This window comes from Choloepus didactylus, chromosome 21, assembly GCF_015220235.1.
Source record: "Choloepus didactylus isolate mChoDid1 chromosome 21, mChoDid1.pri, whole genome shotgun sequence".
Lineage (NCBI taxonomy): Eukaryota > Metazoa > Chordata > Mammalia > Pilosa > Megalonychidae > Choloepus > Choloepus didactylus.
The window spans coordinates 47,320,479-47,381,426 of NC_051327.1; the positions used below are offsets into that span (position 1 = coordinate 47,320,479).

Here is a 60,948-nt window from a genome sequence, read left to right on the forward strand (position 1 = left end):
GAAGGATTCATTTATTTAACAAGCAAGTGTCGGGTGTCTACTATGTGTCAGGTACTGTTCTGGGTTATTAGGATTCATCAGCTAACAGAGATTCCTGTCCTCAAGAAGCTTACATTCCAGTGAGGGAGCAGTCAATCAACAGTAGACCTAATAAATAACAAATTATACAATATGGAAGAAGGTGATGGACACCACAGAGAAATAGAAAGCAAAGTAAGGGATCAGGAGTGCCAATGGGGTCTGTCTTATTAATGCACTATGATGTCTTCAAGATTCATTCATGTAGTGGCATGTATCAGAATTTCATTCCTTTTTTTCTAAATTGCTAATGTGACTTTTTAAAAAACTTTTATTAGAGAAGTTGTAGGCTTACAGAAAAACCATGCAGAAAAAAGAGTTCCTATTTAAACCACCCCATACATACAGTTTTCGCTATTATTAACATTTTGCATTAGTGTGATATCTTTGTTACAATTGATGAAAGAATATTATTATAATTGTACTGTTAACCATAGTCCATAGTTTATGTTAGAGTTCGCTGTTTGCATTGTACAGGCCTATAGGGATTTTTAAAAATTTTTATTCTGGGAACATATATATAACTTAAAATGTCCCTTTAACCACATTCAAATATATAATTCTGTGGTGTTAATTACATTCACTATTTTGTGCTACCATCACCATCATCCATTATCAAAATTTTCCATCACCCCAAATAGAAACTCTGTACCAATTACGCATTAACTCCTCATTCCCTACCCCACTCCAGCTGTATTCTGGTTTCTAACTCAATGAATTTGCTTATTCTAATTATTTTATATCAGTGAGATCATAAAGTATTTGTCCTTTTGTGTCTGGCTTATTTTACTCAACATGATGTCTTCAAGTTTCATCTATGTTATCAAATGTATCAGCACTTCATTCCTTTATATGGCTGAATAATATTCCATTGTATATATACCACAGTTTGTTTATTCATTCTTCTGTTGATGGACATGTAGGTTGCTTCCATCTTTTGGCAATTTTGAATATTGCTGTATGGTCATTGGTGCGCAAATATCTATTTGTATCTCTGTTTTCTATTCTTTTGAGTATATAACTAAAGTGGGATTGCAGGTCATATGGTAATTCTATACTCAACTTTCTAAGGAACTGCTGAGGAACTGTTCTTTGTCAGTCCTCTCTGGATCTTTGCCCTGCTGTTTCTCCTACCTGTAATCCTCATCCCTTAGACCTTCACACAGCAAACTCATTCACACCTTTAGGAATCAGCTCAAATGTCACCCCCACAAACAAGTTTTCCCTGTCCTCCCTCTATAAAATGGCCTGTTACTCCCCACGTCTTGATATTTATTTCCTTCATATTTACGTCATATCAGCTAGCTTGCTTATTTATTTGTTTACTTGTTAATTGCCTTTCTTCCACACTACAGTGGAAGCTTTAGGAGAGCTGGACCATTAGTTGTCTTGCTCCCCACTACAATGCCAACATCCAGGCACATAGCAGTTGCTCTATGAATATTTGCTGAATGAATTCGGGTGGGAAAAGGATAGAAGCATGGTTGAGGGAGCACTGAGGAGATGAGCGGGTGCCCGGAGCAAGGTGAAGGGATTGACCTTGATGTGTCTTCGTCTGTGAACAGAGGCGAGGAGGAAATTTTGGGTGGGTGAACAGGTAAGTGGGTATGTGGGATGTGGGGTGGGGGTGAGGATGTCATGGATTATGGCCTCTTTTCTGGGCAAGGTCATATTCTGACAGTTCAGGTGGAAGTTGAAGAGATTGGGTAAGGGATTTGAGGAGAGTGGGAGAGGTTTAGAATATCTGCTAAAGGGAATGGAAGAAGGAACTTACCAACATTTTGAGCCTACCATGTGCCAGGCAGTGTGTCGGGTGCTGAGGTTACAGAGATCAGAAGGATGCAATGCAATTTTTGCTTTTCAGGAACTCAGAATTCAAAAGAAATGGATTCTCTATAAGAGAGTTAAAATGCAAGATGCTGAGTACTGTAATAGATGCACTGTTGCAGAAGTATGACAGGAGAAGGCTCCATCCAAGAGTAGGGGACAGAAATGCAGAGCTGGGACCTTTGAGATTGGTCTTGAAGAAAGAGTTAGAGCATACAAGGCAAAAGAAAGGAAGTAGAAACAGTGCAGGTCACAAATATAGAGGTGTGGAATTGCTAAAATTGAATATGTTTATGTGTCCAGAATGAAAAATGAAGATGATACTGGACAGGAGCACTGATTCCAGGTTGTGAAGTATCTTACATGTATCAGGAGTTGGAAATTTCTCCTGGGAGTCAGCAGAGGTCTTTAGGCAGAGAAGCAGAATCTTGAGACTGCTATTTTAAGAAGCAATCTTAGTAGAACTCAGATGGTATTTTAGTTTCCCAGGCTGCTTAAAGCAAATACCATGAAATGGTTCAACTTGAACAATGGGAATTTATTAGCTTACAGTTTTGACACTGAGAAATGTCCAAATCAAGGCATCATCAAAGTGATACTTTCTTCCCAAAGACCAGCTGCTGGTGATCCTTTGCTCCTCTGTCACATGGCAAGGCACATGGTGGCATCTGCTGATCTCTCCCTTCTCTTCCAGGTTTCATTGATTTCAACTTCTTGCTTCCCTGACTTTCTTTCTCTTTTTCTGTATTCATTCCATTTTTAAAGGACTCCAGTAATAGGATTAAGACCCATCCTATATGAGTGGTTCACATCTTAGATGAAGTAGCCTCATCAAAAGGTCCTACTTACAGTGGCTTTACATCCACAGGAATTGCTTTGATTTAAGAACATGTTTTTCCAGGGTATATACACCTTCAAACTACCACAGATGGATTGAAGGGAGGAGAAACTGGAGACAGGGTGACGGGTTAGGAGACAGCTGCAGTAGCCCTGATGAGCTATAATGAGAGCCTGACGTTGGCAGTGGCAGTAGGAACAGAGGGGAGGGGATGGATTCCAGAGACATTTTTGATGATGGATGGAATGTGTGGGGTAGAGGGAGAGAGTGGAGTCAAGGATGGCTCAGAGGTTTCTTGCTTGGTTGATTGGGTAGACGGTAATAGTGTCACCTGAGATAGAGATACAGGAAGAGGAACTGATGTTAAAGAAAAGTAATGAGCTCAATTTTGAACATACCAAGTGAGGTACCTGTAGGACAGCAAGTGAAGAGAAGGTCATATGAGTTCTTGGGGCCAGAGATCTTCCTGTGATGCTCACCATTGGGTTCCCAGTGCTTGGAACAGTGCATGGCATGTAGGAGGCACTCAACAAATATTTGTGAATTGAATAAAGCTTTTCAGTAGACATTTGAGACTATGGACCTTAAACATGACTTCAGTGTATGGCCTAGGATAGGGATTTTTGAGTCTCCGTGTATAGATGGTAATTGATGCCCATGATGAAAAAGAAATTGTTTTCAAATTACATTAGTAATAATAAATTTCTTTTTAGAATAGCACAAAATTACTACAGCCACCTGCTTCCTTAAAGTTAACCACTGACCCTGTATGTCCTTCTAGACCTCTTACTACACACACACATACATACACAGTGAGGGAGAAGGAGAGACAGAGATTTGTGTGTTTTGTACATAAATAAATCATAAATATGGATTGCTTTGCAGATTGCTCTTTTTTCCACTTAATATTCTTGGAGATCTTTCCATGTTAGTAAAGATTTATATATAGCTCCTAATATATTCAAGATATTATCCTGGACACAATGTACTATAGAAGTTAAAAGCACCGACTCTAGATTTAGGCTGCCTCAGTTTAAATCCTTGCTCCCCCACTTATTAGATGTATGACTTTGCAAATTACTCTCAATTTCCTTGTCTATAAAGTGGGGTGGGGATAACAGCATGTTTCTCTTGGAGTTATTCCAGATTTAAATGAGATAATCCCTATAAAGCCCTGAGACTATGTGTGGTACATGGTAAGCTTTCATTAAAAGTTAACCCTTCGTATAGAACAGCTTCAAAGTACCACACTATCTTAGGGTAGTTTTTCTTTCTTGGTTATAGTTATATCAGATACTCTCAGTTTATTGAATAAGTTATTCAGCCTGATGCTGTCAGCATTTACTTGTCTGTATTTTTAAGGACTACACAAGTTTTCAATGGGTGATTACAGAGAATCATATAAAGTGAGACTAAATAAAACAGAGAAATCAAATAGAATTTTCCATTTTAATAACACCCTAGTCTACTTAGGCTGTGTGGTGGTTTGAAGTTGTATGTACCCCAGAAAAACATGTTCTTGAATTTGATCCATTCCTGTGGGTGTGAGCACATTGTGGGTGGGACCTTTTGTTGCGGTTACTTCAGTTAAGTGTGGCCCACCTCAATCAAGATAGTGTTAATTCTATTACTGGAGTCCCTTATAAGTGGAGTGAAATTCAGAGGTACAGAGAGACAAAAAGCCATAGGAAGCAAGAAACTGGACATCATGGAACCTGGAAGACAAGGAAGAGATCAGGAGGCATTGCCATGTGCTTTGCCATGTGATAGTGGAGCCAAAGATTACCAGCAGCCAGCACCAGAATGCCAGAGTCTTGGAAGAGAAAGCATCGCCTTGATGATACCTTGATTTGGACTTTTTTTAGCCTCAAAACTGTAAGCTAATAAATTCCCATTGGCTAAACCTGACCCATTTCATGGTATGTGCTCAAGCAGCCAAGAAAACTAAAACAGGCTGTAATGCCAAACAAAGCACTAACGCAACTTGTAAAATCAGAAGAGCTCTATATACGCTTCTTAATAAAATAGTACTTAGCATGCTCAGTAAAAAAAAAAAAGTTATATCCTTTGGTGATAGAATTAGAACAGTGGTTGCCTTGGGAGGTGGGGAGGCAGGGTCTGACTGGAAAGAAATGTGGGGAAAGTTACTGGAGTGAAGAGGACATTTCAAATCTTGATTGGGATGTTATTTAAATGGGTATTACATTTGTAAAAACTCATGACATTTTACACTTAAGATATGTACATTTCACTCTATGTATATTTTACTTAGGTACAAAGCAAACATTATTAGCTACTATTAACCCCTTGACTGTTAATATGTCTTGCAGTTATTTTCTCCCCCTTTACATTTTTAATGCATTTTATTGTAAAATTTAACATATATACAGAATAGTGATAAGTTTCAAAGTATTATTTAACAAGTAGTTAGCAAATTTCAAAGAATGTTATGGGTTACAGTTCCACAATTTCAGTTATTTCCTTGTTGTGATATATAACATATACAGAAAGGTAATAGCTTTCAAAGTGTGATTTAATAAATAGTTATATAGGTAATTTCAGAGAATGTTATGGGCTATAGTTCCACAGTTTCAGTTATTTCCTTATTGTGAAATAATAGAAATAACAGAAAGGTGATAACTTTCAAAGTACAATTTAACGAGTAGCTGTAGAAGAAATTTCAAAGAATGTTATGGGTTTCAGTTCCACCATTTCAGTTATTTCCTTCTAGCTATTCTAACATACATATATCTATCTATCTATATATATAGATATATATATACAAAGATTCAGTATTTGTAATCCTTTGTTAAATCCCATCTTGTCTGTTGCTACCCCTTCCTCTCATTTAACCACTTTCCTGATCTTCAGGGGGGTCTAGGAAGTGACCACCTTAACTTGTTCATATTAAAAAGGGGTGTCAACATTATGGGGTAAGGGGCTGCATCTGGCTGATGTTCTTAAGGAGGCTGTTGTCTCTGGGTTTTAGGACTTGTCTGGCATAGAAACACTCTGGTGGATTTAAGTTTCTGAAAAATAAACTTAATGAGTGAAACTATTATAGAGTCTCAGGTAGGTTAGGTTAGGGCTTGGCATACCGTGGCCATTTGGGATGTCTAGCTGAGCTTGCATAAGAGTAACTTCCGGGACAGCCTCTCCACTCTATTTGAAATCTCTTAGCCACTGTAATCTTATTTTGTTACCTTTCTTTTCCCCCTTTTGGTCAAGAAGGCATTTTCAATCCCTCAATGCCAGGGCCAAGCTTATTCCTGGGAGTCATGTCCCACATCACCAGGGAGATTCATTCCCCTGGGAGTCATGTCCCACATAGTGGTGGTGGTGGTGGTGGTGGTGGTTAATGAATTTATTTGCCGAGTTGGGCTTAGAGAGAGAAAGGCCACATCTGAGCAACAAAAGAGGTTCTCTGGAGGTACTTCTTAGGCATAATTATAGGAAGGCTTAGCCTCCCTTTTACAGCCATAAGTTTCACAAGAGCAAGGCTCAAGATTGAGTGCTTGACTTATTAAGCAGGAGGGTTCCTAATTTCACATAGCATATATTCTGTCCAAGGTAAACGATCAGTATCTCACATTATCTTCACTTAGTTGTACAATCATCATCACTCTCAATTTTAAACAATTATCGTAACACAAAACATCCCAAAGCTCTTATCAGCCCCTAATTATTCATCCCTAGTATTAGTGTGGTACTGGTAAGGTATTCCTATTAAATCTAGTCTATGATATGTAATGGGTAGTTTTTCCATATATCACTCTGTTGTTAACTCTTTGTACCAGTGTCATACTTTAGAAATGTATCATGCAAACTCATTTATATTTGTAGTGCTAATTTGTGGGTTACATGACTTTAAACAACCACTTACCATCATGTTCACCTTCAATGAAGCACTGATACTTATAATCCCATTACATTTGTAGGGGGTCTTCTATCATACCGAAGTTTTAAATTTTAAATAGTTAAATATTTCAATCTTTTCATTTAGGGCTTCCATGTTTCTTCTTGCTTCAGAAAGCATCTCCTATTTCAGGGTTATAAACATACTCTCCTATTTTTTTCAATATATTTAAAAAATCCTGTAGGGGTGTGTGTGTGTGTGTGTGTGTGTGTGTGTGTGTGTGTGTGTCCGTCTGTCTGTCTGTCTGTCTGTCTGTATTATATGTAGCTGTTCACTGGCAGGAGGCCATGGGCAAATTTCTTAACATTGCTAAGCCTTGGTTTTCTCATCTGTAAAAGGGAATAATACCTACTTCGTTTCGTTATTGACATGATCTACCAAGATAATATTTAAAAGCCACTAAATCCATGACCCATTTAGAAGATATTCAGTAGAGGGTAACTGTTGTTGCTATCTATTATGTTACTTGTAGCTATTATAGTACTTGACACTTTGTGTCATATTTTTTATTATAGTAAAATACACATAACATGAAACTTGCCATGTTTCATACAGAAATGTACAATTCAATGACATTACTACACTTACAATGCTGTGAAACCATCACCACTATCTAGTTCCATAACGTTTTTGTCAAAAGAAAACCCTGTGCTCATTACATGGTCACTCCCCATTCCTCCCTCCCCCCAGTCCCTGGCAACCACTAATCTGTTTTCTGTATCAATGAATTTACCTATTCTGGATATTTCATATAAAGGGAGTCATATAAAATGTGGTCCTTTGCATCTGGCTTCTTTCACTTAGCATAAAGTTTTGAGGTTCATCCATGTTATGGCATGTATCAGTACTTCATTCCTTTTTATGGCTGAATAATATTCCATTGTATGGATATGGCACAGTTGGTTTATCCATTTATCAGTTCATAGACATTTGGATTTTTTCCACCTTTTGCTATTGTGAATAACACTGCTATGGACATTCATGCACAAGTTTTTGTTTGAACAGCTGTTTTTAATTCTTTGGGGTATGTTCCCAGGAGTGAATAGCTGGGTAACTCTATGTTTAACTTATTGAGGAATCACCAAAATGTTTTCCACAGCAGCTGAACTATTTTACATTCCCACCAGAAATGTATGAGGGTGTATCATGATTTTTTGTTTATCTGTCTCTTTCACTAAAGTTTTTCAGTAGTAGGAAATGTGGCTTCCCTCAGTACCTAACCAGGTGCCTGGCATTTAGCAAGTGTTCATATGTTTGTTGAATGAATGAATTGGTTGACTGAAAGGATGAACAACTTAGGACAGAAACCAAGAAGTAAAGGGGGAAGGAAGGAGTAATTTTATCAAGAAGTTCTGATATGAAACTAAACACAAAACTGAGCTCTATCTAGGGCAGAAGGAACCCAATTAAATATCCACAGGTTCTTGTTCACGGATAGATTCCAAAAGGACCAAGGTCTTACTGGTCAAAACTGCATGTAGAAGTTGAGGTGAACTTGCATTTTTCTAGGGAGAGGGTACATAGCCAGATTTCATGTTCCAGGGGGACAGGGATCCTGTCAAACTTGCCCACCATTGCATCCCCACCTGGCAACCAGGAATTGTAGAATGAAAGATTATTGAATGAATGTCAGACTGATTGAATGAAAAATTTTCATCAGATTCTCAAAGAGGTCTGTAACTTCAGGAAGTTTTAAGACTCCGTGATCTAGAAAAAGAAAATGGAACAGAGCCCTAGGAGCAGCTTTATCCTGAGCTAGAGTTGTGAGAGGAATTCACCAGCATTGAATGCTCAAAGTCCCCCTCCCAACCTTCGCAGCTGGCTTTCTAAGCCAGGTCTGAATCCTAAACCAGATTCTGTCACCTATTGTGCCAGTTTGAATGTATTATGTCCCCCAGAAAAAGCCATATTCTTTGATGCAATCTTGTGGGGCAGACAGAATAGTGGGGATTAAGTTGGAATCTTTGAATTAGGTTGTTTGCATGGAGATGCGCCCCACCCAACTGCAGATGATAACTGATGGGATATTTCCATGGAGGCGTGGCCCCACCCATTCAGGGTGGGCCTTGATCAGTGGAGCCATATAAACGTGCTAAATCAAAGAGATGGAACTCAGTGCAGCTGTGAGTGACGTTTTGCAGAGGAGCAAGCTTGCTAGAGAGGAATGTCCTGGGAGAAAGCCATTTTGAAACCAGAACTTTGGAGCAGACGCCAGCCACGTGCCTTCCCAGCTAACAGAGGTTTTCCAGATGCCATTTGCCATCCTCCAGTGAAGGTACCTGATTACTGATGTGTTACCTTGGACACTTTATGGCCTTAAGACTGTAACTGTATAGCTAAATAAACCCCCTTTTTATAAAAGCCAATCCATCTCTGGTGTTTTGCATTCCGCAGCATTAGCAAACTAGAACACCTATTATCAACCTGTCTAGGCCTCAGTTTCCACAATAGCACCCCCTTTAAGAGTCTGTCAAGTGGATTAAGCCAGAATATTGATATAATGCTGGAGCATTATAGTGTAGAACCACCTTGGTTTCCTCTCTTGCTCTTCTCCCTTCATTTCTGGGTAAGGCGTTTGTTCATATCCATTTACCCTGATTGTCAGTGCTCAGGGCAGCTCCTTGCTCTAACTAGTTTGCCTCTACTAGTCCACAGAACTGCTTGATTTGGCTGTATAAGCAAGAATATATTGTGGTTATTTGCGAAAACTGCTTTCCAAATATGACTGATTACTCCATAGCACAAGAATAATGGAGGGAAACTCACGTTTGTTGAACTTCTATTGTGTACCAGCACTGAGCAGGGCACATTCATGCCTTATCTTACCCCACAAATTGAACTTGTCATTAAGTAGATGCTTCGACAAAGTTTCTGCTATATGGATTTTAACTCTGTGCCTGGATCAAACAAGCACTAAAAATAATCATGGAGTGAACAAACATTGTTTTAGATTTTAATCTGAACTTCACAATAGTCAAGCATGGGCAGGCCATACTCCCAACCTTAAAATGAGACTGAAAGTCGGTGGGTCCTCAGGAGAACTGGCCTATTGATCAGCAAATGTTTATGGAATGGTTCCTGTGGATTCAAACTGTTGAAAAGATCTAGGGATCCTGAGAACATCCTGAGGTGCTAGCTGGGGAGAGCCAAGTAAGAGAAGGGCAGGGTTACCTAACTGGACCCGACTGGGCTGTGTGTGACCGGGAGCCAATTGGCGGCTTCCCTAGAGGAAACATCTGATAGGAAGAGCGTCAGAAGGGATCTCTCAGCAAGATAGAGGATGGGGGGCTTTAAGTGGGAAAGGGTCTGGACTCAGGGTTGGGAAACCCGGGGTTCACGTTCTGTCTGAGGCTTAACTGGTCGAGCAAGTCTCTTAACCTCTCCAGACCTCAGTTTAGCATCTGGAAAATAAAAGGGTGGGGGCCGTTGAACTCGTTCAGTTATTAAGCACTTTCCACTTCTTAGATTCTAAGATTCTCTATCAGCCACGCCTTTTTTTGTTTGTTTGTTTGAGAAGAAAACACTTCCTATGCTTGGAATTCCAATTGACTCAATGAATGGCAGTTCTAAGGCATGCACCCCACTCTAGGGGACTACGTCAGAAACTTGGGGGCGAGGGGAGTGTACAGAAATTACATGGTCTCTGCTTTCAGGAAGAGTTGAGTATTTAGATTCCGTTTCAATTAGCACTTGTCCAGCGCTGGCTGTGTGCGCAAAGGCGACTAGGCCCTCGTGTGCCCAAACTTTGCCTCTTGAGCTTCCCTTCCAACCATGAGGTAGGTATGATGGTCCCATTTAGTGAAGGGGTCTCCCGGACTGAGCCTCCGGGAGAGCACGGGATGTCTTATCCACAGGCACGGGCCGAGTCAGAAATTGAACCCAGGGTTCCTGCCCTGTCGCGCTCCTTCAAGTAAAATGGGACCTCAGTGTTCTCATCTCTAAAAGGGGGCGAAATGAGATCGTCTCTACTGAGCACCCTTGCAGCTCTAGGAGCCTATGCATTCAAGAGTCGCTAAAAGCCAGGGGCCAAGCGTGTGGTGTAGACAGGAAAGAACTGGGCTGCAGAGAAGAGCGGAGAGCCGAGCCCACCGCCCGCGCGGAGGGACAGAGGCCGCAGACTAGAGCCCCGCCCCCGGGCGGACCCCAAGCCCTTACCCGGAACCCGGGCGCGACTGGGCTGTGCTATTGGCGCGGTGGGGGACGAGCCTCACAAAAAGGCTTGCGATGAGGTTCTGGCTGAAACTCCCTCTTCGGTCTTTCCGGAGGGAGAACCCATAATTCTACAACGTCTCTAGGATTAGGACCCTTGCCTCTCTCCCTTCTACTCACCCCGGGCGAAGCTGTCTCCTCCCCCTTTGTCCCTGTATTGTGTTTCCTCTTGGTACGCCCCCACCCTGATTTGGGGAGGCCCGGCGGCCGCCCGTGTGGGCACTGCGCATGCGAGTCCCCGCAGCCGGGTGGGTGGGTGGGTTGGGGGAGAGGGACGCGCGGAGCACGGACCCCGCCCCTCCGCAGCTGCACGCGTGACGTCGCGGGGGGCGCAGGTCTCCGCCGGGCTCCGAGCGGTGAGAGCCCGCGGCGGGCGGACCCCAGGCGGCTGGGCTGGGACGGGCTGCGGGCCTTGAGTTCTTGGCAGGAGGGGATCTTGGTGGGGAGCGGGAGGCCCAGGTGCACCACCGGCTGCTGACCCTCAGGCTCTGCCCTCTCCCCTCCTCCTTTTCCCCCGCCCAGATATGCCGGGGCGGGGGCTATACGCTTGTGACACTTGCCTTGTCTCCGGCGCCCTCCTCCCCCCGCCCACCCCGTACATGCCTCTCCTGGCCTTCCAGATGTGCCTTTTCTTTAAGCTATCGCTTCTCGCGTGGGATAGGATGGTAGAGCGGAAGGAGCCTCCTACTTGGAAGCAAGAGACAGGTTTCAGACCTTGGCCGTAGCCCTCCTGTGTTAAAGTCCTTGAGCCTCGGTTTCCTCCACGGTTTTGTTTTTTTTTTTTTCCTCCTCCCTTCACCAGGTCGCTTTGAGCATCGGTATGACACAGAGAAAGAGAAAGGAAACAGTTGTTGCGTTCCTGCATGGCCAAGTACAGTAGTACCGTGCAAAGTGCTTTATCTGTCACATTTCCTACTCATTACGTGGTGTTCTTGGAATTCCCGTTTCACAGATTCTTAAGCAAAGGTCAGCTGATTTGGTTTCACGTAGCCAGTGAGTGGCAGAAGGAGATTCAAACCGAGCAGAGTTTGGCTCCAAATCGGAGCTCTGTTCCTCAGCCAGCCTTCACTTCCGTCCTCTGGGCTCTGGCGGGAACAGTTCTTCAGCCAAACCCTCTCTCCAAAACAGCTGCTTCCTCTTTCTCCCCCTGAGAATTCTCCCTTTCGAGTTCTCCACCACAGGGGTCTTTGCTCCGCTTCTGCCTTGATTCCCTCAGAAATGAAATGCTGCAAACATTTTTTGAGTGGTGCAGAAAGATGAACACTCCAAGTCAAGAACCTTGGATTCTTGTCCTGGCTCTGCCCCTAACTGGCTGTTCAGTCTTGGGCAAGTTCATTGTCTTGTCTGCGCTTTAGCTTTCCTTTGAATAAAATGGGTAAGTTTCTGAGCAGCAGCCTCTCTGCCAGTTCTCCCTTTCTGTCCCCCAGCAGGCTCTCCGTGGAGGCCCAGACCCCTCTGCTCCCCATGGGCAGCTGCCAGGCAGGGCACAACCTGCATCTCTGTCTGGCTCACCACCCACCTCTGGTCTGTGCCAATCTGATCCTGCTGCTGCTTGGCCTCTCAGGCCTGGGCCTTGGCAGATTCCTGCTCACCCACAGGACCAGCCTGCGCAGCCCTGACATCCCTCAGGTGAGTAGCCTCCTGCCCATTCTTCAGGTGCAGCCTGCCCTGGCTGCTAATCTGCTCTCACCTCTCTCACCCTCCTCTTGCACACAGGATTGGGTCTCCTTCTTGAGATCTTTTGGCCAGCTGACCCTGTGCCCTGTGAATGGGACAGTCATAGGGAAGTGGCATGGGTCTCACGTCGTGGGCTTACTGACCACCTTGAACTTCGGAGATGGTCTGGACAGGAACAAGACCCAGACATTCCAAGCCAAGGTCTTGGGTAGTCAGATTGGCCTGAAAGGTGAGATGGGGGAGGATGTGGGGTTGGGCCTTGGAACACGGTGGGGCCGGGCCCGGTCTCTAACCTCACCATCCCAGGGACCTTGGGCACATCCCTGGGCCTTAGTCGCTTCTGCTGCAATAAGGACTAGATACTTTCCGTGGAGGTGCTGTCCTCAGTGCAGATGCTCTATAAACGTTTTTCTCTTTCCAGCTCTGAAGTTCTTTGATTCTATTCTTGGGGGGTGGGTGAGGGGATGGGATGGGCTAGGTTTGACCCAATGTTTTTTCTCACCCCTTTTCATCCCTACAGCCTTCTCTTAAAGGTACCTACTTTTTCCTTTCAGAGATGTCAGAGAAGCATGTTCTGTTCAATTAAATGTGTATCTTTAGAGCCTGTTATGTTCTTATCACAGCACTTTTTGCTATGGAGGACAAGGAAAAATGAGACACTATCCATTTCCAACAAGCTCATAGTCTTTTGGGGAAGTAATGAGTGAGAGAGTTCATTGGGTACTGTGAATTCCTGTGTAACATTTGGGCTTAACTTCCTTAACTAAAAAGTGGGGAGATGAAGAGGGAGGAGGGAAGGGTGGAATTCCTGACTTCTAAGGTCCTTTCTAACACTATCCTGCTAAAATTCTCCTGAATTGCAGATGTACATTTAGGTGTATTGGGGGGATGGGGGGTGGTTCCTGCATGCCCAAGGAGTATATATATGTGAAGAAAGCACAAGAATGAAGGAATGTGTCTGATATATATAGACTTGGAACAATTTATATTATACTTTTTACTTTTAATCAAGACATATAACAGCTTTAATGAGATATAATTCACATACCATACAATTCAGTTATTTAAAGTGTACAATTCATTGGCTTTTAGTATATTCACAGAATTGGGCAGCTGTCATCACAGTCAATTTTAGAACATTCTCATTGGCCGGTAAAGAAACCTTGCACCCGTTAGTAGTCACTCCTATTTACCCCTAACCCTATGCAACCACTAATCTACTTTCTATCTCTGTAGATTTACCTATTGTGGACATTTTATATAAATGGAAGCATATAGTTTGTGGTTGTTTGTGAGTGGCTTCTTTCACTTACGATAATGTGTACAAGGTTCATCCATATTGTAGCAAGTATCAGAACTTCATTTCTTTTTATTGCTGAATAATATCCCATTGCACAGATAGACCACATTTTTGTTTATTCACTCATCAGCTGATGGACATTAGGGTTGTTTCCACTTTTTGACTATTGTGAATAATGTTGCCATGAACATTCACATATAAGTTTTTTATTTTTTTTTAACTTTAGCTTTGAGATATTTTCAAACTTACAGGACAATTACAAAATAAAACAAACCCTTTACAGAGAATTCTAACATACCCCTACCCTCTGGATACCCAGATCCACCAATTTTAACATTGTGCTACATTTGTTGTATCATTTTATCTGTCTATCTATCCATCCATCCATCCATCTATGTCTTTATCAATCCATTTTCTGAACACTTGAGTGTAGGTTGTATATGTCATTCTCCTTGAACACTTAATACTGTCATGTACATTTTCAAAGAACATATTCATTTATGTAACAACCTTAAGTGTAGTTATCAAGTTCGAGCAATTTAACATTGATATAAGGGTTACAGTCTATATTCCACTTTTTTCATATGTCCTAATGTCCCTTCAAGCCTTTTCTCCTCCCTTGCAAGATTCCTTCCAGGATCATGTATTGCATTTACTTGTCATCGTCTCTTTAGTTGCTCTTGATTTTTTTTTTAATGTGGGAACATGTATACAACATAAACCCTCCCATTTCAGCCACTCCCAAGCATACCATTCAGTGGGATTAATCATGTTCATAATATTGTAGTACCCTGACCACCTTCCATAATAAAGCTTTCCCATCACCCCAAACAGAAACCCTCCAGCCATTATGTATCAATTCCCCCATTTCCCCTTCTCCCCACCCCTGGCAGCCTGTGCTCTAATTTCTGTCTCTATAAGTTTGCGTATTCTCCAATATTTTCTTTGTAGTTACCATGGAGCTTAAATTTAACATCTTGAATAGTTAACAATCTTGTTTGCTTTAATACCAACTTATTCAATAGTATACACAAACTATGTTCCTATACCACTCTGTCCCCTATCTTTATGTAGTTCTTATTCCAAATTACATATTTATAAATATGAGTTCTAAACCACTGATCTGTCATTACATTTTATACATTTGTGTGTTAGATCCTGTAGGAAGTAAAAAGTGGAGTTACAAACCAAAAATACCATAGTATTGACACTTACATTTTCTCACGTCGTTAACTGTACTGGAGAGCTTTGTTTCTTCGTGCAGCTTCCATGTATTGTCCATTGTCCTTTTCTTTCAACTCAAAGAACTCTCTTTAGCATCTCTTGTAGGAACAGTCTAGTGGTGACGAACTCCCTCAGCTTTTGTTTTTCAGAAAATGTCTTAATCTTTCCCTCATTTTTGGAAGACAGTTTTGCCAGATATAGAATCCTTGGTTGGCAGTTTTTTGCTTTCAGCACTTTAAATGTGCCTTCCCACTGCCTTCATGCTTTCATGGTTTTGGATGAGAAACCAGTATTTAATCTTCTTGAGGGTCCCTTGAATGTGACACTTTGCTTCCCTCTTGTGGCTTTCAGAATTCTCTCTTTATCTTTGGCATTTGACAGTTTGATTATAATAGGTCATTTGGTGAGTCTATTTCAGTTTCTCCTGCTTGGAATTGTTCAGCTTCTTGGATGTGCATATTCATGTCTTTCCCTAAGTTTGGGATGTTTTCAGCCATGGATTCTTTGAATATTCTCTCTGCCCCTTTCTCTCTTTCTTCTCCCTTTGTGATTCCTAGTATGTATATATTGGTATGCTTGATGGTGTCCCGCAGGTTCCTCACGCTCTGTTCACTTTTCTTCGTTCTTACTTTCTGCTTCTCAGACTGGATGATTTCAAATGTCTTATCTTCAAGTTCTCTGATTCTTTCTTCTGTCAGCCCCAATCTGCTATTGAACCCCTCTAGGCAATTTTTAATTTCTGTTACTGTGGTCTTCAGCTCTGTTTGGTTCCTTTTCATAATTTCCATCTCTCTGTTCATATTCTCTTTGTGTACATCTCTTATTTTCCTGATTTCCTTTAGTTCTTTGTTCTTGTTCTCATTTAGGTCTTTGAGCATATTTAGGACCAGTTTTTAAAAGTCATTGTCTGAATTATATAATAATGTAGATTACAAGGGGTGACAGTGTGATTTTGAAGACCTTGTGGATCACACCCCCTTTATCTAGTGTATGGATGAGTGGAGGAATGGGGATAAAAACCAAAGGACAAATGGGGTGGGATGGGGGGATGATTTGGGTGTTTTTTTTTTTTCGCTTTTATTTTTTATTCTTGTTCTGGTTCTTTCTGATGTAAGGGAAATGTTCAGAGATAGATTGTGGTGATGAACGCATAACTATGTTATACTGTGGACAGTGGATTGTATATCATGGATGATTGTATGGTGTGTGAATGTATTTCAATAAAACTGAATTTAATTAAAAAAAAGTCATTGTCTGGTACATCCCAGATCTGGTCTTCTTTACTGATGGTTTCTAATGCTTTAATCTTCCCCTTTACTTGGACCATCTCTTCCTGTTTCTTTCTGTGTTTTGTAATATTTTGTTGAAAGCTGGACATTTTGATATTTTAATGTGTTATTTCTAGAATTTAGACTCTGAAGTATCTGTTCCTTAAGCTGTTATCCAGCTTCCTTACCTGTTATCCAGCTAGTGTTATGACAGAGCTTTCCTTAATTTCCAGGAGCTATCAAAAAAAAAAAAAAAAAAGTAGGAGAAGGAGGAAGAGGAGGAGGGGAAAAGGGTGAGGAGGAGGAGGAGGAAAACAAGAGAACCCCTTTCCCAGTCTTTGCAGAGTGACCTATGCAAGTATTCTCTTTCAGGGCTTAGTCATACAGTAGGTTTAGAGAGTAGCTCCAGGCCAAAATACAGGGCCTTCTTGATCTTCCCTGCACATGCATCTTGTCTTGGTCTTATCTTGCCCATCTTGACTTGGGCATGTGTGTGTGGCCCTGGGAATTCCCCTGTTTACACAATTCCAAATGTCCCCTGTTCCCTAAGAAACAGTTTCCTTACTGTCTGAGCACTACACTGTATGCCCTGTAGCCAGTAAGCCCTTGTCCCAGGCAGCACCACTTAATGGCTCTCCCACAGCATTCTGTAAGAGAGTTCCATGAGCTGCCTTCTACATTCGAGGCAAGTTCTGGGATGGCAAGTCCCTCAGGCCACCCGAGGGACAGATTCAGCCAGATGTCCATGCTCCCAGCATGTGTACTAGGGTTACTGTGCTGGGACCAAGGAACTGCAATGGGGGGGGGGGGGCAGCCAGGGTGCCAGGAGATCCCACCACTTTTAAGTAGCTTTTTGCTTGATTCGGTGCTTGCCCTGTTACTGCAGTCCTTTAATTGTTCTCTGGAGCTTTGAGAAAGACGTTTCTGTCAGTTCTTGCTGGTTATTCAAAGCTTATGTGAGGGGACGGAGCCCTGAAGCTCTCACTGTGCCATCTTGATCAGGAAAAGACCTCATATACAAGAGCTTGTGTGGACATGTTTTCAGTTCTCTTGGGTATATACCTAAGAATGGAATTGGTGGGTCATATGGTAACTCTGTGTTTAACCTTTTGAGGAACTGCTAGATTGTTTTCTAGCAGCATTTTACATTTCAGTCAGCACATCCTCCACATCCTCACAAACACTAGTTATCTATCTTTTTATTATAGCCATCCTAGTGGGTGTGAAGTGCTATCTCACTATAGTTTTGATTTGCATTTCTCTAATGGCTGTTGATGTTGAGTATCTTTTCATGTGCATCTTTTCGTGTGCTTATTGGCCATTTGTATATTTTCTTTGGAGAAATGTCTGTTTAAGTCCTTTGCCCATTTTAAAATTGGATTGCCGCCTTACTGAATTGTAAGACTTATTTATATATTCTAGATACAAGTTCTTTATCAGATATATGTTTTGCGGATATGTTCTCCCATTCAGTGGGTTATCTTTTTCACTTTGTTTTGTTATCCTTTTGAAACACAATTTTTTTTTAATTGAAGTCCAGTTTACCTATTTTTTCTTTTGTCGCCTGTGCTTTTGGTGTCATATCTAAGAAGGCTTTGCCTGACCCGAGCTCATGAAGATGAATACCTTGTTTTCTCCTAAGAGTTGAATGGTTTTAGCTCTTGCATTTAGGCCTTTGATCCATTTTGAGCCATTTTTTTGTGTGTGTATAATATGGGGAAGGGTCCAACTTTGATTCTTTTGTGTGTGGATATCCCATTGTCCCAGCCTCATTTGTTGAAAAGATTATTCTTTCCTCATTGAATTGTCTTGGCACCCTTGTTGAAAATCAGTGGTCTGTAAATGTGAGGGTTTATTTCTGGACTCTCAATTCTGTTCCATTGGTCTATATAACTGTCCTTATGTCAGTACCACACTGTCTTGATTACTATAGCTTTGTAGTAAGTTTTGAAATCAGGAAAGTGTGAGTCCTCCAACTTTGTTTTTCTTTTTCAAGATTATCTTGTCTATTTTGGGTCCCTTGAATTTCTACGGGAATTTTAAGATTAGTTTGTCAATTTCTGCAAAGAAGCCCTATTCTTTTTTATACAGGTTAGAAACAAGGAAAACACATTAAAGATTATTTTGGAGAATGTAAAAAATAATCGCCTATGATTGCACTCTCCAAGCAACAAAAGTTAATACCTACTATGTGCCCGGGGTGAGGAGCACAGAGATCTGTAAGATACAGGCCCTATCCTTCAAGTTGCTCACATTCTAGCAAGGGTATAGATGTGAATAGAAATAGAAATAAGTACCTCTCAGTGTGTGAAGTAAAACACCAGGTACAGTGAGAGCACCCAGAAGCCCATAAAGCAAGGATGGTGAGAACAAGCTTCACCCAGGATCCGTTACCTGAGCTGAGGCTTGAGGAAGGCTTAGGAGTTGCCATTCCAGCCAGAGGGAATGGCACGTTTAGGGACTTCCAGGCATTCAGGTTGGCTGGTGCAGGGGAAGGAGTGTTGAATGGGTGAGTGGTGGAAGATGGGTCTGAAGAATCAGGTGGAACCCCATGGAGGGTCTCATGTTTCAAGCCAGGACACTTGGACTTTGTCCTATACACTGGGAAGACTGAAAGATTTTATTCAGAAAAGTAATTTTATTTATGTTGGTCTTTTTAAAGGATCACTCTGTTAGCTGACTGCCTGGAGAGAGTGTTTCCAGAAGCCGGAGGACTCCAGGAGGAGGTTGCAGTAGAGCGATAATGAGAACCTGAGCTAAGACAGTAGTAGGAGAGAAGGGAACGGATTTGAGAGACACATTAGAAGTGTGGGTTCGACAGGACTCAGTGACTGACCCCGTCTGGGAAAAGTAGTTGAAAGGCGAGAAGTTCTTATGGAATTTTACATGCACATTTTCTCAGAGCTGTCCTCATGGTATATATATCAGTTGTATTCATCTTTTGCTCATTGATGACACGTGTTTTTCCATATTATCACATGGTCTTCAACATTCTCATTTTAATGGCTGTAAATTGGTGCATCAGGTGGTTTGGCCATCTTTGTTAATACTCTCTTGTTGTCCATCTCAATTGTTTCATCATTTTTGGGAGTATTGATAAAATAGTGAACATATTGGCACACTTTGCATTTTTCTTGTGAATTCTTTTCTTAGGATTCACTTCTGTAAGTGTTGTAACTGGGTTAAAAGTTGTGGACCTTTTTTTAACACACAAATTCATTTTGTTGTGGATTCACACCATACAGAGGTATGCAGGGCAGTTGTTAAAGACCTTCTGACCTCCCCTCCACAGGTAACTGTCCACAGTTTGGTGGCCATCCTCTCAGTCCCTCTCTGTGCCCATCTAAAATTATTACAGATACAGCCAAATTGTCTTCTAAAAGGTGCCACCAACTGTGAGTGCCCGTTTCCCCACATGCTCAACAACATTTATTATCAATCTTTTTAATTTTTACCAGTCTCGTGGGCAAAGGAATTACAAGATTGTTTTATTTTCTCCTCATTGCTACTCCTCAACCTATAAGCATCTTCTTATAGGTTATTGGCCATTTTCATATCTTCTGAGAATTACCTGTTCATATCCTTTGCTCATTTCTCTTTTAAGTTATTTGTCTTTTTCTACTTGATTTTTAGATCTTCGTACATTCTGGATTATAAACTTTTTTGTCAATTAAATAATTATTATTATAGGTATTTTCAACCAACCTGTTCCTTTTTTTTTTTAACTTATCTTTCATTGTATATAAGCCTTTAATTTTTGTGAGGTCAGATTTGTCCATCTTGTTCTTTATTAAGGCTTTTAGGGTTTGTGTCTTTCTTCACTCTAACATTACAAAAATATTCTTCCATATTTTATTTTATTTTCCATATTTTATTTTAATACTTGATTAGGGTTTCTGGTTTTTAGTTTAGTTTTTGTTTTTTTTTCCATAGCTTTTAAATTCATCTGGACTTTATTTTAGTTTATAGTGTGAGGTCAGAGTCTAACTTTATTATTTTTTTCCAAATGGAAATTGTCCCAAGGCCATTTACTAAATAGGCCATCCTTTCCCCATTAATTTGCAATGGGGTGTGAACCCTGTAATGCATTTTGGTATCTGGTGAAAAACTGTTTCCCTAAAAAGGACAAAGCAGTTTATACATCCTGCATCCCAATGTGCATCTTCCTTAGTTTCACTGCAATCTTGGGAGTATTGGTATTATTGTTCTATTGATTGTAAGTTCATTTAATTTTTGTTTAAATTGGTACATGGCTATTTTCATTTGTCGATGATGTACATGATGGTATATGAAGTACTTTATTGAATAGACTCAACACCCAAACGCCTGGCATTTTAGGAATCTTTAGAAATGAATAGAAGCTGAGGGGGGTGATGGTAGCACACCATTGTAAATGAAATTAACACCACTGAATTGTACACTTGAAAGTGGTTATATGTTACCACAATAAAATTTTTAAAAAGGAGAGAAAGAAATGAATAGACACTTGAAGATGTATTGTTTCCACCCACCCCTCACTTTCTTGCATGTCCCCTCCTGTGCCTCTCACAGGGTCTTCTGCAGGAGAGCAGGTCCTCGTTACAGCCAGGGTAACCACCGAAAGGACCCCAGGAACGTGCCTGTATTTTAGCACTGCTCCAGGAATCCTGCCCCCTAGCCAGCCGCCCATACCCTGCTCGGAGGAGGGCGCGGGAAATGCCACTCTGAGCCCGAGGATGGCTGAGGAGTGCATCAGGGTGTGGAGTCACGAAGGCTTTGTGCTCACCAAACTGCTCACCTCGGTAAGTGCCTCTGTGATTAGGATGGCACAGACCGCCGTGCTGAATGCCATGTCCTTAGGCTCCTAGAGGCAGCGTGGCCTAAGAATAAAAGCCCAGGCAAGTGACCTCGAGTAAGCATGCCTCTCTGAGCCTCAGCTTCCTTGTCTGTAAAACAGGAAACATGATGCTATCTCCTAATTCCAACAAATAAGGATTAAATGAGAATGAATGGCATGGACCCAGCACAAAAGCCTGGTACATAATAGAGGTTTGATAAATGGCAGCTATTACTATTAATTATTGTGTTTAAATACGATAAGACATGATTGCCACCTCAAAAGAATTCAGAAGCTATAATAAAGGGCAGAATGGACTAATTGCCATCACAGAGATGCGAGCAGAGAGTTCGACAAACACAGAGGAGGGAGCAACTAGCCCTAACTTGACCATTTATGGAGAGAGCGTCACAGAGAAGGTGGCATTTAAGAAAGAGAATTGTGTACAGCAGTTTATAATGCACTGAGAGCTTTCAGGTTCATTATCTCCTTTGATCTCAAAATAGCCCTTTGAGGTAGGTGTTATTATCCCATTTTACAGATGAGGAAACTGGCTGAGAGAGAGGGAGTGAGTTGCCCAAGACCACAGCACTGGTAAGTGGCAGAGCCAGGACTGCAAGTCATGTCTTCCGGCTTAAGTCCCAGGCTTGTTTTGCCACAGCAGGCTGATCTTGAAGAATGAAGAAGATTTGGGCAGGGAATGCAGTAGAGGGGATTCAGGAGAGGGGAGACACATTCCAGGCAGAGGGAACAAGTGTGAGCACAGGTGTAGAGACTGAAAGGCATTCAGCCGTTGGGGGAAACCCTGAGGAGGGGCTTAGAAATGACTTAGGCGATGAGGCAGGTCTGCAGGGGAATTATTGTGACACCCGCATGAGTGCCAGGCTGAGACGCTAAGACCGGATGCTACTGGCTGTAGCAGCTACCACAGGGTTTCACGGAGGAGAAAGAGGCGTTCCACTCGTGCCAGGTGGAGATTGGCCAGAGCAGAGGAGGAAGAGCAGTTAGAGGAGGCTGCACCCTCTTCCCTAAAGGTTAAACAGACTCTAGTGAGGAGCATGCCCTGGGAACTTGGAATCTGAGAAGACCTGGGTTCTAGCCCTGGCCTTCTTTGCACAACTGTAAACGTGGCTAAGAGTGAACGCTCCTATTTTCTGATGTCATCATAGGGGTAAGAAAGCACTTTGTAAACCACTGAGACAAAGATTAGCTTGTATAAAAATAACATTTCCCTTTTGGTTGCTCGCTCGATGTGGAAATTCCTTTCTCCCTCATGGTGACTTCTCTCTGTAGCCATGTGGGCTGAGGGTAGGATGTCTTCCCAAGGGAAGATGTTCCATTTTCTCTCCCTCTCTCCATCACTCCTCCCTCCCTTTCTCCCTGTGCCCACCCCCAGGAGGAGCTGGCTCTATGTGGCTCCAGGCTGCTGGTCTTGGGCTCCTGCCTGCTTCTCTTCTGTGGCCTTCTCTGCTGTGTCACTGCTGTGTGCTTCCACCCACGCCGGGAGCCCCACTGGTCTCGAACCCGGCTCTGAGGGCCCTGTTCTCAGGTGAGGTGCTTTGCCCTAGTCCTTTGGGAGTAGGGGATGGAGTGGGATGGCGATGGTAACCGAGGTAGAGCAGGTGCTGAGGAGCCACCCTTGCAGTCCTTCCTCGGGATCCCTGAGAACCGTATTCCACTGTCTCTATCCCCGCAACCAGAAACAGTTTACACCATCAGCATTCAACGTTTTTCTTACTTTTTATTACAAAATATTTAAATACCCACATAGAAAAGTCCATAAAACATTCAAGTACAGCTTGGCAAATTATTATAAAGTGGACAGTCTTGTAAGTACCTTTCAGGCAAAAAGAGTTGAATATCCCCCAAACCCAAGCCCCTCCTGGGGTCTTTCTTCCTGTCAACACCTTTTCTTCCCCAAGTGGTAGCTACTTACTTTATAGTTTATCACTGGTTATGCCTTCCTATACAACATAAGTTTAGTTTTGCTTCTTTTTGAACTTCATGTAAATAGAACCATACAATATCTACTCTTTTGTGATTTCTTTCACTTGACATTCTGATTTTAAAATTCATCTACAGCTGTAGGTCACATCCAAACTTTAAAAAAAAAAAATCATGGATCCTTAGAATCTTATAGATGCATGAACTACACACACACACACACACACACACACACACACACACATTTTTTATTTGCACATTGGCGAGTTAAGAGGGCTCAAATATGATTGATGACAGGTCTTGGATATGAATCATGCTTGTCGTTCTTGCTCTTGTGAAATCATGATACCCAGCTCTTTTTGTAAAATTCAACTTGAACAGCTCAAACATTTCTAACTGATGTTACTAATAAAAGCTACCATTTTCTGGGCATACACTGTGTGCCCAAGCACTTTACTTGCACCTTCTCTTTTCCATCCAGCAGTCATTGCATTTTGAAAAATGAAATGATCCTGCTAACAGAATCCTTGAGGGGGAGAATTGTACAAAGGTAGCAGTGGGTGGGGACATATTGGCTACATAGTTCTCTGTTTCAGCTCATTCTACTAAGAATCCTGACCCTGCTAGGTGGGTCTCATATAGTCTGAGAACCATATAGTAGGCATCCAGCTCTTAAACTGTTCTCCACTTCAGCTGGCTGCTGTACCCAAGAAACAACTGTGGGAGAAGTGGAAACAATTCAGGCCTAGGTTAGGGTTCCTGTCAGAGGAACTGGAAGCTCAGATCAACTTCGCTTATTTCACCATTTTGCTGAGGGCTAGGCCTGACTGCCCAGCCACCTTCTTGGGACAGGAAATCGTGGAGCCCTCTCAGCCTTTCTTTGATGTGAGTCCACTGAGAAGGGAAAACTTTCCGACCCCTCGCAGGTCCTGAAGCCCTGTGGCCATCCCAACTGTGACAGGTGCCCAGCTCCTATCTCTAGTTGTCACTTCCTCTCTTCCTTCCTCAATTTCTGCAGCCATCTTTGAGCTTCCCCCAAGGGCCCTATGACCTGCCCTGTTTTTTTATTTTCTTTCTCTTCTCTCCAGGTCTGCATCAACTTCTTGGGCCTTGGTTCTGAGTTGGATGAGATGTTACAAACAGTGAAGCGCTGAGATGTGGGGTGAAATAAAAGGCCTTTTTACACCCAGTGGTGCCTGGGGTGTTTATTGAGGATTGGGTTAAGGTGGGAATTTTAGGGTAGAGATGCTTGGGAGGTTTGGGGGATTTTTTTTTTCCTGTTGACTCTTTAGTTTGGCATACAGATTGGCATAGGGCATATGTTACTTCATGTCTAACCACCGTTGTGACTGGGCATTTGTGTGTGTGTGTGTGTGTGTGTGTGTGTGTGTATGCATGTGTTTGGAGGTGTCTGGCAATATTTCCCCCCAGCTCTGCCCTTCTATATTTTGTTTTCTTCTATGACATAAGATTGATAATTCTAGCCAGATGGGAGGTTCAGGTGGGTATGGACGTGAAAGCTTTGACCTAAGTGTAGTGTGACCTTGGGCAGGTCATGCAACTCCTCAGGGTTTCGGTTTCCTGAAGGGATTTGACCGAGTTTTCCCAGCATTGATGTGCAAAGATTCTTCGCACGTGGGAGCCCACGTCCAGGCTGGAGGGCTGTCAACCTCAGAGCAGTGCATTTTCCCGCCTTTTCCTCAGCCGGCAGCAGATTTCCCTTACCCCTCCCAACCTCTCTCCTGCACGCAGGCGCAGATCGTGGCTTCTCCTTTCCTTCCACCCCCGCCCCTTCAAAGCTTGCCCTAGCAACAAGCTCCAGCTCCCCGAGAAGGTGGGGCGAGCGCATGCGCCAGAACCCTCTCCGCCGCCAGTTGCCGGTCGGCCCGCTGGGCTCCTCCCCTTCCAAGCATAGCCCTTCCCGCCTCCTCCCACCCAGGGTCCGCGTGGCGCGGTGCGCGCGCACTCGGGCTCGGCGGCTGCAGGTCTTCCTGGCCGAGGCCGTGAAAGAGAGGGGCGGGGCTGTTTCTTTGGGGCCCCGCCCCCTCGGGCCCGGAGTCCATACCGCGCCTGCGCGCTCCCGCCCGGTCTCCATCTTGGAATTGGGAGGAAGAGGGAGAGGGAGAGCGGGACGAGACCTGGGCTGTGGTGCAGAGAGAGGCTGGGACCGAGTAAAGGAGAGGGAGAGAGGGTGCTGGGACCGCCGGCAGAGTCTTAGCTACAATCTTTCCGCTACCCTTGGGACAGAAAAGGGGAAAAGGAGGCGGCCTGGGCGAGAGTGAGCGCTGTCACCCTCGGACCCCGGCGTGAGAGGGGCCGTGCGGCCGGACGTCCTCGGGGTGGGCCCTCTGTCGGTGGCCGAAGCTCTGGGGGCTCGGGTCTCTGGGTCCCGAATTTCCGGTGTTGGCCCCTCTCATCTTAAATATTAGAGTACCAGCCCCTCAGAGTCCTGATATCCGGGACTCGGGTCCCAACCTCTCTAAACCTGGGGCTCTGTTTCAAAGGATTTCAAATATCTGGGGTTCAGGCCCCTCTGCTCGCCAGTGTCTGGGGTTCATTCCGCAGGTGTTCAAATATCGGATTTAGCCCTCCGTGCTCAAATATCCGGGGTTCAGACCCCCACAATCAGAAATCCGGGATTCAGCAATTGTCGCCCTCGAGGAGGGGGAGGACTGGACCGCGAGGTCAGATCAGGTTGTCCCCCCCTCCCCTCCAGGGGAGGCTTTCCGGGCCCGCCCCTCAGGAAGGGCGAAAGCCGAGGAAGAGGTGGCAAGGGGAAGGGTCTCCTTGCCCCTCTCCCTGCTTGGCAGAGCCGCTGGAGGACCCCAGGAGGAGGCGGAGGCGCTGGGGCACCATAGTGACCCCTTCCAGGTGAGAAGCGGGGTTCAGGGTCTGGGTCCCTATGTCTAGCACTGAGAAGAAAGGGTGGGCCCTCTCAGGATGGGAAAGCCCAGCTGGGCCAGTGGTCATCCCTTGGCTAGCCTTGTCTTGTGTTGCCACCCTCTTCCCCTTCCTCTTCCCTTCATTGTGTCTGGTTGGTGGGGAACCTCAGGTGACAGGGTCTCCGATGTCACTGAGGGTCACACCCTAGGTTGCTTGAGCTAATCAGATGGATTTGCACCCGGCTGCTCTTCCCTGTTCACTTTCGTCTCATAGCCATCTCTCCTCCGTGATTGTACCCCCTTTTCCTAACTGTTTTGAGGTGTTGATTTCCATGCTTCTGATTCCCATGGTGGGTCAGCAACTGCTCTTCAGACCTTATCTGGTTGGGTGTCTTGTCCTTGCAAGGGTGTGTGTGTGTGTGTTTGGGGGTGAATGGCTACCCCAGCTACAGCAGTTACCTTCCAACCTCTTGCTGTGATGATGTAAATAGTCTCAGACCTTTGTCAAGCACTGTACCATTTACAAAGTGCTCTTACATCCATTCTCTCATGTGACATCCCCCTCCCACATTCATGCTGTGGTGGCTTTTTATTGCTATCTTCCCATTTTACAGTTGAGAACATTGAGGCCTAAAGAAGTTGCCCAAGGTCACACAGGTGGCAGAATCGGGATTTGCACCTAAGTCTTGAATCAACTCTTGCTGCTGCTCCATACCTGTCTCTTGCCATCTCCTTTTTTTCCTGAGCCTGGAGTTGGTCAGGGGTCCAGAGGGAAAAAAAATTGGGGTCAGGTTGAGGAATAGGGGTGCAATGAATTTCCTTTCCAGGATGACTGTACACAGAAGCTTTTTCTGATGGGCGGCCCTGGCTCTGCCCTCTGCCTCATGGATTTTTTTTTTTTCTTTACCGTGACCTTCATTCATCTTTACTCTCATCCCAGACATTGGTCTGGATTCCTGAGAGGGCTCTCCCTTCTGATAAATAATAGCCAGAGTGGTTTCTCTTAACGGTTAAAGCCAAGCTGCTGGGGTAGGATGATCCCTAAAGGATTAAAGTGATTTTGTGACGACCCTGGGGCAGATAAGGAAAAATCCATATGTTGAGTGTCTACTAAGTGCTCCTAAGCATGAGATCTGTTTAAAATCTCACAGCCACATGTTGTAATCCATTTTACAGAAGAGAACACCAAGGGCAAGGAACTTACTCAAAGCCCTGTTGCTGTACATTGCTGATGGAATGTACTGGCAGTGTGTAGACTTGGGTTTCCTCATCTGCAGAATGGAGATAACATCCATCATAGAAGGTGGTTATGATTTAGCAAAGACCTTGGTAATCACTCAATAAATTTTCATTGTTATTGTGAGGATATGATGCTTTGTCAGCGGTTGTCACCCCTTACATGTGGCCTGGGGTCCTGGTTGGCTTTCTTGGATTGGGTGCTGGGGAGGAGATCAGGAAGGTTCCACTGGCAAGTTGTCAGCACCTGCCTTTGTGTGTGGGTGTGCGGTGGGGGTGAGGGGTGCTTGGTTGCTGGCAGGATTGGGAAGAAAGGGGCCTGCTTTGAGCAGCCTGAAAGCTGCTGAGGGCTGGGCTGAGGGCAATCAATCTTCCAGGCTATTCTGAGCCCTTTGCACCGTGGGGCCCACCAGAGAGTTGGGCTCCTTCCTTGCCCTCCAGCTTCCAGTTGGGCTGGGGAGACAAAATTAACAGCACTGCAGGAAACAATGCTCAGCAGAATATAATTACATGCTAAATTGTTAGGTACCTTTAAGTAGCTAGAACTCTGCCCTGGGAGTCCAGCTCTGTTGAAGGCTCCTTTGTGCCCTTGACCTTAGCCAGGGGCTTGGGCTGGAATCCCCTCTGAGAGCTGGTCCTGCAGGAGCTTACTCTGAGCTGGCTGTTCTAGGAGCTCTCTCTAGGGGCTGGAGTGGTCAGGGGAGGCTTCCTGCAGAAGATGGGCTGTGCTTGGGCTGAGTGAGTAAGGAGCACATGGGCCTGACTGGAGAGGAGAAGGTGCTGTTCCCTGACCTTGGAAAAGTCAATTTTCTCTGTGCCTCAGTGGCTGCATCTGTGAAATGGTGATAATGATCCCTTGGCCCTGCTTGTTTCATAGGGCTGTTCCGAAAGCATGGTGGTGGAGGGCTGCTTTGGGCTAGTCATTTAACCTTTCTGAGTCTGTTTTCTCGTCTGTCAAATGGAAGTAATAATATTTACCTCACAGAGTTGTAATGAGGAATGAATGATAGCTAATGCTTGTAAAGTACTTACCATACTTGCTCAGTAAATGTTATTTGTACCTGCACTCTCCCCATAGGTGGTTGTGGTGCTTATACAATTGGACTGGAAAGTAAGGCAGCCCAGATCACAGAGAGACCCCCCAAAGCCAGACTCCATTTATATCCCTGTCCTTCCTATTCTAGATCTCCTCCCTGCCACAGTGTTCCTACCCCCTTTTGAGAGTGAGTCTTCTGGCTCCTTTGGGCCAGTACCCACTTCTAACAATGGCCGGATTTCCACTGCCTCCGGCCTGGCCATTTCCTGCCCTCTCCCAGGGTGTGAGAGCTTGGGGGAGGAGGAGGCCTCGGTGCTAAGGAGAACAGGAAGGTGCCTGGAAATAGTTGGGGTATGGAACTTGTGGGACAGGACACTTGGAGATCTGGGGTGCTGACTGGAAAGCAGAATCTTCCAGTCTTGAGGGGAGAGGCAGGGTTGGTAGGGAAATAAACGGGTGAGGATGCTTAGCTTCCTAGTCTTCCTAGCAGTTTTAGGGACTCCAGGGACCCAGCCCCCGTGCACTGGTTGCCAGGGCAACAACTTTTTTTTTTGGGGGGGGGGAGCTTTGATGTTGTTCCTAATCTCCCCCTGTCCTGCCTCAGCGATGCCTCCCCCGCATCAGGGAACTAGAGGGCCCCTTCTCTCTGAGGGCACTGTCCTTGCTCTAAGGGGCTCATCTCCATTCCCCAGGGCAAGCCCCACTCTCAGGGCCCCCAGGGGCCACCATGCCGGCTGGGGGTCGGGCTGGGAGCCTGAAGGACCCCGATGTAGCTGAGCTCTTCTTCAAAGATGACCCTGAAAAGCTCTTCTCTGATCTCCGAGAAATTGGCCATGGCAGCTTTGGAGCTGTGTACTTTGTGAGTTGGAGCTCAGGAGGGTGGGCCAGGGGTGGGAAGTCCATTCCTCCCCCTGTGAACTTCCTAGGAGCCTCTCTACCCTGCCCCACCACACCAGCCTCTCCTGCCCTCCCCTTCCTGGGCCAGCAAGTCTTCCATTGCCCGATTCTCACAGGACCTTCACCACCCTCTGGTCTGGTCCCCTAGGCCCGGGATATCCGGAACAGTGAGGTGGTGGCCATCAAGAAGATGTCCTACAGCGGGAAGCAGTCAAATGAGGTGTGTCAGGCTCCACAAGACTGGGTGAGGCAGGGGACCCCAGTCTCAAGATGCAGGGTGGGTAACCTCTCCCTGCCCTGCCTTCCCCCAGAAGTGGCAGGACATCATCAAGGAGGTACGGTTCCTGCAGAAGCTCCGGCATCCCAATACCATTCAGTACCGGGGCTGTTACCTGAGGGAACACACAGCTTGGGTGAGCTGGCCCCCCTGACTTTGGCCTGATCTTCACTTCTACTCTGGTCCCCCCTTATCCCGGTCCAGTCTCTTAGTTGGGCCCTGTGCAGGGTGCTTTTGGGTAACTTGGGAAGGAAGCAGTCTTCCCCCAACCTCTCTAGTCCTCAGACAAACCCATGAACAGCAGTGTCAGTCCAGAAGGAGAGGCTGGCTTGGAGGATGACATAGACAGCAGTTGGAAAAGGACACGTGGGCTGGAAGAGGAGGTGGGGATTGAATGGGGCTTTGAAGGGATTCCAATGAGAGCAGTGGTGAGTGTGTTGGGCTCTTTCTAGGGGCGTTCCTGCTTGCAAGGACTCTCCTGCCACCCATCATTTCCTCCAGTCGCCCTTCCTCCCTGTCATTACCCCAAGGGCATGCTTGAGTAGAGGATAGGCAAGGAAGGTCTGTTTTGGGTCTCTGCCCAAGGGAGCTGGGTCAGGGTTGGCCAGGATCTGCTGACCTCTGACCCTTGAACCTTCTTCAGCTGGTGATGGAATATTGCCTGGGCTCAGCTTCTGACCTTCTAGAAGGTGAGTGACTCTTTGGCCAAAAGCGGGAGAAGGGAGAAGAGTAGAGAAGCTATAGGGTAAAAGTTAAGGGGAGCTTGCTCTGGTCCCACCCTTGGACTCCCCCTGTTTAATGTTTTTCTCTGACTCCCCAGTGCACAAGAAGCCCCTTCAGGAGGTGGAGATTGCAGCTGTGACCCATGGAGCCCTTCAGGGCCTGGCTTACCTGCACTCCCACAACATGATCCATAGGTAACAGGCAGCACTGATGGCAGCTGGGAGGGGGTTGCTCTCTGTACCACTCCACATTCAGCTGGGCTCAGCCTTCTAATGGACACTGTGTGCTGAAACTTCTGCCCAGCCTTCCTGAGTCTCAGGTCTCATCCCCGCAGGGATGTGAAGGCTGGAAACATCCTGCTGTCAGAGCCAGGCTTGGTGAAACTGGGGGACTTTGGCTCTGCATCCATCATGGCACCTGCCAACTCCTTCGTGGGCACCCCATACTGGTGAGTGGAGGCACAGTGGTGAATGGAGAGAGCCCCTTGGATGTTGAGCAGGGAGTTGGCAGGGTCTGGGCTGATGATGAACCATTTTCTCCTGCCCGTTCTCCCAGGATGGCTCCCGAGGTGATCCTGGCCATGGATGAGGGGCAGTACGATGGCAAGGTGGACGTCTGGTCCTTGGGGATAACCTGTATCGAGCTGGGTAAGGACATTCTCTCTGCTCCCCCATCCTGTCTCCTCCCCACATCTTTTTGTTTCTCTTACTATCCCCATCCCAGCCCATCCTCTTAGGCTATGAAGCTCTTGTCCATTTTGACTCTGCCTTTGATCTCAATATCAGCAGCTGTTAAGTCCTGCCTGTTCTTAGACCAAAAGATTTTGTAGAATTCATCTATTCCTGTCCATTACCCTAATACTAGATCTTTTTTGGGTGCCTGCTATGTTCCAGGCACTGTGCTAGGTTCTGGGGGCATAGCAGTGAATGAGGTAGACACTGGCCCTGCCCTCATGGAACTTAAATTTAAGATCAGGACACAGGTATGTTTTCTCTTAATGTGATGAAAGCTGAAAGGAGAAATTACCAGGGGTAATAAATATAACAAGGGACTTGACCTAGTTGAGAGGCTGAGGAATGCCTTGTAGCAGAGATGTTTAAACATACCCAGAAGACAAACAGTTAGCTGTTTTAATAATGTAGGGAAAAGCATTCCAGACAGAGAGAACTGCACATGCACAGGTAAGAGCAGGCATGGGGAACTGAGATGAGCATCACTCGTTTGGTATATGGCGTGTAACACAAAGAACAGTGAGTGATGACCCAAGATTTAGGCTATAGTGAGTTCCTGAGCCTTGCAGCCATGTTACCTCTGCCAGCTTACACTGTTGGAACAACTGTTTAGTGAGCTAACATTTGTAAGGCACCAACACAGTGCCAGGCCCGGAATAGTTCCTGTTAGTTGCTTTTATCAACACCTTCCTATGGTGCCCTCTCCCACTGCAGCTCTCCTCCCCGTCAGTCTCCAATCCTGGAGAGATTTGCCTAAGCCCGGTGCCGTTGTGTGACTCCCCTACTCATAGCCATCGGGCTCCCCATTGCCTTCAAGACTAAAGCCATTCCCATCCTTCTGTATATCAGACTAAAGGCTCTGCTTTCTAGTGGCTGGCTTTCCCCTTCGTGAGCTCCCTTCACAAGCTCTGTCTGTGCTGTGAACGTCCCCACTTCCTTGCCTTGGTTTGTATCATGTCCTCTGCCTGAGGTGAGAGATTTGGACAAGGCTTTTTCCTCTGTCTCTGTGTGTCCACATTTACCACTTAATGCAAGGGCCAGGCAGGTCATGGAATTATGTGAAGGAGGCCAGATACAAGAAAAATCTAGATTTATTTCATGCCCAGTTTTGGTAGCAACAGGGGTGCATAGCCCAATTATGAATGGCAACTGATAGAAGGCACTAGGGGACGGAAGAGGCTGTGGCAAACCCGAAGTTGCTGTTCCCATGTAAAGAGGGCCACTGTTGCTAGCTTTAGCATAATTTCTTATGCAGGAATGCAGGAACTTTCACCAGATCTAATTTTTAAAGAGAAACTAGAAATTTAGATTGTTATTATTTGATTATTATTGTTGTCAGCCAATTAAAAAAAAAATCATTGCTTAGGCCAAAAACATAAAACAAAACATGTGCCTGGGCTTCAAGAGTCTCCTGGCTCATAAATTCTAATCTCAGGTCTTCTCTGAATCTCCAGCAAACGGACCAGCTTGTTGGCCAACCCCACACCCTCAATTTTCCAGCCATTTACCAGTCTCCCTTTTATGCCAGCGAACACTTGAAAATTGATGTTATTTGTTCAGTCCTATTTAATCTTCCCTTTTAGACCAGAAGTTCCTTGAGAGCAGGATCTGTCTTTGGCTCTCTGAATTACAACAATTTATCAAGTGCTTTTGTATGTGATTTTCTTCTAATTCCACTCCAGTTTGCAGTGGGGAGAATGGGTGTTGGATTTTACAGAGGAGGGAATTAATTGACTCTCAGTAGGATTATGGGAATTGCTCAAGGTCATGCAGCAGGGAAGTCAGGGAAGTGGGGTTTGAACCCAGGTCTTCTGATTTTCATTCCTGTCTCCTTCCTACCTGCCACCTCTTACCCTCTCTCCCTTGACCTTTCTTGGCAGCGGAACGGAAGCCACCGCTGTTCAACATGAATGCGATGAGTGCCTTATACCACATTGCACAGAATGAGTCCCCCGTGCTCCAGTCAGGACACTGGTAAGGACTGAGATTGCTGGGCGCAGGGGTTAGAGCATGCCTGGCTCATGCCCCACACCCCTCTTCCCGCTGTGACTTCCAGGTCTGAGTACTTCCGGAATTTTGTTGACTCCTGTCTTCAGAAAATCCCTCAAGACAGACCAACCTCAGAGGTTCTTCTGAAGGTGAGAGTTCACAGACCTAGTTTCTCCTCTTAGAACTGTAGCTTGTTAAAGCTATAAGAAACCCCTCAGTAAAACTGGTGGTCCCCAATTCTTTCTCCAAGAGCTTAATTTAAGAATTACCACCCCATTACCAGTACCCAATGGACTCTGTGTTTTGCAAGTTTTTGTCTATTAGACTGCCTTAATTTATTAAGTAATGCTTTGTTTTCCCATCTTTTATTAATCAAAGATGTATGTAATTGCCAGCCAGAGCTTCTGGTCAGCATGAGATAACCAGGGTTACCACACTGATCTGATGTAATTCAAGCCAGAGGCCTGTGTAGCCTTACCATGGGTAAATGTATGATTTCCCTTAGGTGTTTTTTGAGTTACCAGAAATAGAGGGGCCCCCATTAGCTTTGTCACCATGGGGTCCTAAGGAGCCCCAGTTGGAAACTGTCTTAGATTGTCTAGTTGGATACCTTAGGCCCAGAGAGGCCTTGTGACATGTCCAAGGTCACACAGCACTTTGGTGAAGGATCTGGACTAGAACTCAGATCTCCTGACTGCTCTTGTCTGTCATCCATACATGGAGAAACAGGGATTATCTGGCGAGTAGAGATGGGGTGGTGGAGAAAACTATTGTGAGTGGAGGGTTGGGATAAGGCCAGCAGCAACTCGTTGTGGGCATGGGCCCCAGGGGAGTGCCTCAGGCCAGAGGGAATGCTAAGACCCCTGGGGTTGTTGGGTGGGGGCAGGGGCATTTCGCAACAGGCCTCAGTCTTCTCTTCCCCCAGCATCGCTTTGTGCTCCGGGAGCGGCCACCCACAGTCATCATGGACCTAATCCAGCGGACCAAGGATGCTGTGCGAGAGCTGGACAATCTGCAGTACCGCAAGATGAAGAAGATACTGTTCCAAGAGGCACCCAATGGTCCTGGCGCTGAGGCCCCAGAGGAAGAAGAGGTGACCCAGTTTGCCCCACCATCCTTTTTTACCCCCGTGCTGTGCTTGCCTCCCAGGAGCTGCTTGGCCCCCCATTCCCCACTCTTCCTCACTTCCTCTGTCTACTTGTGCTACCTCCACATACACTCCCATTGTCCCTGCCCAATAGCCTGCACCCTGTCCACAGGAGACAGAACCCTACATGCACCGGGCCGGGACGCTGACCAGTCTGGAGAGTAGCCACTCAGTACCCAGCATGTCCATCAGTGCTTCCAGCCAGAGCAGCTCTGTCAACAGCCTAGCAGATGCCTCAGACAATGAGGAAGAAGAGGAAGAAGAGGAAGAGGAGGAGGAGGAAGAAGAAGGTCCTGAAGCCCGGGAGATGGCTATGATGCAGGAGGGGGAGCACACAGTCACCTCCCACAGCTCCATCATCCACCGGCTGCCGGTATGCAGTTCACCCTGAGTGGGCCTGTCAGAGGCAAGTGGCCAGGCCCAAGCTCCGGAATCACCTGGGTTCCCTGCTCTCGCTCCCTAAGCCTGACTGCTTCTCCCCAAAGAATGACTGCACCTCCCTTTGGGCTCATTGACCTCTGAGATTTGGGCATCCCTTCCACTTTCCCTTCCTCTAGGGCTCTGACAACCTGTATGATGACCCCTACCAGCCAGAGATGACCCCAGGCCCTCTCCAGCTGCCTGCAGCCCCAGCTCCTACCTCCACCACCTCTTCTGCCCGCCGCCGGGCATACTGTCGCAACCGGGACCACTTTGCCACCATCCGTACTGCCTCCCTGGTAAGTGCAGCCATCCCCACTCTGCCTGCTCACCATCTGTCTGCCTAGCACATTTGGATGCCTTTAATGCTCTTTCCTAACTCCAGAAATGATTTTCTCCCTGTTGGCACATAAGTCCAAGTTCCATCCTCATTTTCTGTTGCTGGCTCTCGCCTTCTCCTCACCTTGACCCTCCCATCTCTCCCTCTACACACTGTTTTGGTCCCATTGCCCAAGCTGGCTGTTCCTAGCTTGGCAAACAATCCATTTTTGTGGCCTGGCTTAAATAACATGAACTGGGTCCTCTCCAGGCTCTGACTAGTTAGGTGTGTCACATCCTGTACCATAGTGCTCACAACAGTGTTTTATTGGCTCTGATGGAGTCTGTACCCTTGGAGGGCAGGGGTGGTATTCAGGTATCTGCCTGGTCCCACTGATTGGCTCTCAGGCCCAACACAAGCCTTTAGCAAATCCTTCAGTTGCCTGGCAAAGAGAGGGTACATCCCATTTGAGAGATGTGGCAGCTGTGGCTCAGAGAGGTTGCTTGTACAAGCCCCTTTGGTGTCTTTGAAACTCTGTAAGCAGGTCCTCAGTCCTGTCCTAAAATCAAGTTATGGCAGTCTTAATTCACAGGGGAAAAAAAATGGTTAGAATTTTCACAAAATGTGATTTGCATCCAAACTTTCAGTAACCCTTTGGATCACGTTCCAACTCCGGTGCATTTGAGCACTGACTGTCCCCGTAGAAGCCACTGGTTGGCTCTAGTATGATTCTTGAGGCCTCTGCTTGTGGCTGCTTATTCTGCCAGGACAGCTCTTCAGATCCTGTGGTGCTTGATGCTTTGTGGTACTTTGCAGAGAGGTCTGTGACTTCCAGCAGCTCAGTCATCTCATCTACTTAGAGAGCCACTGACATAGCCAGTTGGGATGCGACCTGAGATCAAACCCTGGATGAGAGGATGTCCAGGCCCAGTGTTGCTATTCTAGCATCTGGTGGCCCAGAGCCTGGTTCAGTACCTGGGAAATAATGGGTCTTCAGTGTTCGCTGAAGGTGAAGAAAGCCAACACTTGTTGATTCAGGGGAGTATTGTAGACATTTTTGCATATGTATCGAACAATCTCCACAGCCCTAAATGAGGAGATAGTATTGCCCCAATAACAGGTGAGGTTGCTGAGGCTTAAGAAGTTAACTGACCTGAGACCACATGGCAAGTAAGGGGCAGAGTTAGGATTTGAGCCCAGGTTTCTGATTTCTCTGCTCTTTTGAACTAATCTGAATTGTTTCTCCTTTTGTGCCAGGCCCTATGCTCGGTACCTTTTATCACCTCATTTGATCCCACCAACCTGTGAAGTAGATAATGCCTGCATTATCCAGTTGAGGAAACAGGCTCAGAAAGGTTAAGGGTTTGCTTTATGTCACAAAGTAAGGAAAGTACAAAACGAAAATTAAATTTTACTCCGCCTGAGTCTGAAACCCATGCTCTTCCCCTTGGAGCATGACGTCACCTCCTCCACCCCAGGTGAGCCGTCAGATCCAGGAGCATGAGCAGGACTCAGCCCTGCGGGAGCAGCTGAGTGGCTATAAGCGGATGCGACGACAGCACCAGAAGCAGCTGCTGGCCCTGGAGTCTCGGCTGAGGGGTGAACGGGAGGAGCACGGTGCACGACTGCAGCGGGAGCTTGAGGCACAGCGCGCTGGCTTTGGAGCTGAGGCAGAAAAGCTGGCACGGCGTCACCAGGCCATCGGTGAGAAGGAGGCACGGGCTGCCCAAGCTGAGGAGCGTAAGTTCCAGCAGCACATCCTTGGGCAGCAGAAGAAGGAGCTGGCTGCCCTGCTGGAGGCACAGAAACGAACCTACAAACTTCGGAAGGAGCAGCTCAAGGAGGTAGGATAGGGCTGCAGCAGTGGGCGGGGCTGGTGGTGGACAAGGCAGGCCCTGATCTCCCTGCCTTCCTCACTGCCCTGGCCTAGGAGCTCCAGGAGAACCCCAGCACACCCAAGCGGGAAAAGGCCGAGTGGCTTCTGCGGCAGAAGGAGCAGCTACAACAGTGCCAGGCGGAGGAGGAGGCGGGTTTGTTGCGGCGACAGCGCCAGTACTTTGAGTTGCAGTGTCGTCAGTACAAGCGCAAGATGCTGTTGGCTCGCCACAGTCTGGACCAGGACCTGCTGCGAGAGGTAGGCCACCCTGTCCCCTACTCTCCTCCTGCTCTGTTCACAATCCCAGGCACCTCCCCTTTTCCATTTGCTTCACTTGTAGTTTTCTTTCTCCTCTGTCCTCATTTGAGTTATAACTCTGTTTCTCTTCAACACCCTTGTGCTTCCCATCCCTACACACCCCTACTAAAGTTTTCTTAGGCCTCTCTGTTCCCAGGCAAGCCAGGAGCTAATGGCTCCCTTATACCCCTCATCTGCCCTCCCACACCCGCACTCCCTCTGCCAAGAGGTCCTGGGGCTTTCTCTTCCTTGACACCAACAAAGCTCCCTGACTGGGCCCTGGGCCCTGCCTGTCTTCTGCCTCAGGACTTGAACAAGAAACAGACTCAGAAGGACTTGGAGTGCGCATTGCTGCTGCGTCAGCATGAGGCCACACGGGACCTGGAGCTCCGGCAGCTCCAGGCTGTGCAGCGCACGCGGGCTGAGCTCACCCGCCTGCAGCACCAGACGGAGCTGGGCAACCAGCTGGAGTACAACAAGCGGCGTGAGCAGGAGTTGCGGCAGAAGCACGCGGCCCAGGTTCGCCAGCAGCCCAAGAGCCTCAAAGTACGTGCAGGCCAGCGCCCCCCGGGCCTCCCGCTCCCCATTCCTGGGACTCTGGGACCACCCAGCACAGGCACCCTTAGAGAAGAGCAGCCCTGCTCAGCTGGCCAGGAGACAGTCCTGGACCAAAGAATGCTGGGAGAGGAGGAGGAAGCAGTTCCAGAGAGAAGGATTCTGGGAAAGGAAGGGGCTGCCTTGGAGCCAGAGGAACGGAGGATTGTGGGGGAAGAATCAGGAACCCCTAGTCCCAGTCCACAAGAACATAGGAGCCTAGGAGAGGAAGAAGTTTGGGGTCTACCCAGGGAGGAGATAGAGGAGCTTCGAGTCCCATCCCTGGCACCCCAGGAGAGGAGCATTGTGGGCCAGGAGGAGACTGGGATGTGGAAGTTGTGGGGTAAGGAGGATGGGAACCTCCTGGATGAGGAGTTTGAGCTTGGCTGGGTCCAGGGCCCACCTCTGACCCCAGTGCCTGAGGAGGAGGAGGAAGAGGAGGAAGGGGCTCCAATTGGAACCCCTAGGGATCCTGGGGATGGCTGCCCCTCCCCAGACATCCCCCCCGAACCTCCTCCAACACACCTGAGGCCTGGCCCTGCTAGCCAGCTTCCTGGCCTCCTGTCCCACGGCCTCCTGGCCGGTCTTTCTTTTGCAGTGGGGTCTTCTTCGGGCCTCCTGCCCCTACTACTGCTGCTGCTGCTTCCACTGCTGGCAGCCCAGGGTGGGGGTGGCTTGCAGGCAGCACTGCTGGCCCTTGAGGTAGGGCTAGTAGGCCTGGGGGCCTCCTACCTACTTCTTTGTACTGCTCTGCACCTGCCCCCCAGTCTGTTCCTACTCCTGGCCCAGGGCACTGCATTATGGGCAGTCCTGGGCCTGAGCTGGCGCAGGGGCCTTATGGGTGTGCCTCTGGGCCTTGGGGCTGCCTGGCTTCTGGCCTGGCCAGGTCTGGTTCTACCACTGGCGGCTGTGGCAGCTGGGGGCAGATGGGTGCAGCAACAGGGCCCCCGGATGCGCCGGGGCATCTCTCGACTCTGGTTGCGGGTTCTGCTACGCCTGTCACCCTTGGCCTTCCGGGCCCTACAGGGCTGTGGGGCTGTGGGGGACCGGGGCCTGTTTGCACTCTACCCCAAGACCAACAAGGATGGCTTCCGCAGCCGTCTCCCTGTCCCTGGGCCCCGGCGGGGTAATCCCCGCACTGCCCGACACCCATTAGCCCTGTTGGCAAAGGTTTGGATCCTGTGCAAGGGCTGGAACTGGCGCCTGGCAAGGGCCAGCCAGGGCCTAGCCTCCCACTTGCCCCCCTGGGCCATCCACACACTGGCCAGCTGGGGCCTGCTTCGGGGTGAACGGCCCAGCCGCATCCCTCGACTGCTGCCACGCAGCCAGCGCAGGCTGGGGCCCTCTACCTCTCGCCAGTCACTTCCAGGGACTCTAGCTGGGCGGAGGTCCCGAACTCGCCAGTCCCGGGCCCTGCCTCCTTGGAGGTGACCAACTCCAGCCCTTCCCCTGCCCAGACCCGGAGCATTGAGCACTTTATCTCCCACTACTAAGTGAAGTTTCTCCAGCACCCGATCCTCTCCTCCCTTCCACCCCTCCTTCCTCAGTATGCTTCCCCACCCCGACCCATTCGGACCTCTAGACAGGCCACCTCCCCCACCGCAGGGTCTGGAAGTTCGCCTTGTGTCCTCCCGACGCTGCTCCCACCCTAAGTTATTGCTGTCCCCCAGTGTGTGTGCTCATCCTCACCCTCATCGACTCGGCCTGGGGCCAGGGGCGGCCGGGTGGGGAGAGTCACGTGGTTTTGTTTCCTCCTCCTTGATTTTGTTTTTCTGTCTCCCTTCCAACCTGTCCCCCTCCCCCCACCAAAAAAAAAAAAAAAAAGAAAGAAAAAGATAAACACAAATAAAATATCTGAGCGGAACTGTACCTTTGGCCCAGGCTGCCTCTGTCTGCTTTGTCCTGCCGCCCAGCCTCCCTGGATACCCCCAGTCTGGACCCTTGGCCCCCAGTTTATGACCTCTTCATCTGCGTTATCTCAACTCCTTTGACTTCTCAGTCTCATTCTCTTTGCCTTCCTAGCTTTGTGGTGCCACGACCTCCACCAGCTCTGGGGTCTGGGCCCATGGTGGGCATCCACAGAACTTCTTGGTCCCACAGCTCCCATGGCTGTGGGTTCCTTCCAGAGCCCCGTAAGGTTCCCGGGTCTTTTCTCTCCTCAGCCCCTGCCTTTTCTCCCAACCAGTTCCTTAAGCGGTTCCCTTTTGTCTGGGAGCTGAATTTCTCTCCTGGCATTGGGCATTATCCTAGAGGGTTGGGAGATGAGACTGCAAACCTCCCCAGTGTGGGGCACGCTGACTTTGGTGGGCCATGCAGAGAATGTGGGGGCAGCGGAAATGGGACGGGTTGGGGCCTGGGATTGGAGCCGAGTGTGTCAAGGGCTGGGCTGGAAGATGGTTCTGGTCAGGGTGGCAGCTGCTGGCCCATTGAACTTGTTGGGCCCTTTCTGAGCACTTCCCTTGCCCCTTTCTCTTAACATGGCCCAAGATAGGACAGTCCTTTCTTACCCATTTCTCAGCTCGGTGCTTCCCCCTTCCCTCCCTCCCTCCCTGAGGTGCCGAACCTGGGACTTCCTCTGTCTTTCTTTAGTTGTGTTGCTTTCTTCCATGGGTCTTTGGTGTGACTGGTTTTCTCATTCTTGCACTTTCTTATATTTGCTCACATGCTTATATCTCTAGGTCATATTATCTCCCTCTTTGCATGTTCAGAGCTTCTTGTGTGCACACAGTACTCCATACAAAGATTCTCCGTTCCCTGTCTGTGGACACGCTTTTGGATGCTTTTTCTTGTGGATTTTCCACATAGCTCTGTGAACATGCTCTTGGAACCTGTCTTGTTTTCTGTGCATCTCTCACCCATCGAGAGCCTTCCTGATCTCTCAACACAATCCCATCTCTCCATGTCTGTCTGTATACAGCTCCCCCCGCCCCCTCTGTCTAACATGTTTTCTGTTTCTCTCCCTTCCCTGTCTCTGCTTCTGTCTCTTCTCCTCTCTCTCTTCTCTCCCTCTCCCCTGGTTGTTCCTCCTCCTCCTCCTCTTCCTTCCCCCCACTCCCATCTCCCCTTGGTCCGTCCACTGCATAGTCGAAGGAGCTGCAGATCAAGAAGCAGTTCCAGGAGACGTGCAAGATCCAGACTCGGCAGTACAAGGCTCTGCGGGCACACTTGCTGGAGACCACGCCCAAAGCTCAGCACAAGAGCCTCCTTAAGCGGCTCAAGGAGGAACAGACCCGCAAGCTGGCAATCCTGGCCGAGCAATACGACCAGTCCATCTCAGAGATGCTCAGCTCACAGGCGGTGAGGCCGGGGCCCAGGGAGGGAGCATGCTGGAGAGCAGCCTCCATACACCCCGCTTAGTCGTGGGCAGTAGAAGGTGGGGGTGTGGACAGAGTTGGGGCGTTTTGTACTTGGGAAACAAGATTTTCTCCTGCTGATGATATTGTCTACAATGGGTTTATTGTTAACTCTTAGTGTTTTCTTAAAGGGCTGACAAGGCAGCCTGCCTACTCTCTACCAAGAACCTGAGTTTGTTTAACATGTGACAGGGCGCAGTCAAAGTGATTGTGGTCCTCAGCCAATTTGAAGGTGGTTGTTCTCAAAGGGATCAGACACAGCACTGGTGGTGGTTACACATACATACAGTGCAAAACTGTAAAAAGTCAAAAGTGTTTCCACTTCTTGCCATTCTCCCTTACATCCCCTCTCAGAGGTGACTCTTGTTAACAATTAACTGTGTGGTCTAGATTTTTCCCTATGCATCTTTGGCACGTTATATAAAACTTTAACAAGAGTGAAGTCATAGTGTATACACTGTTTTCTGACTTCCTATTGCCACTTAATATTCCTTGGACATCTTTCCATATTAGTACTCATATCTCATAGTTTTCCGTGGTATAGATGGAGCATAATTCCTTTAACCAGCCCTGTACTGGTGAGTGTTTAGGTGGTTTCTGGTATTTAACTATTAGGCCACTTCATGAGCATCACACACGTTGCAGGCATAATTGGGCGATAAATTCCTGGGAGTGTAATTGCTGTGTCACAGGGTGCCAGCATCTTTAATTGGGAGAGATGCTGAGACTGGAGCTTCTTGAAACCTAAGGGCCCACGCCTACCTGGGGCAGGGGTGAATTGTGGGAGTGGTGGGGGAGGTCCCCGAAACCATTTTCTTCCTTTTTTCCAGCTGCGGCTTGATGAGACCCAAGAGGCAGAGTTCCAGGCCCTTCGGCAGCAGCTTCAACAGGAGCTGGAGCTGCTCAACGCTTACCAGAGCAAGATCAAGATCCGTACAGAGAGTCAACATGAGAGGGAGCTACGGGAGCTGGAGCAGAGAGTAGCTCTAAGGCGGGCACTCTTGGAGCAGCGGGTAAGGGGGCTTGGCCTCCAGGATGGGGTAGGAAGGGCAGACTCCCCACCCATGGACTCTCTGATCTCTGTTCTGGGTGCCCCAGGTGGAAGAGGAGCTGCTGGCCCTGCAGACAGGGCGCTCCGAGCGAATCCGGAGTTTGCTCGAGCGGCAGGCCCGTGAGATCGAGGCCTTCGATGCTGAGAGCATGAGGCTGGGCTTCTCCAGCATGGCTCTGGGGGGCATCCCAGCCGAGGCTGCTGCCCAGGGCTACCCTGCTCCACCCCCGGCCCCTGCTTGGCCCTCCCGTCCTGTTCCCCGTTCAGGGGCACACTGGAGCCATGGCCCTCCCCCACCAGGCATGCCCCCCCCAGCCTGGCGTCAGCCCTCTCTGCTGGCTCCCCCAGGTCCCCCAAACTGGCTGGGGCCTCCGGCACAAAGCGGGACACCCCGTGGTGGAGCTTTGCTGCTGCTAAGAAACAGCCCCCAGCCCCTACGGCGGGCAGCCTCGGGGAGCAGTGGCAGTGAGAACGTGGGCCCGCCTGCTGCCGCCGTGCCTGGGCCTCTGAGCCGCAGCACCAGTGTTGCTTCCCACATCCTCAATGGTTCTTCCCACTTCTATTCCTGAAGTGCAGGGTGGATGAGTGGATGGATGGGGCAGGGGTAGGGTGGGTGGAGTCTGGTCCCGGAGGGCAGAAGCTTGAGGCCCACCCAAGAGTGGGGGGCGGAATGTCAGTTCCAGCTCCCTTCAGACCTCCTCATCTCATGAGCTTCTTGGGGCTGGCCAGGGCCCAGGGTCTGCTTGGGCATAGGTGCCTCCCTACCATGGTGCCAGGATCTCCCTCCATCACAGCCTCGGGAAAGGAGGGAGGTGCGCAAGTCAACTATTCATCTGGTCCCCTGGGGCGGGGAAGGGTGGGTCTAGATATATTATATTCAGAGAATTATACTACCCCCCTGCACTGGGGCTGTGGACTGGGGATGCCAGGGGCCCCCAGGTCTGGGACCCAGCAGAGCAGGTCTGGGGCCCAGGGCAGGGAGAACGGGAGGAGGAGGACTTCGTGGGAAAGAAGAATCAGGATGGGGTCTTGGGGTCATGATGCCTGGGTCTCTCCATTCCCCCGTTACTGTCTGACGTCCTGTGCCGTCTTGTCCTTTATTTTATTTTTTTTTTTAATTGGGATCAGGGCTGGGGCAGGGGAACAAGGAAGGACCTTGGAAGTGACTGCTCCCGAGCCTGGGGCAGTCATAGGAGCCCCCTTAGTTTATGGGGCTGGCATAGAGGCCCAGGGCAAGCTTTTAATAAACTGTTGGTTATTCTAACAGACCCCAGGACTCTCCCTTTCTGTCTAAGTTGTGTACTAAGGATGGTTTCAATGGCAAGTGATAGTTTACTTGTACTTAAAAAGAGAATTTGTTGGGCTGTGTAAAATTCAGTGATTTTGTTGACTTCACACGTAACTGGACCCAGGGCCTCAGTGGAGGTCATCAACCTCTTGACTTTTAATTCCCCTGCTTTCCTTTGAAACTTTGGCTTCAAAGATTCTCAGAAGATTCACTTCATGCACAGGCACCTGGCAACTCTGAGCTTCCATCTTACCAGCAACCTCAACAAAGAGCCCCAGCAAGGTCCTGAGGCAACTTCCCGGCTGCTCTATTTGTGGCCAGGGGCATGGGGAGCACTGCTTGGTCAAGTCGAGGTCCTGCATCACCCCTTTTAGGCTGTAAGTAGTCAGCCTGTGAGCTGAGGGGCTGTTTCCCAAAGGAGGGGAAAGGAAGACATAAGCACCAGCTGCCTCCAAGCCATGTGTGCCTCACACACCTCCTAAGGCCAGTTACTCAGAGCCTCCTCTCAGCTAGGCAGTAGGTCTTTAGAGCCAAAAGCAGGGTCATTAGAGAGCCCCCTGAGCAGGCTGCAGAGCAGGGGGGCACGCCCTCCTTGGATGCGGCCCTGTGGCAGACTAGATGGCAAAGTTGGAGAGTAGCCTTCCCTGGACAACCTGGGAGTCTGGACAACTGAAGTCCTGGCCCAGGGGATAGGGGGCAAGAGTGTGGGACCAGTTTTGATGAGACAACTACAAACACTCCTTTATTAAGTTTTAAAGAAATAAGCCCCTGTAAATACCCTAAACTGAGAACGTGAAGCCAAGAAATAGGGTCCCAACAACTTGTGTCTCTGGGGGCTGGCTACAAGTCTCCTCCAGAGAAAGCTGCTTCCACTACGTGCAGGCACAGAGCTGGGGCCGCTGTACGCACTCTGTACAAGTGGGCAAATCTCCTGGGGGTGGGGGGAGCTCAGTTACTCTCCCCATCGCTACTGATGATGCCGCGCATGTGTGACCAGTCTGGGGGTGGGGGGTGGGGCAGCTCTTCCTCTGAATCCAGGGTCCTGCGGTACAGCTCCCCTGGAGGGGCTGCTTCTCTTGAAGGGTTCCAGGCTGTGCGTCTTCGTGGCCGGCCTGGGGCAAAGTAGAAACAGGAGATAGTTGTCTAAGAAAGCCTAAGCCCCATCTGCTGAGAAAATGAGAGGAAGCCCCTCACCTGAACTGCTGATGATGTTGGCAACATCCAAGGAGGCCACCTCGGCTGCCTCCTCCCGCTGTTCTTTCAGGGCCCGACACTTCTCCAGGGAAGGGTTACCTAGGGCAGAAAGGGCTAGCGATCCTCTCCCCTGAAGCCAGGGCCACCCCTGCAGCCCCCAGGTCACAGCCAGCCTCACCCTTCATGCCCAGAGCTTCCAGCTCTGCCCGGAGGACACTCAGGCGCTCCTTGTGCGAGCGACAGGAGCCCAGCAGCTTCTTGTAGTTGCGATGGGCGCCGCAGGCCCGGATGTAGCGCTTTAGCCTCACTACAGCTGGGTGGTCCTCACCATGGCGACCAGAGTCAGCCTGGCAAGGAAAGACAGCAGCTGAAGGCCGAGCCTCCTGGACCTGTGTCAGGGTTTCCCTCTTCCCTGATACCGGACTCCCACCCCCATCTTCACCCTTACCTTCCCACCTTTGGGCTCTGGGCTTCCATCTGAGGAGGAGGAAGAAGAGCTTCGTGTCCTGCCTTTCTTGTAGCTCTTCTTGGAAGAGCGATTCTTCCTCTCCTCCTTGGCCTTGCCCCCTGCCTCACTGTCACTCACCTCCCTCTCCAAGTCACTCTCCTCATCGATGACAGTGCCTGCTTTGACTGCCTTTCTAGTGCCTTTTGCAGTTGGTTCCCCCTCTCTCCAGCTGTCTTCCCCATCCTCCTCGCTGCTTCCACTCTGCCTTTTCCCGCTGTTGCACTGGGTCCCTTCCTTGCTCTTCCTCCACACCAGGGGTTTTTCATCTCCGTCGCTGTCATCCCCGCTGTGTGTTGCCTCTTTTTCTATCCCTCTCCACAAGTCTCCCATCAGCTTCCCTACCCTGCCTTTCTGCTGACAGCTCCTCTCCTCCCAAGATGGCCTTTTCCCTCCATTACTCCTGGCTCTGGGTTTCCAGTCCTCTTCCTCCTCCTCTTCCTCTCTGTTCTCTTTCTTCTTGGTTGGGGTCTCCTCCTCCTCCTCACTCTCTCTTTTATTTTCCTGGTGGCTTTTAGCACTTTGCTTTCCCTCCCGCTTCTTTCCTGCCCTCTGGGCAGGTTCCTCCTCATGGTCCTCAGTCTCTTCCCTGGCCTGCTTCCTACTGGCTGAAGCCTTGCCTGGCACCTGTTTCTTCTTTGTCACAGTTTTCTTCGAAGTCCTGCCCTTCTCCTCCCTTTCCTCCTCCTCTTTCCCCTCCTCTTCCTCACTGCTCTCTTCCTCCCAGGCATTACTCCTGACAGAGCCCTCCTCCTCCTCACTATTCTCCTTCACCACCTCCTTCTCTAATCCTGCCTTTGCAGTCGGATCCCTCTGCTGTTCATCCTCATCATTGCTCTCCTCAATTGCTTTCTTTGAGGCTCGCCTTGGACTCTCCTCCTCGGCTGAGCTGACTTCTGCTGCTGCCATCCCGTTCTTTGGAGGGGGCCCAAGGCACTCTGGACTGGAGGCTGTGGAGTTGGGCTCTGGAATATGGAGAGTAAGAACTGTTAGGACAGGTTCCTCCACTTGGGATAGGTTGCCTCCAGCCCTGCTCTGACAGTTAGGTGGAGGGAAGGGCAGCAGGAAACCTAACTACAAGTTCATCCAGTTCCTGGTTCCTAACTCACTGGCTTGCCTCATACCTAAGGACATAGTACCTGCTCAATAAATACCTTTTGAATGAACCAACAATGCAGAAGGTGCTGACAGCAGGGAGGAAGTACTAACCTGATTCTGAATTGAAGCGGAACCTTTTTCTCTCTGGATCGCTGCAGGGAGTGGGAGGCCTCTTCACCTTCTTCCTAAGGTCTAGCTTCTCCCTGGTTCCTGCTTCATCTACCTGTGTAGACATCAAGGGGGCAAAACGTGTACCCAGGTGGTGTTCACCTCAGACTCCTCCTCCTCGACGACAAACCCCGCCGTCCGGGGCCCAGGCTCGTGCCCACACCTGCATCTTCAGTAGCTCCTCCTCCACCAGCCGCTTCAGCGCCTGCTTCTCCTCGGGTTCCAGATGGTCGCGGCCCGCGTGAGCCAAAAACCTCCGCCGCACGATGGAGTGTGTGAGCGTGCTGCGGGGACATGGTGTCAAGAGGGAGTTCTCGTCCCGCCCCCTGCCCTTTCCAGCCCCAACTCCAACCCCCAACGCACCTGAGGTCAGGGCGGCCTCGGAAGAGGCTACGGGTGAATTCCTGCATCTCGCTCTCCCGCGCCATTTTGCTCCACCCGGGATTAGCGGCTCCCGCCTTTTTTCCTGTCGGCCTCCGTCAGAGCGTTTGACAGGAGGTCGCGCAAGCGCAGTGTCCTGGCACCGTAGGGTAAGGGACCGTTAGGTCGCAGTGGTGAGCCGCTTGAACCGAGAACTTTGCCAGACAAAACTTGCTTTTTCCAGGCAGTTGGAGTGTCTCGCGGCTCATTCCCTTTCTTAGAATAAATCTTTTCTAAAGGTTCTCATTAGAAACCGCTTCGGCGCCGGCAAGCTTAGTTGTGACGTCAACAACCCGCGACTTTGCCTCTATCCGTGGTCGCGCACCAGCTAATCCGCTGTTATTTAGAAAGGCAGAAAAAAGGGGACTCCTCGCCAAGAGACTGGGAATCTCTGAGGGCGGCAGGGAGCCTTTTTGTGGCTTCAAATCTCTAAGCACGTTTGGTATCAGTAACGGCACCCTCCGCCATCAGCCATCTCTCTGACGCCATCTTTAGCGTAGCCACCGGATACCGCGCTCCTTTCCCGATACACCCCAGGAGGGCAGCCAGTGCGGTTAGGCTCCTTGGGCCCGGGGTACGCCGGGAATTGTAGTCCGGGGGCACAGCCTTGCAAAGTCTCCGGAAGTCGAGGTGTGAGAGACCGTGCCGAGCCGCCTCCGGGTAGCGGGACTCCCTACGCTGGGGCACTGCTCCGGGGGCCAATCATGAACGGGCCGGCGGACTGCGAAGTGGACTACAAGAAGAAATACCGGAACCTGAAGCGGAAGCTCAAGTTCCTCATCTACGTGAGTGTTGGGTCTGGGAAGGTTGTGGGTGGTGGGGCCTGATAGAACCTCAGTTTACCCTTATGTAAAAAGGGGGGGGGCGAGCTGTTGCCGAGTTCACAGCCCTTTACGGATGGTCATTGGTTCAGCGTCCACTCTGTCCGTGGTACAGGAACACGAGTGTTTCCAGGAGGAACTGCGGAAGGCACAGAGGAAATTGCTGAAGGTGTCCCGGGACAAGAGGTGAGACACGTTGGGGGTGGGGGTGGGGGTAGGTGTGGATCTACATCTGGGCTCTCTCCTGGAATAGGACCACAGATTTCTAGTGCCTACCTTGGGGCTGTTATGAGTATCCGACAGGTCAGTTGGGAGGGTCGAGGGCCAGGGAGAGCATTGCTGAGTTGGGAATAAACACTCTTGTTCTCCCCGCCTCTTCAGTTTCCTCCTAGACCGACTTCTGCAGTATGAGAACGTGGATGAAGATTCTTCCGGTGAGCACTATCATGAAAACTTGGTGAAGGACATGACTTCTGGCACTTCAGCAAGCTTCCTGGGCTCCTGCTTTTAGGCTCTGGAGGCTGATACAAACTCCAAAGATTCTTTAAGCCTAGTTGCTTGCCTTCCACCTTTACCATTCTTTCACTATTCAAGTATTTAGCAATAATCTGTTTCAGGCACTGTGCTTGGCCTAGGGGATGCCTGGTAATCAAAATGGTCAAAGCTGGTGGCCTCTTATAATGTGTATTCTAGTTGAGGTGGGGTGGGGACATGTAAACAAAAAGGTAGAATTTTAGATAGTGGTAAGGGCTTTAAAAAGAATAAAAGCAGGGCTGTGCAGTAATGATTGAAGTAGAGCAGAGGTTGACAGACTTTTCAATGCTTTAGGCTGTGCAGGACATAGTCTATCTCACAACTCTTCAGCTCTGCTGTTGTAGTGCAAAAGCAGCCATGGATGATTGGTAAATAAATGAGCCTGGCTGCATTTTAATAAAACTTTATTTACAGACACTGAAATTTGAATTTCATATATAATATTCAAGAGTTGTGAAATGTTATTGCTTTGGATTTTTTTTTCCAGCCATTTAAAAACATAAAAGCCATTCTGAGATTGTGGACTGTACAAAAGCAGGAGGCAGGCAACATCTCAATAGAGTGGTCAAGAAAAGCCTTTTTTAGGGAGTAATATTTGAGCTGGCATCTAAATGATAAGAAGGAACCAAGCCTGTGAAGATATGAGTAAGAGCTTACCAGGCAGGGGGAAAAGCGGATGCCCTACAGTAAGAATGGCTGGGCATGTTTGAAGATCAGAGGGCCTGAAGCATATAGAGTGGTGTTTTTCAAACTATTTGCATACTGCTTACCGTTAACGGTATATTTTACGTCACTACCTGAGTTCCCATGTGCATACTTACTTACAAAATAAAGTTTAATGAAACAGTGTTAAGGTAGTGATCGCTACATGCAATTCATCCTGATACTTTTTAGACTCTCTTTTTTTTTTTTTTTTATCCTTTAAAATGCTGGTTGCAAAACCACTAAGTTTATTTCATGACTAATTGGTTGAAACCCACAGTTAGAAAATACCCCTCAGGAGGGTATTTGTGGCCCTCTTCCAGGGAAGGGCCATCATAAGCCAGGTCAAGTATTTCCACAATACCTCTGAACACAGATTTGGAGCAGGGATCAACAAGTTACCACCAGCTAGGCTGCTAGTTTTTGTAAATCACTTTTCATTGGAACATGTAATACCCATTCATTGATTTATCATAGGAAGATGGTAGGAAAGATCAGAAAGATAGGCAGAGGCTACGTTATGTAGGTCATGGCAAAAAGCTTAACTTTTATTCGAGTCTCTTATTCTTTCCCTGTCTCCTAATTAACTTCTCATTTGAGGGGAAATCCAGGCAGGTGGCATGAGAGAACCTAGCACATTCATGGGCAGGGTGTAAACCCATCTGGAGATTATTAATATTAACACGATGTCTGTGTAAAGTGACAAAAGAGAACCAGTGTTGAATCATGCTATATTTTCCATCATTTTGCATTATCCCAGGTTGCTAAATGTGTTCTTTCCAAGAAGTTTGATTAAATTACTGTATGCATCACAGAGCCAGAGATGTAAGCTGCCACTTACATCCTGGAGAAACCTGCACTGGTCAGGGAGACACCCCCACACAGCACTGCGCAGCCAGGTGGGAGGAGAAGGCTTTGGGGGAGCCAGCAATCAGTCACCGGAGCCTGAGGGGCTCTGGGAGACATCACAGAGACAGTGGCTTTTTAAAGGATCATCTGGGCAGAGAAATTGGGAATGGCATTTGTCATGTGTAGCAATTATTAAATGAATGACAGACTTTTTAGACAGAGGTGTAGAATTGGGAAATCTCTTTTTTGATGAAGTAGGTTGGTGGGATGTGAAGAGGGACATCATCAGACGTTTACGTTTTAGTTCATTCTAGGGTTGGAGCAGACAGCGACACAACTGTTATGCATGACAGCAAATGTATACAGTAATTCAGTCAAACTTCTTGGAAGGAACACATTTAGCAATGTAGAATAATGCAAAATAATGGAAAACATAGCATGATTCAACACTGGTTCTCTTTTGTCATTTAACACAGGTATCGTGTTGATATTAGACCAAGGCACAAAATGTTTAGTGTATAAACCAGTTTCTTTTAAGGTCTAGGATTTTATTTTAGTCTTTTATGTGACATTGGACCACTGTACCCAGTATTTTATGTATAATTTATAGTAATGGTAACATATAATATCTCTCCTTTTATGTCTGACTTACTTCACTCAGCATTATATTTTCAAGGCTTATTCATGTTGCCATATGTTTCAGGACCTTGTTCCTTCTTACTGCTGCATAGTATTCCATTGTATGTATATACCACATTTTGTTTATCCACTTGCCTGTTGAAGGAACTTGGATTGTTTCCATCTCTTGGCAATTGTGAACAAATGTCTCTTCATGTCACTGCTTTCAGATCTTCTGGGTGTATACCGAGAATTTAGCAGGCTTTTTTGATGTGGTGGTGGTCTGATTTGGTGACAGTTAGAATGGGGGGGGGGTGGTGGATGAAACTAGGAGAGATTTGGGGGGCGGAATGACAGGACTGGATATGGGGAGAGAAGCAGAGGGAGGAGCTGCAGGCAGCTTAGAGGCAGTTGAGAGAGTGGTAGACAGCTGGACAGGGAGTCACAGAGCTGGCTTCCAGCCTGACGCCATGCCTTACTTTCTGAGCCTCAGTGACCTGTCTGGAACGTGGGGGTGTGCCGTTCCTCCTTGGACAGGTGTGAAAATGAGGAGAGGTGGTGAACACAAGCATCCTACACTGAAACCAACACATAAGAAGTGCTTGACAAACACGTTATCATGGAGGACCCAGGAAGCAGGTTGTGAGGGACATTTTAAGAAGCTGGGGAAACTGTGGACCTTCCCAAAACAGCACGTGTTGTGGGGTCAGATTCCCCTGGAGCCTTTCTTGAGGAGCCGAGGTTACCCTCCAGTAGATAATACTGGGACCCCTGCCCCCCACCGCTGACCAGCCCTCCTCCCTCACAGACTCAGATGCCACTGCATCTTCCGAGAACAGCGAGACAGAGGGGACACCCAAGTTGTCGTCGGATACTCCAGCTCCCAAGAGGTGAGGAAAAGCCAACATTCCTCTCTCCGGGCTAGGAGGGCAGGGGCTGGGGCACCTGGGCCTCCTAGCTGCCTCTGACCCCCTCCCCTGTCCTTTCTCCAGGAAGAGAAGCCCTCCGCTGGGGGGTGCCCCCTCCCCCTCCAGCCTCTCCCTGCCTCCTTCAACAGGGTTTCCCCTTCAGGCCTCCGGGGCCCCCTCCCCATACCTGAGCTCGGTGAGTTGGGGTCAAGGGTGGGAAGTGGTGAACTAAGATGCCTGGGAATAGGTGGCATCATTTGGGCAGAAGGGCCAGGCCCTCGGGGTGAAGCCAGCCTAGCTCTGGGGACACCCCTTGGAAGGTGTGTGTTGGGGCTGCCCACTTCCTCTCTCTGGTGCAGGAATGGGGGACAGACTCGAGTAGAGAGCAGACTCCAGGACAAAGTCCTGCTGCTGTCCCCTCCCCTTCTGTTCTCTTAGGAGCGAGGGGGAGCCACACTCATCACCATCTCTTTTGTTTTTCCATTCTTCCTCCTGTTTGCATTTCTTCCCTTCACCCCTCACCCCAATCCACCCCATTTCCCATCTCCATCACCCACTCCCGCCACTGCAGCTGGCTTCTCCCACCTATCCCCCATTCCCTTCTGACTACCTGGCCCTACAGCTGCCCGAGCCCAGCCCCCTGAGGTCCAAGCGGGAGAAACGGCCCCGCCTGCCCCGGAAACTCAAGGTACCCTGATTGGGGAACAGCAGGGAGGGGTCAGAACAGCAGGAGGCTAGCCAGGAGGGAGGCTCAGGACAGGGGCTGGGGGTCTGTCCCAGAACTGATTTGGGGCTGCTGGGTCCTTGCCCAGGGCAGGGCACAGAGGGGTGGGTCAGAGAAGTCCTGGCTCACAGGCTGGTTGTTGGAGACACATCAGGGGCAGACCCAGCCTTGGGGGACTCAGAGCCAGGGTCTGGCCAGTAAACTGCTGCAGTGTAGCCAGTAGCAGCAAGGCTTGGTTTTCACATGTTGGGATGTTTGGTGAGGCCAGGCAGCCCGGACAAGGGAAGAAGATCTAGAATCAAGTCGAGGCTCCACCAGTTAAAATCCACGTGACCTTGAGCAGGTCTCTCTGACCCTCTAGGTCTCTGATTCTGCACCTGTAAACGATTAAACTAGATTTCATCAGCAAGTGTTTATTGAGCACCTGCTATCTGCCAGGCATTGGTCGAGGTGCTTCAGACGCAGTAGTGAACAAACTAAAATCCTTGTCACCACGGAGCTCATATTCTGGCAAGAAAGGCAGAAAATAGGAAGATGAAGAAGTGCCAACGGAGAGAACTGGAGTCAAGTCAAGTGGCTGGCAAGCACCCGGGTGGATGGGGACTGGCATTAATGATTGGGGGGCTGGGATGCTGTTTAATCAGAGACCTTAAGGAAATGAGAATAAGCAAAGTGGCTCTCCGGGAAAGAGTTTTGGTCGGAGGAAACAGTGCAAAGGCCCTGAGGAGAACCCGTCTGACTTGTTTAAGGACTGGGACGAAGGCCTGTGTAGCTGGAGGGAAGTCAGAAGGGGAGATGAGAGAGGATAAGAGGTCAGAGAAGTGACCAAGGGGCAGGACCAGGGAGGGCCTTGTGAGCACTTTAAAGGATGGAAGAAATGGGGCGCCATGGGTGCAGGTTGGGCCGGGGAGCTGTCTGATCTCACTTATGCTCTGCAGCAGAATGGCCGAGACTGCCGTGAGCAGGGAGACCAGCGAGGCGGCCCCGTGGTCCTCCAGGTGCCGTGGAGAGGGGATGGGAATGAGCTGCAGGATGTTCTGAAAGACCACCCGTGGGCTGTAAGAAAGTGGAGAGGGTTTTTCACCTGAAGTACAGTTGTCTTTTTCTGAGACCAGGAGGACTATGGGAGGAGCAGGTTTTAGAGGGAAGATGAGGAGTTTGGTTCTGGAGATGTGGAGATGCTATCTGGAAATGTCAACCAGACAGCAGGATATGTGGGGTTCACAGGGGAGAATGTTGGGGTGCAGAGGGGAGAGGACTCCCTCAGGGAGATGAGGAGGAGTCAGCCGAGGACAGAGAAGGCACAGTGTCTTCTGCGACCCCTTCCAACTCTTGAATCGAAGTTGGAAATGGCCCAGGCTGAGCCCCTCTCGATTTGGCAGCCTGTAGGCTCAGGGCTCTGGAGCCAGAAGTGCATTGGGAGCCGTGTTTGTGGGGGTCAGGACTGTGGGTTCTGGAGTGTGCGTCCCAGTTCTGCCCCTTGCTCTCGTGTGGCCTCGGCCCTGCGAGTTAACCTCCTGCTCCTGAAAGGTGGGGGTGATGATACTGGCTCTTCCCCTTGGAGGGTGTTTACTTCTGGCCTGTAGGGTGGGATGGTAGAGCAGGTGGAGTCAAGCAAAGCCTGGAGTAGGTGGCTGGAGGGGTGGGGTGGGTACGAGGAGTTTGAGGAGTCCTGGTTGCAGGCGGGTCCCGAAGGAGAGGAATGTCAGGGAGCTGAGTTCTGGACACACATGAGAGAAAATGTTCGATGGGAAAAGGCCCAATTCAATTGCTGTGCCTGGATGAGAGGATGGACCAGAGAAGTTCTAAAAAAAAAAAAAAAAAAAAAAAAAGAGTAACATTTGAGCCCAGGGTCAGTGGTCTCTGGGTACTGCAGGCTGAGAGGCTTGGAGGACAGTGGGAACGAAGACTCGGGGGCCTGGCGGAAGTGTGGGCCAGAGTAGGAGTGGGAAAAGAACAGCATTGGAAAGAAAGAGAGGATGGGGCAGACTATAGAAGGCCTCAGAGCCCAGAACCAGGAGTTGACCTGTTGGTGTAAGGGAGTGGGAGCTGCTGGAAGTTTCTGAGCGATTCGGTGTGAATAGATTGGAGGTAGCGAGACTGAGCGGAGGAAGAAAAGCTGTGAAGATGGAAGCAAGTTAGGAAAGAGCTTGGGCCTGAGCCAGACGTGGCTTTGAATCTCAGCCCCTCCACTCCCGGCGTGGTCTTGGGCCTGGCCTCAGCTTCCTTCTCCATTGGGTGGGACTCAGCCTAGCGCCCGCTCCCTGTCAGCCATAGGTAAACCTGAGCTGCCACTGGGGGCCATGAGGAAGCCAGTGAGTCCAGGCCAGCGTAGAACACGGGGCGTGGGGTGGGGATGGAGAGATGGTGGCCAGAGGAGGGGCAGTCCTCACGCAGCCGTGCTTGTGTGTCTGTGCCGTTGCGTAAATGCGAGTATCTGGCATTAGGTGCAAGGGTGCTTGTGAGGAGGGGGCCCCGTCTGTCATCGTCCTTTGAGAACCTCCATTTCCATGCCTCAGTTTCCTCCTCTGGCAGATCACCTCCCCTCCCTCTCAGCGCAGACAGAAGGACCAGAGATCATTAACAGAGAGCCCCTGGCACGCAGTGGTTGCTCAGAACAGTTTGTACCCACAGGCCAAGCCCAAGGGCTGTCACCGAGGCCCAGAGACCTGACCCGCCAGGGGTAGGGGTGGAGGGTTGGGCAGGACAGAGGCCACTTCCCAGCCTCAGAAGGCACAGCAGGACTTTGGCAGATAGAGGAGGACATTGAAGTGAAGGGCCAGGCCCGTCGTCGGGCCGCTGCACTGCCTGTCCCCAGGGCAGCGAGGGGCCTGAGGGCCGCCAGTGGGGGGGTGACATGCTCAGGTTTGTGTTTTAGAGAGATCACTCTGGCTGCACTGAGGAGGAGGAGCTGGCTCGGGGAGAGGCTGAAGGCAGGGAGTCCAGTTAGGAGGCTGGTACCGTAGCACAGGTGAGCCGAGAGGAGGGCCCGGCCGAGGCCAGTGGCTGCGGGGATCCCAAGGAGGGGCCGTCCTAGATAGAAGAGTTAGAAGCCTCAGAAGGTGGGGGGTGAAGAGGCTGCCTGGGCCCCAGCTTGGGGGACCTGTGATACCCTCCACAGGACCAGTTAGTCCTGCAGGAGGAGAGGAAGCCGGTGGCAGCAGGCAGTATCAGGTGCCCAGGAGGCAGGCAGGCAGGCACTCCGGGCTGACTCGGCCGCTCTTACAGGGGCAGCCAGGGTGCCTCCCTGGCAAGGACAGGGCCCAGCCTCCCCACATCCCCCCATCACTTCCATCACCACCCCTCACCCCCAGGCATTTGCTGGTTTGGGACTCTGAAGGGGCTGAGGTAGGGGCAGGCCCCAGGCTCCAGCGTTGGCCAGCCAGTTTCTGTTCACTGCCCCTTGAATGTGCCTTTGCCCCCTGCCCTGGTTCCCAAAACTGCCTTGAAGGGGCAGTGCCCAGCCTCCCAGAGCCCCTAGAGCCCCCCTGACCGGCACCCCCCTTTCTTCCCTTCCTGCTGCAGATGGCGGTGGGACCCCCCGATTGCCCTGTGGGAGGGCCGCTGACCTTCCCTGGTCGGGGTTCCGGGGCGGGGGTGGGGGCAGCCCTGGCCCCGCTGCCCCCTCCCAAGATGCCCCCCCCCACAATCCTGAGCACCGTCCCTCGGCAGATGTTCAGCGACACGGGCAGCGGGGACGATGCCCTGGACGGGGACGATGACCTGGTGATCGACATCCCGGAGTGACCGCCACCTACCCCCACCACCCCCAGCCCCGTATCTGCACACACGCGCCCCAGCTTCCTCAGAGGCATTTATTGACACCCAGTTGCCATGCTTCGGCCACTGACACAATCAGAAAAGGCGTAAACATGCACAGATGTCCCCTGGGAAGGCGGGCCCCTCACCAGGGAGGGCAAGCCCTGTCCCACATCCCGGCCCCATCCAGGGGACACTTAGTAAAGGAGTGCCAGGGAGCAACTGCCACCCCTCAGGAGGCAGAGCCCCTGCAGTGGGCACCCCTTTAAGTGGGCAGCTGTACAGGGCTAGTTTTGTTAACGAAGACTCTATTATATTAAAGAGGTGGCTCTTTTCTATTTCTTGTCGTTCCTTCGTGGGAAATGTTCTCCTCCTCCGAACCCCCCCCAATCCGACCTCCTCCCTGGGCGGGAGGGGGACGAGCAGCCTGGAGAGGCGGGAGGGAGGAGCAGCAGCCAGGCCTGGGGCGGGGGCGCTGAGGACAAGGACAGTGGTTTGCATATTTGCATATAGTAGCAAGTCAGGCAGGAGGAGGTTTGCATATGTGAATATAGATCTCCACAGTCCCTCAGGAGAAGACAGGCCCACGGTCGCAGAGAATCTCACAAGATAAGACAGGAAGTGCGGGGCAGGGGCCACCCACCCCGTGTAAACGTGCAATGCTGAGCCCGGGCGAGGGCTGGGGGCTGTCGCCTGCTCAGGCCGAGGGCAGGGCAGCCGCGGGGGGCAGCTCACTGGTCAGGGTGTGCCAGCGCTCCAGTGCTGTGTCCGGCTGCTGCAGACAGTCGTCCCAGTGTTTCCGGGCCTCCCCCCGGGCTCCCGGCCCCAGGGACACACCACCTGAGGAGCAGGCGCAGGCCACCAAGTCAGGGCCCCCGCGGCTGCCCCTCGGCTGCCCTCAGCACCACCCGGCCGGCTCCTCCCCTCACCGATGAAGTCGTTGGATTTGCCGATGTCATAGTCCCAGACCGTGACCTCCAGGGTCTTGGTGGCCAGAGCAGAGCGTTCCATCTCATAGAAAAACTCCTGGGGACAGGGCAAGCAAGCCACGCCTGCTGGCCGGCCCTGGCCCCGGCCTCCTCCAGCCCACCTCATTACTGGCCGCCCACTCCATTTACCTCATTAAATTCTGGATTTAGAGTCTTCTTCTTCACACATGTCTTATGCTTAGATTTCTTATCCACGTCTGGCCTCAGGTACCTGGTGGTGGAGGAGGCTGGTTCAAGGACTGGCCAGGTCCCAGGGAAGGCTGGGACGGGGTCAGCTTCCCGGGATGGGAGGCTGGGACGGGGTCGGCTTCCCGGGATTGGGAGGCTGGGATGGGGGTCGGCTTCCCGGGAGGGGAGGCTGGCTTTCCGGGCAGGGCGAGGCTCACGTCTTGACGTAGGGGTCAGAGTAGCCATTGACGTCCATGGCAGCCAGATGGGCGCAGCGCACGATGCCCACCAGCAGCCCCCGGCGCCGAGTGCTGTAGCTGAGGCTCAGCAGTATCCGGCCGCGCTCCTCCAACAGGCCGGGGCCCTGCTCAGCCTGCTCCAGCTGCAGGGCAGTGGGGCAGGGGCAAGGGTCAACCTGAGTCCTGCACCCCCCCTCAACCCCAGTACAGTCCCCATGAGGTGCCTCACCTCCTTCAGGTAACAGGAGATGCCCCTCAGCGCCGCCGACATGGAAGAGGGTGAGGCCAGCTGAGGGGGCAGAGAGAAGATTCCAGAAACTTGGTCTCTCCAGGACCCCCTCCCCCTGGCGCACCTGCAGCCCCACCCCCACAGACCGGGACCTGGCGCTCGAGGCAGATATTGAAATGCTTCTTCTCTGAGGGCTTGAGGCGGCGGAGGGGCACGCGGATCTCCCCGATGAACTCATTGTGGCTCAGTTTGTCCTCGTCACAGACGGCGATCCTGGTGGGGAACTGCAGGGTCAGAGTCAGGGCCTCTGGGGTACCTGAACCCTGCTCCAGTGTGGGAAGAAGATCATCAGACAGGACTGAGGACCCGAGAATGGTCCCAGCTCTGTCCTAAACACTCTAAATGCCTCCTCTGCAAAATGGGCTTCCTCAACAAGGGCCGTGGGGCACACACCAGGCCTGGAGCTCCAGACGGACGTGTCCCTGTTCCTCTGCCCCTCCCTTTCCAGCTGCCTGGACTCTCCTTGGTCCATCAGGCCCTGTCAGCTACTCCTGGATGCCCTCAGGGGCCTTGGGGACCACCCCCTCCCCTGGCAGGGCCTGGGGCAGCATGTGACTGAGCATGATGGGGGCGGGTCACAGATTTGGATGGAAGAGCTAGAAAGGCCCTGAGGAGACTTGGGCAGCCAGACAAGGACCCTGCACCACCTCTGGCTTGCCTGAGGAACATGGGATCCCCGAGAGATGAAGAAATGATTGCTTTCACTTCCCTCCATCCCTTTCCACAGCCTCCTGCACTTCCTTCTGCTCCATTGAGCAGCTGTGCAGTGTATGTGGAATCAAATCCCAGCTCTGCTACTTAGGGGCTCCCTGTGTGACCTTGGCAGGCCACTAACCTCCCTCCTAAGCCTCAATTAGATTTAGAAAATGGAGTTAGTTGAAGGGCCATCTCTTCAAGCTATCGTGAGGGTCCAGTGACATCAACGGAAGCCCAGGCCTGGGTGCTAATGAGCCCTCCATAAGGGTGAGGTTTTCTCAGGCCTCCTCCTCTCACTTCGGGAATATGGTGCCAGCCTTCCTGGTTTCTGCCTCTAGCCTCCCCCACCAGTCTACCCCCAAGCCCAGTGCCAGGGTGAGGTCTCCAGCATGCAGCCCTGGCCACGCCCCCTCCCTATGCCAACCCTTCCCTGGCTCTCTGCAGCGAGGTCACTGCTGGAGCCGGGCTTTGCTGCCCTCCATGCGCCTCCACTTGAGGGAATGCTCTCCCCACAATTCTCCCTCCCGAGCCAGGGGAGTCAGTTCTCTGTCCTGGAAGACTTCCCTCCCTAGAGATTTCAGGGGAACGCAGGACCCGGAATGGGCACATGCTAAGCTGCATAGACCTGGCTTATGTCCAGGGCTCTGGGAAGGGGTCTCGGTGACCAGGAAAAATTTCCAGGAGAAGGCAGAGCTTAGGCTGAGCCTCATGTGATGAGTGGGACTCACGCAGGCAGAGAGGAAGCCGGGGTCCAGGGGCACGTGCGCAGAGGAGCCGGAGGACAGCTTCGGTGGCAGGGATGCCGCCAAAGGGGCTGGGGGCCACTGATCGTTCCGGGGCAGTGGAGAGGCAGGGGGGTCGGGGCCCAGCGCTGGCAGGAATCCTCGGGAACGAGGCAGCTGCAGCCCTCACCTGAGCACCTTGTGGGTGATGTCGTCGTCCGTGATGCCGCTGTACCTCAGGTCCTCGTTCCACACAGGGTTCAGCGTGTTCCTCTGAGTCTTGGTTTTCAGCTTATTGGCCTATGGGGTAGAGATGAAGAGTCTGGGATCCAGGTGCTCAGAGGGGCGGGGCTGGCACTGGGGGCTGAAGGCAGGGCTTGGGGGGCAGGCCTGCAGGCCAGGCCAGGAGAGGGAGGAGGCCTTTACCTTGCAGGCTCCAGGTAGCAGGTGCAGCTTGACGTAGGGGTCGGCAAGGCCATTAAAATCCATGGGCTTGAGGCCCTGGAGGGGAGGGAAAGGAAGAGAGCTATGGGTTCCCAACACCTCTTCCCCCCCTTCCCTCCCTCCCTACTTCTGGGGAGCTGGACCCCTGAAGTGTGGAGAGCCCAGAAGGGAAGAGAGGGGTGGGTCAGGCCTGGGGGAGGGAAGCGGGCTGGAAACCCACCCTTCCCCGGGCCCACCTTGGCCCTGAGGATACTGCAGTGCAGAGTGCAGGAGGCCTGGTCGTAGAGAAGGTCAAACTCCAGCGTGCCCAGGGCAGCTGGGGGAGAGGGAAAGGTGGTGTGAGTCAGTGTGTAAAGCAGGTACGCAAGAGACACCCCGGGGCGGGTAGGGGAGGTGAAGGGGCATGTGCATGTCTGCGACTCAGTCAGCCTGGGAGCGTGTGTGCAAGAGGCTGAGTGGGCATGTGCGTGTGTGCGCGTCTGGGTCCCCGGCTCGGCCGCAGCTCGGGCTGTGTGGGTGGCTGAGTGTCTCCGCAGAAATATTGAATATTAAGCCTTGCTGAGCGGTAATCACCACCCAGACTGCAGCTGTGGCTGCAGCGCCCATCTGCCTCCCCCCAACCACCACCCACGCACATGCCCCCCACTCCCCCAAGCAGGCCCAGGACCCTCCCCGCCAGCCCCCAGACTCACTGGTATCGTCCGAGTCATAGCTGTCCACCTCCACTCCGTCCTCAGGCGTGGTGGCCCCAAGGAGGGCCGCTGGCGAGCCCAGGGCCAGGGGCGCCAGGCGAGCCGGGGTCTCCCCATAGGCCCCGCCCCCCCCTTCGGGTCCTGGTCCCCGGCGGGGGAAGTAATCAGAGATCTGGCGGATGGGCCGGATGGGCCCAGGGCACACGTTGATGGCCATGTGCTCCCGGATGTTGATGGCCATGCGGTCGCCCCTGCGGCCCCTCATGCAGTACCCCTGGCTGGGGGAGGGATGCGAGAGAACGCCATCCTGGGGGATTCCTCCCACTGCCGTCTGCGGGTCCCTCCCTGCCCTCCCTGAGTGTCAGGAGAGGGTGGCCTGTGCCCTCCAGAAGCTGGGCCTTGCTCCCCAGGGGCTGAGCTGCTAGCCCACTCCCGGGGAGAGACCCTGGCTCCACCTTTTCCCTAGACTGTCCCTTTGTCCTTCTTCCCACTGCCTGCCCCTTATTCTAGGCTCCTGTCTGCTACCCTGGCTAATCCCCAAGCAGCCCCAGAAGGACCCTTGTCTGTCCCTCTGAGGCTCTGTCCATCCCTCTGCACCAGACACTGCCTGGCTGGCTGGGTGTTACCCACCCCTCTAGACTTTCCCCTCCCACAGTCCCTCCATCCAACCCCAGTTTGCCTGATCACCAGCCCCCCCGCCCCCCAAGGTGGGGACCCCTGCCTCAGATGCCCACCCCTGAGCCTGGTTCCCCAGGGAAGCCAGAAATTGCAGCCGCTGGAGAGCTCCACACCCCCGCAGGCACACACAGCCTAACACACGCACTCGCCCTCACCCTCACGCCCGGTCCAGCCCCCGGCACCTGTCAACGAGCGTCCAACAGGTGCCCCGGCCCCGGGGGGACGGCGGGTGCAGGCTGGGCGGCGGCGGCCGACGGTTCCCAGGGCGGCCGGCGAGAAGAGCGCGGAGTCCGGCTGTGTGCGCCGAGAGGGAGGGAGCGCAGGAGAAAGTGCGGGGAGGAGGGGGAGAGCGAGGTGGCGGCGAGGATGCAGCCGGCGCAGGCGGCGGGGGGGCGGGGAGGGGCGGCCCAGAGGCTGGGGTGGGGGGTGGGGTCCTGGGTTGGGGGGAGGACTCGCCCGCTCCCACTCTGGGCCGCACGCCCGCCGGCACCCGCCCGGGTACGCTTAAGGATCGCACA

General features: G+C 50.1%; 5 protein-coding genes and 1 pseudogene across 30 annotated transcripts; 4 read left to right on the top strand and 2 right to left on the bottom strand.

Moving 5' to 3' along the window:
- Window positions 1-10,419: 10,419 nt before the first annotated feature.
- Window positions 10,420-24,286, top strand: TMEM219 (transmembrane protein 219). Of its 8 annotated transcripts, none has more exons than XM_037815188.1 (8): window positions 11,205-11,224; window positions 11,671-12,194; window positions 12,296-12,497; window positions 12,585-12,774; window positions 20,889-21,118; window positions 21,695-21,747; window positions 22,550-22,702; window positions 24,186-24,286. In XM_037815188.1, exons 3-8 carry the CDS (start codon window positions 12,333-12,335, stop codon window positions 24,241-24,243), a joined length of 849 nt encoding a protein of 282 aa, XP_037671116.1. In that variant the 5' UTR covers window positions 11,205-11,224; window positions 11,671-12,194; window positions 12,296-12,332; the 3' UTR covers window positions 24,244-24,286. The 8 variants fall into 8 exon arrangements, with proteins under 8 accessions (XP_037671112.1, XP_037671113.1, XP_037671114.1 ...); XM_037815187.1 differs by having other exon boundaries at window positions 12,299-12,497; XM_037815190.1 differs by having other exon boundaries at window positions 11,671-11,834.
- Window positions 24,287-24,936: 650 nt separating this feature from the next.
- Window positions 24,937-25,967, top strand: LOC119517342 (annotated as a pseudogene).
- On the top strand, window positions 25,245-43,193 carry TAOK2 (TAO kinase 2). 4 transcript variants are annotated; one of them, XM_037813844.1, is made up of 19 exons: window positions 25,255-25,968; window positions 28,944-29,110; window positions 29,297-29,368; window positions 29,460-29,561; window positions 30,069-30,114; window positions 30,246-30,342; window positions 30,483-30,596; window positions 30,704-30,795; window positions 32,760-32,853; window positions 32,936-33,017; window positions 33,794-33,961; window positions 34,110-34,388; window positions 34,573-34,734; window positions 36,233-36,598; window positions 36,685-36,888; window positions 37,234-37,473; window positions 40,606-40,818; window positions 41,705-41,887; window positions 41,973-43,193. In XM_037813844.1, exons 2-19 carry the CDS (start codon window positions 28,979-28,981, stop codon window positions 42,492-42,494), a joined length of 3,168 nt encoding a protein of 1,055 aa, XP_037669772.1. In that variant the 5' UTR covers window positions 25,255-25,968; window positions 28,944-28,978; the 3' UTR covers window positions 42,495-43,193. The 4 variants fall into 4 exon arrangements, with proteins under 4 accessions (XP_037669770.1, XP_037669771.1, XP_037669772.1 ...); XM_037813845.1 differs by having other exon boundaries at window positions 25,256-25,968; window positions 34,128-34,388; XM_037813842.1 differs by lacking the exons at window positions 40,606-40,818; window positions 41,705-41,887; window positions 41,973-43,193 and having other exon boundaries at window positions 25,245-25,968; window positions 37,234-39,390.
- On the bottom strand, window positions 43,038-47,121 carry HIRIP3 (HIRA interacting protein 3). The gene is made up of 7 exons (XM_037813846.1): window positions 46,542-47,121; window positions 46,342-46,462; window positions 46,122-46,233; window positions 44,856-45,877; window positions 44,586-44,754; window positions 44,408-44,506; window positions 43,038-44,325 (listed from the first exon to the last, which is right to left on the bottom strand). Exons 1-7 carry the CDS (start codon window positions 46,604-46,606, stop codon window positions 44,162-44,164), a joined length of 1,752 nt encoding a protein of 583 aa, XP_037669774.1. The 5' UTR covers window positions 46,607-47,121; the 3' UTR covers window positions 43,038-44,161.
- Window positions 46,500-55,865, top strand: INO80E (INO80 complex subunit E). 14 transcript variants are annotated; one of them, XM_037813855.1, is made up of 9 exons: window positions 46,504-47,383; window positions 47,535-47,605; window positions 47,801-47,853; window positions 50,931-51,012; window positions 51,115-51,226; window positions 51,602-51,718; window positions 52,693-52,812; window positions 54,633-54,725; window positions 55,427-55,865. In XM_037813855.1, the coding sequence occupies exons 1-8, from the start codon at window positions 47,303-47,305 to the stop codon at window positions 54,702-54,704; spliced, it is 708 nt and encodes a 235-aa protein (XP_037669783.1). In that variant the 5' UTR covers window positions 46,504-47,302; the 3' UTR covers window positions 54,705-54,725; window positions 55,427-55,865. The 14 variants fall into 14 exon arrangements, with proteins under 14 accessions (XP_037669781.1, XP_037669783.1, XP_037669784.1 ...); XM_037813854.1 differs by lacking the exon at window positions 55,427-55,865 and adding an exon at window positions 55,280-55,413 and having other exon boundaries at window positions 46,505-47,383; XM_037813857.1 differs by lacking the exon at window positions 55,427-55,865 and adding an exon at window positions 55,280-55,413 and having other exon boundaries at window positions 46,508-47,383; window positions 52,693-52,752.
- On the bottom strand, window positions 55,565-60,743 carry DOC2A (double C2 domain alpha). 3 transcript variants are annotated; one of them, XM_037813848.1, is made up of 11 exons: window positions 60,613-60,743; window positions 59,753-60,030; window positions 59,297-59,376; window positions 59,043-59,117; window positions 58,807-58,916; window positions 57,285-57,411; window positions 57,139-57,198; window positions 56,889-57,052; window positions 56,632-56,713; window positions 56,443-56,539; window positions 55,565-56,353 (listed from the first exon to the last, which is right to left on the bottom strand). In XM_037813848.1, the coding sequence occupies exons 2-11, from the start codon at window positions 60,015-60,017 to the stop codon at window positions 56,211-56,213; spliced, it is 1,203 nt and encodes a 400-aa protein (XP_037669776.1). In that variant the 5' UTR covers window positions 60,018-60,030; window positions 60,613-60,743; the 3' UTR covers window positions 55,565-56,210. The 3 variants fall into 3 exon arrangements, with proteins under 3 accessions (XP_037669776.1, XP_037669777.1, XP_037669775.1); XM_037813849.1 differs by having other exon boundaries at window positions 57,291-57,411; window positions 60,586-60,739; XM_037813847.1 differs by having other exon boundaries at window positions 60,586-60,739.
- Window positions 60,744-60,948: the final 205 nt, after the last annotated feature.

Excerpts from the sequence above, each read along its gene's own strand:
- TMEM219 (XM_037815184.1), top strand. Across the intron at positions 12,498-12,584 it reads GCAGCCCTGACATCCCTCAG|GATTGGGTCTCCTTCTTGAG; the intron begins GTGAGTAGCCTC and ends TCTTGCACACAG. Across the intron at positions 22,703-24,185 it reads TCTGAGGGCCCTGTTCTCAG|GTCTGCATCAACTTCTTGGG; the intron begins GTGAGGTGCTTT and ends TCTTCTCTCCAG.
- INO80E (XM_037813850.1), top strand. The coding sequence starts at position 47,303 with ATGAACGGGCCGGCGGACTGCGAAGTGGACTACAAGAAGAAATACCGG. Across the intron at positions 47,606-47,800 it reads AAGGTGTCCCGGGACAAGAG|TTTCCTCCTAGACCGACTTC; the intron begins GTGAGACACGTT and ends CCGCCTCTTCAG. Across the intron at positions 51,227-51,601 it reads CCTCCCCATACCTGAGCTCG|CTGGCTTCTCCCACCTATCC; the intron begins GTGAGTTGGGGT and ends CCGCCACTGCAG.
- DOC2A (XM_037813848.1), bottom strand. The coding sequence starts at position 60,017 with ATGAGGGGCCGCAGGGGCGACCGCATGGCCATCAACATCCGGGAGCAC. Across the intron at positions 59,377-59,752 it reads CTATGACTCGGACGATACCA|CTGCCCTGGGCACGCTGGAG; the intron begins GTGAGTCTGGGG and ends CCTCTCCCCCAG. Across the intron at positions 56,540-56,631 it reads TAAATCCAGAATTTAATGAG|GAGTTTTTCTATGAGATGGA; the intron begins GTAAATGGAGTG and ends CCCTGTCCCCAG.
- HIRIP3 (XM_037813846.1), bottom strand. The coding sequence starts at position 46,606 with ATGGCGCGGGAGAGCGAGATGCAGGAATTCACCCGTAGCCTCTTCCGA. Across the intron at positions 46,234-46,341 it reads AGGAGCTACTGAAGATGCAG|GTAGATGAAGCAGGAACCAG; the intron begins GTGTGGGCACGA and ends ATGTCTACACAG. Across the intron at positions 44,507-44,585 it reads GGAAGCTCTGGGCATGAAGG|GTAACCCTTCCCTGGAGAAG; the intron begins GTGAGGCTGGCT and ends TTTCTGCCCTAG.
- TAOK2 (XM_037813842.1), top strand. The coding sequence starts at position 28,979 with ATGCCGGCTGGGGGTCGGGCTGGGAGCCTGAAGGACCCCGATGTAGCT. Across the intron at positions 30,796-32,759 it reads GATAACCTGTATCGAGCTGG|CGGAACGGAAGCCACCGCTG; the intron begins GTAAGGACATTC and ends CTTTCTTGGCAG. Across the intron at positions 34,735-36,232 it reads CCATCCGTACTGCCTCCCTG|GTGAGCCGTCAGATCCAGGA; the intron begins GTAAGTGCAGCC and ends CCTCCACCCCAG.